Source organism: Plectropomus leopardus, chromosome 18 (genome assembly GCF_008729295.1).
Source record: "Plectropomus leopardus isolate mb chromosome 18, YSFRI_Pleo_2.0, whole genome shotgun sequence".
Classification (NCBI taxonomy): domain Eukaryota; kingdom Metazoa; phylum Chordata; class Actinopteri; order Perciformes; family Serranidae; genus Plectropomus; species Plectropomus leopardus.
In genome coordinates this window covers 13,337,815-13,409,903 of record NC_056480.1, presented here as the reverse complement: position 1 = coordinate 13,409,903, position 72,089 = coordinate 13,337,815, and the positions used below count along the sequence as shown (strand labels likewise).

The following is a 72,089-nucleotide window of genomic DNA, read 5'->3' as shown; positions in this document are numbered from 1 at the left end:
ATAAGAGGATGGAAAATGCTCTTTGGATGGAGCACCAAAAAGCCAACAGCAATGCTGACACGTCTACCATTTGCTATTCCTGTCGGCTAAATTCTTCTATTTTTCTGTTCATTTAGTGCCAGGCATAGCACACCTGGTCCCCCTCCAACCATTTTTTTTTTTTGCACTGTGGGCTGGAGGACTTTTGCCTACCGCCCGTTTCCTTTTGGCGCTCATGTTAAGCAATGGGGCTGTTCATACAGGAAGCATTGTGGCCCTGAGGTCCGTGGCTGGATGCAATTTGCTGTGATAGAGGACCATAATCACTTGCTGACTGGTGCAGAGAAAAGCACTTCTGGTATGAATGGCCAGGTGACTGCCGACAGCCGGCTGCGTGACAATTCACATATCAGAGCCCTTCTGTGTCCAGTGTAAACATGGCGTAATGCTTTCCACACATACTCCCTTCTAAAATACCCATCAGTGTTCTAGCATCAAATCTGCGGCTCATGTTTGATTTTTTATTTCATAAAAAATTGTGGGGTGGTGTTGCGGACGGCCGATGCCACTGCCTCTGTGTGCAGCAGCTTAAAAAGAAGAACAGTGGTCACACATTTTATGGTCTGAAGGCACAAGCAGAGGTGATGCTGCATAAGAAGTTGTTTGTCTGTAATGACAAGTTTTATAGAACAAAGAGGTGAAATTATTATCTGTCATTTCCTCAATTACTTAAAAGACTGATGAAGAAGTTGTCAAAGAGGAAGGGGTGGGTGATGGGAAGTATCTGAGCAGACACTGTAAAAAAAAACAAAACAAAAAACAGAGCATGTCATTCCTGGGCTCTTTTGACAGGTGTTAATGTGTTATTCATTGAAAATAAATTTGTGCTAGAGAACTCGTCTGTCATAAAGTTCTTTAGCTTGATTATTTCAAACTGGGTTGAAAGCTCTGATTCTTGTTTACTTGCTCTCCCGGCTTTGTTCTCTTCATGCCGCTCCATTGCACGTATGGCATCTTGCTGAGTCACTCGGAGCCAAACAGAATCACAACTGAAAAGTCATTACAAAAAAGACCGGAAAATAAGAGAGGCTGACAAAAGATATGAAGAGAGTGGCAGTGTTCATTAGCAGCAAAGTTTTAAAAGTCACTGCAAACTTTTAGCAAAAAAAATAAAAAATAAAAAGAAGAAGAGGAATGTCCTCTTTGCTAAATTTACTCTGACTCCTATGTGGCCAAAATTCACACCGATTAAGGCAAATTTAATCATGTCATTTCACATCTGCAGTAATAAGAGTGCTGTGTGAAGCCAAAACGTTTAGGACTGTCTCGCTGTCCAAACCCACATTAACTGCCGATGTCTATATGAACATCAAAGTTTCTTTTTAAACATCCATGCTAGATTAATGATATTTCAAGCTTTCTCTTTTTGGCTACATCTGTCTCGTTAGAAACAGTGAAAAGGTCACTCTCATGACTCAAACTGCTGACACGTTTAATATCCCTCTGAATAGGCTACAGTGAGTCATCCAGAGCGTTCTTTATGTGGATCACGGATATACTTTTAGTATCATATGTGTGTAGCAATTTGTGAACAAGTTGATCTACATTAGATGCATTTCCAGGACTTGACTACAACTCCTCCTGACCCTCACCAGCATGGGCGGATCATGAGACAGTGGGCCCCTGGGCACAGATACGCAAAAGGCACCACCACCTCTCCTACACAGAAGCAAGGTACACAGACTTTATGTTGTTTTTTTGCTTCTATTTGTTGGTGGTTATGCATCTTTATGGAGTTATGTGTCTCTTTATGGTCATGTTGTGTATCCTTGTGGTTCTTGCGTGTCTCTTTGTAGGTGTTCTTTGTCTCTTTGAGGTAATTTTGTGCCTCTCTGATGTAACGTTGTGTCTCTTTTAGGTCATTGTGTGTATGCTTTAGTAGTTTTCTTTTATTTATTTGTAATATTATGTCTCCTTGTGGTTGTTTTATGTTCCTTTGTAGTGATTTTGTGTCCTCTTGTGGACATTTTGGTTCTCTTTATGGTTTTTTTTGTGTCTTTTGAGGTATTCTTTTGTCTTACTGACATAACAGTATCTCTTTGAGGTCATTTTGTGTATTTTTTGACATTGTTTCTTTCTTTATGTGCTGTTTTGTTTGTCTCTTTTTGGTTGGTTTTTGTCTCTTGTTTGTGATTTTGTGTCTCTTTGTAGTCGTGTCTTTGGAGTAATTTTGTGTCTTATTGTTATTTACTTAAGTGTGTGCCAATTTGAGGTAATTTTGTGTATTTTGTGGTTGTGTTTTGCTTCTTTGTCATTATTCTGTGCCTCTTGGGCAAAACCTTATGTCTTGTTGGAGTACCTTTCTGTCTCTGACATAATTTTGTGTCTTATTGAGGTAACTTTGTGTGTCTCTTAGCTTATATCGCATATTTTTGGTTGTTTATATCTCTTTGTAGTTATTTTATGTTTCTTTGAGGTAATTTTTGAGCATTTTTCATTGTTTGTGTCTTTTTGTAGTTATTTTGTGTCTCTTTGTGGTTGTTGTTTGTCGATATGTAGTTCTTTTGTGTCTTATGGAGGTAACTTTGTGTCTTATTGGTTTAACTTTGAGATCATTGTGTGCATTTTTTTGGTCGGTGCCTCTCTTTGTGGTCTATTTGTGTCTCTGAGTCTTTTCCTGGTTGGTACGTATTGATTTAAGTGACATTATGCAGAGTATAGGCCAAGTTGCCCCCCTGACACTTTGGGCCACTGGGACTTTGCCTGGTAGGCTCATGGAGTAACCCATCCATGCTTAACAGCCTGTCTGAAAGTCATCAGTCCGTCAGCTTTCACTCACTCACACACTATTAGTAGTTACAATCTTTTGGACAGTATAATAGCCTAGCTCCACTGAGCATCCTATGGTGATTAAAGAGCACTGCTCTGACTGACAGGATCTGACTACCATGAGTGTGCATGCTTGTGAAAGTCTGCCTGCATATGTTATTTCTGCAGTAGGGACCCAAAGCTGGACTGAAGAGGGATGGCAAAGCCCTTCCATGCTGTTTCAACCACCTCTTCTTTGTCATGATGAGTCAAGTCATTTTTCCAGGTGGCAACAGTTTTTCAGAAAGTGAAATATATCAAACATATTTTAAAAATTTGAAGCGCAGACAGTATCAGCAAAATCTGAAAGCTACCTTTAGTGTGACTGTTAAAAAAATAACCTGGGATACTTTAGATGCTGAACAGGAGTCTACTGGGGTAAAAACTTGGCTTTGGCCTCAGTGCCTGATTGGAATGCTTTCCAAAAAGCAAGCAAATAAATTTATAAAAATAGCTACCCTCAGAGATTACAGACACAAAAGAGTACTTAGAATATTAAAACAAAAGCCTCACTTAAACTTACATTACACCTGTTTAAAGGATCATTATGGTTCATTATCAAGTAAAAGGCAAGCCAACAGTGTAGCTTCATTATCTAGACATTTTTATTTGGAGGTAAAAGTGAGACAAGCAAAGTATGTTGGTTAAATACCCTCACGGACTGAGTTGGACAGTTTGGATAAGAATTTTAAAATTAAACTGAGGTCTTTCTTTCACATGAGGCTAACATGGGGGTCTGTACGATCATCTTAATGCTGCTGTTGTATCTTTTTAGCTAAGTCACTGGCAGGGGATCATTATCCAGGGATGAGAATGTCGGTCTGACGGTTCAAGCTCCAAATGACTATTGGATGGACTGACATTAAATGTTGCACAGATGCTGATGGTCCCCAGAGGATAAATCCTAACTATTTTGGTGAGCCTGATGACTTTTTCCTCAAACAAAACGATGAGTTTGACATTTTTGTTTCTCAGTGAAAAATTTCAGCAAATATTGGATGAACTGCAATTTGTAGAGACAGCCATGATGATCCCTCCAGCTTCAGTAGCAACAAATTTTTGTCAAAGACAAATCACTTGACCGGCATAGTCATGAAATTTGTTACAGACATTCATGGTTCCTTCAGGGTGAATTGCAGTGACTTCGATGACCCCCATTTGACTTTGGTGTTAAAATGGAGGCGTGACAAAGTTTTCTGCTAATCTGGAAACATACTAACACCAACATATAGGCCTATATGGGAACAATGTGACAACAGAAAATGTCTGCTACAGGAAATGAGTGGCATTCCCTTATTTGCCTTGTTTTATAACATTTAGATTTGTTCATAGTTTGCAATGTGCTTTGGTACTGAAGAAAGCAGTGATAGTGATGGTTCTCAGCCAAGTTATGAAGCACCTTTTTTCTATGATTTCTATGTAGGTTGTTCATTCACAACATGGAAACTCTTTCAGAAGGTGTAAGTCATGCTGAATGACATAACTGTGTTTCATGTCTGTGTGTTTAGATTTTTGTCTTGTGAAATGTCCATATCTATTACAGACCTGGAGCAATCACTTACATTACAGAAAGACATGGTCCCTACCTCCCTCTGGGATGTTTATTTAATCCAAATAGGGCTTAAGAGTCTGATTATGAAAACCAAAACTATTAAAAAAGAGACCTAAGTTGTTATAAATGGAAACCATCTTTACCTTCACAGTGCACTTACATTTTATACCTGACAAGATTGAAATGCATTGTTATGCAGGACATCAGTCGGCCTCTTGTAGGATGAGATTAATAAATGGATGTTTGTGGTATAATGATGAATATGACTCCTCACAGAGAAGTAGCCAACAGAAAAGAAGAGGAAATCCCCAAAGGAGTGGCATCTAATCTGCACAAGATCTACCATAATATCATTTGTTTTGCATGCATTCCCATCATTTGGCATCATCCTACACTGCATTGTTATGCAGGGTCACAGGCTAAAGACATCACTCTATCTCCACTACAAATGAAGATCATTTCTGAATGTCATGCATTAATAATATGAGAGGTTTCAGAATAATAGATTTTTAATCAACTGTGTTCTTTTTATATTTCTGTTTTCATAGTGTTAATATAAATCACACAAACAATTTAAGTTTGAAGAACCTAAATTAACAAGGTCAACAGTTAACATCCAATTCATAGTCTTCCAATTATTAAGAGACAATAGACACCATAGACTATTCACTGCTTAATCACTAAAACCAGATTGTGTGCTCTTGCAGACAACAAAACAATGTAGTATAGTTTTACATGCAGCTCACTGCTCCCTCAAACACCACAATCACTGCCAGACTCACATACAAAAAGGAACGGTTGCTCTCAGGAATAGCAAACTCTGACCTACTCACTGTAGCAGAAAAGACACTAAATGGCATACGCTACCACAGCACCACCAAACTTTTCTTCACATCTGTCACACGTATTTTAAATGTTATTGAATGTGCAAAAGATAACTTATCAACAATAGATAGAAACAGAAAAAAACAGTGGGTCTTAGATTTCACACAGAAGTAAACAAAAGCAGGCATCTCATTAGCCAATGACTTTTATTTTGTTAGCCTAACTTTAGTGTAAGATGTTGAAATGCTAAAACTACAACTGTGAGCTGGTTGAAGTCTCTATCTCCAGCTTATTTTTTTTTTATGTTTTCAGCTTATTAGTTGTAATTAAAAATGAGAGGCCTGTAAAGGGGGCCTTAAATGTGCACATGTTGGATACATGCATGTATGCTAAAAAACTGATGATAAAGCTATATGCCCTGAGGGCTAAAGGTCAGTCTCAAGAAACCTGCCTGTGCTCTTGCTTGTTTTATAGTATGCTGGCAACATGTTTATTTCCGTAATAAAATATCCCTTTTCTCTTAAAAATACAACTTTACAGTCATAAAATTACAACTTTTTTCTCTTTAAATTACAACTTTATCCTTGTAATATTATGACTTTATTCTGATAAAATCATGACTTATCTCTCTTTAAATTACAACTTTTTTGCTCACAAAACTATGACTTTATTCTCGTAGTAGCTATTACGACTTTTTTCTCATGATATTATGACTTTTGTTTTCGAAGTCTCAAAAAGTAACTTTTTTTCCTTACTGTGGCCCTAAAATTTCGTCACACATTGAAAACAAAGCAATGTCTCAAAAAAAAAAGAAAAAAAGAAAAAAAAGAGCTGGTTAGCTCTGGTAGTACAACATCATAAAAAAAAAATGTCATCCGTTCTAACATGAGCCTTTAGGTTTGGAATGCTGTACATCATCGTACATCGTATGACAAAGATGAGGTCAGTGAGGCCATGTTTGTATCTCTGTTTCTGAAAAACCAGGCACAGTCTGTGGAAATGCTTAGTGTAAATGCTGGTTTCAGAGAATGCACAGCCGGCTGGACCAGAACTTGAAAAAAAGATTTTGTTTGTGCGCAGTGTGTTGTTGAGTAAATTACATGTTCATCTCTGTGAAAAGCATAATTGATTGTTATCCCAGTGGTAAGTCAAGAACATATGGAGTCAAGCAATCAGACACATTTTTAGTACAACTTTGACTCATTTTGTGCATTTTATGTGGAGCTCAGTGGAGTATAATTATTGGCTATTTGATTGGCTGTAATCAGTGGCTCTCAGTGTAAATCATCTCTCAGACACTTATGTGTTTTTCCAGTCAATCCCTTTTGACAAACCTTTCTTTCCACTGACCAGCATCCCATTGAGTCAGTGTACTGGGCAGAGAAAGACAGGAAGAGAGTGACAGAGAGAGAAGACGGTGACCTCCTCGAGGGGGCATCCTGACATCATCCACAGTGGCGGTGGAGACATGGTGCTGTCACAACACACAGCGAGGGGGGGCCGGCTCGGTGTCACCAGCTCTGACACACTGGGGAATGACCCAAGCTGGAGCAGTGACTGTGACAGTAATGGGACAGGTCTCTGGGAAAGGATTGCGTGGCGGTGGTGGTGTTGGGGGGGTAGAAACAAGAGAAGGTGGACGGGTGAGATGTGGGAGGGTGGTTTGTTGAGGATGATCAGAGAGACAAGGCATTAGAGTCGACAAGATGACTGTGTCAGCATGGATAGATACAGCATTGTTTGGATATCTGAAGTAAAACGCTTTAGACCTGACGAGTGAAAAGCTCTGTGTAGCATTTTTAAACATCAGTGTGTCAAATTAATAGTCATAGTTTTGTAAAAAGACAACGTCAAGAGAATGAACCCTTTTTCGCCTTTGCCTGTTCCATCTTTGTTGTTTGTTGGGAGCATAAACTATATGTTAGTTTGTTATAATTAATGGACTTAGCTACCATATACCACAGACCTTATTTCATGCAAAAACTATATATGTTACATATAAAATGGACATAGGCATCTTGATGCACCCATTGGTTTGTTGACTCTCATTTTGAAGCCTTAAGTTTGGTATTTTGGCCGTCAACATCTTGGCTTTTCGGAGCTAAAAGTGCGCATATCTGGGGGAGAGGAGCTGTGGAGGAGCAAGTTGGTGGACAGACTGTAGCGACACCTTGCAGACAGCACCACCCTTAACCCTTTGAAACCTGGATCGCCATCAGTTTTCCTGTGAAAAGTAAACAACCTGAAAATCAGTTCTTAAAAAGACAGAGAGAGAAAGAGAAAAATGAGGCACTTAACATTTAACATCATGACGTTTTGCAGATGGTGGATTTTGCTCTCCATTCTTTAAGAAAAAATGTCCTTATTCTAAGTCAAGATGATATAAACAAGATGATATTAACATAATCTATCATCAGTTGACATTAGCATCAGACAACGTGCTGATACTGAGTTCTGGTAAACCAGTGTCACAACCTACAGTCAGTAGGCCAGTTGTATAGTTATACCTGTATAGTTGTCATAAATGTTGCAAGTAGTTAAAAAGACCAAATCAGTTTTTTAGCATACATGTAAACATGTATATTTCTGCTGTAAAGCTGGGAATTTTAACATGACATGGGGATCTTTGGAGATTAACTGGCTTCTTGGCCTCAAGTGGACATAGGAATCGCAATGTGGGTCAATTCCATGTTAGCTTTATTTTTCAGCCCAGATGTTGCCACTTGGTTGTGACAGACAGAATCTTGCAGTCTTCCTGGTGAGGAGCTTAAATTTCTCTGTATTTTTCTTAAATGTCTCAAAATTAAATATCTCAGTATGCTTCAATTACCAAGTATAAGGCCTTCATTTCCTTTGATTTCCCATGCAGATAATAAACTTGTCCCCCAGTTTTATTTCACACATTTCTAATGGGACTCATTTAGTAGCTCCAGCATTACAAGAATATGCATGTGCATGCTCAGCCAATCAGTCTGAGCCCATTTAATCTTTCAGGGTTCTGCCCTATAAAAAGACAGAGGCAACGAGACTCCTCTATGCATCTGGGATTGCCAGCAGGCATTGTGCAGACTATCCAGGGTGCAGGGGTGTAATCCACCATTTCAAGATACACAGCCGAATGGTGTTTTCCACCAGCAGTGTGGGAGAGAGGTGTTCATCCAGTGATTTGCTCATTTGGTTCAGCCTCATTTCTACAACGTCTGCACTTTCAGGAGGGGTTTGAGGAAGGTTGCTGTTTGGCCACCCTCAACTAAAATGTTTTTTGCTATAGGAAGAAAACATCCTGTGATATATTCCTCTACCCCCTCATTGGGAGTAGCTTTTGATTCTTCAGGCCCCGAGAATACTTGTGAACCCACATTTTCAGGCAGGCCTCTCTTAAATTGTTGTCACTAAGTCTGCCCTGCAGACTCACTAGAGTAAGTTACTTGTGTATTTTTCAGTTTATTTCAGATATCTTCAAGTGAAAAAAGAGCTCTGAATCACATCCCTTTCAGGCAAAATCTGCACTGCCTTCACAACTCTTTGATTTAAAGCAGCTACAAGGAGTTTTTAACTGGTTATGAAACCATCTCAGTTTAACACTGATGCTTCTATGTGACCTACATAAGCAAATGAGACCATCAGTGAGAAGACTGACTATTTCTATATAGTAAGTGGTGTAGTGAAGGGTATTTAATACTATACATGGGGTTTACCATGTCTGGTTTGGAGTTACTGAAGCTGCCGACGGGGGGTCCATCTCCGGAGCTGCTGCCTGAGGACACACAATGATTCAAGGCTCTAACGTAATCAACGCTTTCTACATATGAACAGGTACTTGAGGCAGAAACCTATAGCCTATGGTTCTGGTTAGTAGATGGCTAAACTATGAGCATTTATTGTTTTACCTCTGAAACACTTCATCAATATTTACATGTTTTGTTTCATTTATTATCATCATCTCTCTTCAAACTGCATTTGATATGTCCGTCTTCCTTTTTTTTTAAGTTGCTTTACAGTGTCTACATCTGTTGCAAATGCAGAAATAACACATTTTTCTGCAAGATTCTCTGCCATTGTATCAGACCAAAAGAAATGCCCTCTCTTTGAATGATCTGTGATTGGTCAGTCTCCCGTCATGTGCTAGATTTTCCAAAACCCGAAATCAGAGCCAAGAGGAGGTACAGAAGCCTTGTTTTCTCTCAGTCCAGTTGAATTACACTGTGCCTAAGTTTATCATGGGATTTTTGCCCAGTGATGCCACAGTGACACTTCCTACCCCATCTTTAATCCCTGTCCCTGGGTCTCAATCCCACTGAAATCAGACAACGTAGACTGGGCAAAGTTTCACAGTACGTAATATGTTTTAATGAACAAGGGGAGATTTTTCTCATGAGAATTAAAAAAGAAGAGAATTATTTTTGTTATTATGGATTTTACTGAGGCAGGATCAGCAAAAAGTGAAAGAAAATAATTGGCCAAAGAGCAACGACAACAACAACAAAAAAAAACAAACTGAAAGTGACAACGATGGAGCACAGATGAGGACATAAGTCAACCTTAATGGGTCATTTAATAGACGGAGAGAATTGCATGAATTAAAAAGCATCAGAACTGATCCTGAATAATATGTCTATTTTATTTATGAACTACATTGTGAGACATGGTTATCCTTCAATAACCAATATGAATTTATGTTGGTAGCTAAAACAAAGTTGGCTTTGTTTCATTATTGTAATATTAATCAAACACAGCCACAAACAGATGCATTAGCTCATTGCTATGCATCCCGCAAACAACTTTGGGTGTCCAAAACAGTTGCACACACTAGCCAGATCAAGATCTTTATGACAAGTGAAGGCAGTGCTCATGGGAGATGCAGTCTTTTTTCAACAGCTTTTGCCCATAGCGGCCACCAGACTCAACACAAAATGAACATTTCTTTTAGTTGCTTTTAGGAGGAGTCATCTTTGCTCATCTGTGTTGAGACAGGTGCATTGGAGAGTGAGTAATGACTCTAAGAGGGTTTGCTTGACCAAAACGTATAATAAGCTGAAAGCAGTGTGGGAGCTCATTTAGTTCCTTAGAGTTAATCCAGGTCAAGGATGAATCAACCAGATGTTTTCTGGCTCGTTCCACATAACAAAAAGAGCAAAAAGAGACTACGTTGCTCTTGTCTCTTTCATATTGTTTATCAGACTGTGTTATGTGGACTGCATGGCTGAGTGGAAGCACAAACAATAGAAATGGTGTGTCTGATTGCAAGTATGTGTGTTGTCAGCAGTGTACCATTCCTTAGCCATTTGTGATAACTCTAAACATCTTTTTATGGCTTTGTCAGTTTAAGCATCCATGTTCATTCTGTATATTCATTGTTTATTGGATCTTTTAGAAGTTTATACACTGTGACGCAGAACATGTGCTAGGGAGCAAGTGTAGTTTGCAAAAATATCTGGTGGTATGTAGATCCACTGTAGCCAGAGATCTGTTCAAGTCATACTGGGGTCCAGTTTTTGTGTAGTCAGTATTACATTTCAGATTAAAGAAGATCCAAATTCAGGCCTCCAGACAGGCTATTGATTTCAACAAAAAGGGGAGCTTTAAAGTAGCTGGTCAAACACCTCCAAACAAGCAGACAGCAAATCTAAAAGTGCAAGAAAAAGAAGAATCAGAACTAAACTGAAAACAAACCAGGATGTAACAATAAATTAAAAAAACAGGGTTGAATTCAATGAGGTAATCCAATACACAACACAAGAGCCCAACACAGGCAGGGAAAATGGAGCAATGGCACATAAAACCTTAAACCATAAACACAGACAAACTGACCAAGGACAAATGAAAAGACACAGTTATATATACACAGAAAACTAATCACAAGAACAAGACACAGCTGGAGTAGGCGGGCACGGGCAAATGGAGGGAAACACAGGGATTGGCTGACAACAAGGGTGTGGAGGGGAACACAAGGGTGGAGCAAAAATGACTTACACAGATCAGGTGTGCATGGAAAACTCTGGCTAATGAGACCAATAGAGAGCAGGTGTGTCAGGAAACAGGTGACGAAAAAGACAAAGGTAGGAAGTACAACAAGACATGACACATGAGGAGATAACCTACAAAATAAATCAGGAAACAGGAATGTGGATGAAATCATGAAATAATGAAAAACACAAACAGAAAACCCCCAAAGAAGTCCACAAGATATCAGACTACAAACAAAAACCCAGGATCATGACAGTCAGAGCTAATTCTGTAGTCCTACTTCAAGAAAATGTATTTGTCACATTAACATTATTAGTGGCATATTGAACTGGTTGCAAGAAAATAATGAATCATATAATATTTTGACACTGAATCATCTTTGGATGATTTCTATTTGGATTTTTCGACGTTCATTGGCGATGGACAATGGCGATAATGATATCCTCGAGTACATTGCTGGGTGACGTAAAATTTATAAACAAGATAAAATGCTTAACAAATGTATGGGGAGAGAGCACTGAAAAAAAGCTAAAGCTTTTACAGAAGCTTTTACTTGCGGCACATGACACCCGTCACCAGAGAAAAGTGTCAGGCATCACTTTGCAGCTTCACATCACTGGCTTCCATTGAAAATGACTTGTAGCATGTTGCCGTGTCGCTGGTAGGTTGAACACAACATTAATATGCACCATTTCACAGAAGAACAGAGGCATCAGCTGCACCCAAAGGTTTGGCTCCATCTCAGTGTATGCAGTTTAAAGTTCACCAGAAACAACAGTTTTGAATCGGGACTGGTTTAACGAGCAGATGCAAAGACACTTTCCAGGATGTTGTGGCTCAGGAATGGAAGGAAAACTTCAGCATGTCTAGGGAATCACTCGTATCTATTAGGGAGCTCCTTCATCCTTACATCGATTGGGAATCAAAACAGTGATATAATTTCCAGTAGGTGTTTTGCAAAAGGTAATGTTAGCCTGTAGACTTCCTTTGTGACAAGGGGAGGCTACTGAAGACTGATAACGGCAGTGAATGTTTGCGGCTGTTTTTGCTTTTTAGTGTGGCTGGAGATATTTTGTATAACTGAGGTCATGATGTTTTAAAACAGAGTAGGAAATATCAGTTTTAAAAAATATCTATATATACAGGGCCTAAAAAAGGGGTTACTGTGATTGGCTACGCATGAGCTGAGGTGGGTGGCTGGGTGAAGAGAGCCCTGATGAACTACAAGTGGCGCTAAAACGATGCTATCATTTGTTTAGCCTCATCAAAAGGTTGCTGCTTTTTTTTAAAAAAATATTTAATCTGTTGCTCACACCAATTAAATCATCTGGAATAGCCTGTATTTAGACAGCAGTTTCCCTGTTGACAACCAACACTGTAGCTTTTCTCGGATGCTGCCTCTATCACAGATGATGTGGCTGCTTAGTTTTAATAGGGGAGATGAGATCTCTGCTTCTCTGTCTGCTTAACATTTTTCCTCTCTCCCTCCGTCTCTCTCTGCCCCCCTACGTCTGACAGGAAAAAAAAAAACTATAATAAAACGATGGAGCATCAGCATTCTCTAGAGGCCAGTGAAGGGCATAACATATTCTTTGTAGAGAGACATTCATCTTTCTCTCTGTCTCATCTCGCTCCTGTCTGCTTCCTCTCAATGCATGATATTATAATATCTATTGCAGGATACAGCCTTGTGCAAACTGTACTATTTTGATTCTGACACTTTTTTTTGAGAGCCTGACTGGCATGATGTAACAAGAGGAGCCAAATGAGAAAACCGGCTTGTGAGGAAGTTGCAAGTAAGGCTGTCTAACATCAGCTTGGCACACCCTAACTGAACTTAATATTTACCCCGAGGTCTGTTTTTCTTTCCCATTGTCTCTCTCCCTCTCACTCACATAGTAACAGCACAATTTTGACATTATTCTTTGTGTTTCCACATGTATGTGTTCAAAAGTGCACATTTACCTTTGTTTACCTGTTTGCTACCAGTTAGTGTACTCGCTGTATTGATAGCACTCACAGTCAACAAGTGGGTGTGTCAGTAATGGGAAACTAGAGAGAGACAGAAACAAACAATAAAAAAAACATCCCAACGAGTCTGAAAACCGCTCCCTCCTGTGGAATGTTTGCCATGAAGACACATCTATTATCTATTTCCCACAGGGATTAGCTTCGGTGTGTTAATGTTAATTATGAGGTTGAATAGAAGTAAATGTGATTCAGACCTGTTAATCTAAATATGATCCCATAGGGGATTTTGGATGTATTTTTTTTTGTGTTTGCTGACATTAATGGGCCGAATATATTTTATATGTTTTTGTTTTTTTTTTTTTTTATTTTAATTTTAAATTTAATGAATTGATGTAATTTCCCCTCTGTTATCTCTCACATTTTATTCCGAATTACTATTTAGATATTTATCAGATTTTCATTCTGAGTAGGCTCAGGAGGACAGTCCATGAGTCAAATGCAACCCTCACTCCTTCACAGCTCCACCCTCTTGTCCAAATATGGCCACCTCTGACAACCAAAATGCCAAACTCAAGGCCTCAAAACAGCAGCCCTCAAACCAATGGGTGATGTCATGGTAGCTACATTTATTGTTTTATACAGTCTACATTCCTTACAAAGAAAATAGTTCCTCTGTGAAACTATTTACAGCAAGGTCTGTGGATTATTTTGGGTTTGACCTCGGGAAAGAGACATTGCTATTATGTTTTTCAGATGGGTGTTTTAACGCTTTGAGCACCACAAGCTGAGTGCCATCTAGTTATTTAAGAAAGGGAAGACACCTCTACAGCTGATATCTCCAACACTTGGCAGCTCACACCAAAACCATCTAGATTGATAAATAGCACTGTAAGTAATAGGAAAAATATGCATTTTTGATTTTGGAATGAATTGTCCCTTTAAATGTCTGAAACCAGCACATACCTAAGTGTTCACACAAACTGATGTGCATCAGTTCCACATCATATACAATACCATGCAGGTCTGCCACCTGTCTGGTTCGCCACCTGTTGCTTAACTTTCCTTCTGGTCTAACTATCATTATTATCACATCATTTTCCAACCGTCTGTTACACTGTTTCGTTTTTCTGACGTTACCTCTGTCACTCCTCTGTCTTCCTGCATAAAATACCCTGAGGCAGGTCTGCTCATGCAAAACAAGTCCAGATTGAAACTGCCAGTGTATGTCAGTATGCGATGCTCCACCCGTCCCTCCCATTCCTGACTCTTCCAGCAGGTCCACACCTCAAAGCCAACCCCCTTCAAACATATCCAGGTGAGAGAGAGTTAGTTAGCAAACGCACAAGGCCAGCTGGACACACACACACTTGACGGGAAACTTATCACTGCTTTTCTGAGTCTAAGGTAAGGAGATTTGTCTACATGTTTAGGAAAATCTTAGATCAAGAAATTAGATGCAATCTAGATACATTTCATTTTGAAATCAGATGACTAGAAATGATTCAAGAGGACAAAGGACAGTGTAAGAAAAAGGGACAATAAAAGGGCAATAAAAGGGCAAGAATGTTGTTCATTCTGTTCCTTTTCTATCCCGCAGCGAGGGAAGATCTTGTATGTCAAGGAAAGAGCTCAACCCTGGTGTGTACAAAAGAGTGAGATTTGTCAAGACAGATAACTGGAAGCAGTGTGAATATAACTATACACGGATTGCTTGTGCTTTACTCCTCCGGCTGATACGTGTTACCTTGAAAAAATGAAATAAAGTCAGGTTGACGGTAAGAAAGGCAAGATGTGTGAATGACAGGGAAAGACAGAAAAGCAGAGCTGGGAAGAAGAGGAGAAAAAAGCTTTACAAGACAACTTCAACCCCACCTTGTTAGCCAGGAGCATTGACTCATACAGACACTGTAGAGTTGGTGGATAGAAAAGTATTTGCAACTAGCTCAACCTGTAGAGCAAGTCACACTGAAGAGTGTCAGATGAAGTGGTTATGCACACAGGGAGCGAGACAGAGCTGTAGACATAATGGAGATCTGCACTGGCGATCAAGAGACTTCAAACATGTGTAAAGGAGTATTTTCTAACTATCCCTGCTGATGATGCCAAACCTGTTAACGTGATGCTGAGAATGTTTATGGTCATTGAGAACCCAGTGATCTCCATTTTATTTGGCCCAATTCTGGGGGACTTGGAATAAGCCTGACTTATTTCTTCTAGGGTACCAAGTTTGGGCTGATATTGGGCAAAGTCATTTTTGATAAGGGCGTAGTGGTAGCAGTGTCAGAAGCCACAGTCGTTCCAGTTTATGTGGCCCGATTCAGGGGTGTCATTCATCCCGAGTCTTAGCTGCGTCAGGCAACAGGAGTTTGGGCCGATGCTGGACCAGGTCGGTTTTGATAATGACCCACTGATGGTAATGCTGACAGCCAGAATCGGGCCCATTCATTTGAACCTTTTTGTCTAAGTTGGGCAACAGGACGTTGCATGTTACAGCATGCTGAATTTGGGCCAAAGCTGGGCCAGGTCATAGTGGCTGCCTGTGAAAACTCTTGTGCAGTGTGTTAAACACTTAAATAAAGCCAGTGAGTATGAATTTCAGAATCAAATGCATCACCGAACCTTAGGTTTCTTAGTTGAGAAAGCATGATACTATGTCTTGTCTGTCAAAACAAAGCGATAGACAAACACACGGCAAAGAGATAGACGAGGCCCGCTGCTGTCGGCAGGGAAGGCGACATTGCAATCTAGAGCAAATAGGAAAACAAATTGTGGTCCAGCTTTGCCATCTCCCTGAGACAAGATATACTGTTGTCTCTGAGGTTGTTTTTATTTTTCCTATCTAGGCTGAATGTCACCTCAAAGTGTGTATGCATTTTGTATGAAAATGAGGGAGAAATCACACTGATAAATGTTCTATATGTTTGTGCAAAAGCAATGACTGATTAATACCAGTGGTTGTATTAGCCACTTAGAAGGAAAAGGAAAGTGCAGGCAACATCAGCAGTGATTGAACGCGTCTGGCTCTCAGTGGCCCATGTTGTGATTCTGAAGGCATTCAGTTGGTCTTTTTATGCTGTGTAATTTAATAGTCAGAAATGTTGGATGAAAGAGAAAATAGCATCTAATTTGACAGCTCAATAAGTCTACAGTGATGTCAAAAAATGCAGAAGGAAAAGTGTTTCTGAATTCAAATACTCTGGATTAGACGCGACAGAATTGAAATGGAACAGTGGACAGCGAGGCCGTTATTCAGCTTGTTCCCTGTCAAGCTGTGAGCATTCATCAGAATGAGATGTGTAAGAGGAGCTGAAGAGGAATTCTTGAGCAGGCTAGACCCTCCTTATGTTTAAAATTACGTAACAACATCAAATATGTATTTGAAGGATGTTTACACCCCTCACTTAGCAATCTTTTTGGCACTCATTCTGCATATGCATGCACACACCTACATGCAAACACTTCATTTACACACCACCAAACCCCAGAGAGAAAAAGAGACAAATGGGAAGAGGATACACTAGCAGCCCACAGCTGAAGAAATCTGAAAGCACACCCACACACAGAGAAACACAGAAACCCAGCTAACTATGCAGGTCATCCATAACAGCTCCTTCTTTGAAGTCTGCACACGTTCAGACCATTAAATCCGCGTGGTGATATTTTAACTAAAATCGCCTTTCGGTCTCAAAGCATGGGTCCCACGGTACCATCAAGACATGCTTAACATTCACAAATGAAAGGCTATCCCTTAACAGTGCTTTGAAGAACCAAGACTGCAATAAGCACTTGGGATTACAGAGATGGCAGTGGCGGTCTGATCAGCCACTCTGTTCAAACAGCTGACTAATAGAGTTAAGAGTGTTGGTTTGTCTTTTCAGCATAGGGAGGCTCCGCTGATGACTCACTCATTAATGTATAAGGAGTCTGTTGTAAGAAGGCGGCTCTGTGTGAATATGGATCAGTTATGACAGGGAATATGTTTGTGAAAATAATGTATGGTTATTTTGTTGCCTCCCAACTGATCATCACTTCGCAATTGCTTTTTTGTTTGTGATTGTTTCTTCAGCTTCTTGTGGCTGTGGAATGACACAATAGAAAAATGCTACAAGCTTCTTGTAGTTACGCTATTATCTGGTATTACAAATAAAGCATATACAAGAAAGTTTTATTGACATGTGAATGTATTTTTTTAATAACTGTATAATTATCTAATAAAGTTTATTGCAACCAACATTTTCTCAAAATACAGTTTGTATGATATCCTATGGAAATGCATGCAGAACAATTGGTATATCATACAAATTAGCATCCCCCAAAAATGACATTACATCCTTAACATGCAGTTAACTAATTAACACACAGATATGGAGGTTAGGCCTTGGAAATAAAAGTTACTATGGTTAGGATTAGGAAAAAGAAACATGGTGAGGACATACCTTAAAATGACTCAAAACTCACACAGTTTCAAATATGTGTCTTCAGTGAAACGTTTGAGGGGAAAGTCCAGATTACCCATCTACCATCCCAACCTGAGTCCTAACAATACTGCTCAGGACTGCATCCTTGTTTGCGACTGTAACTGCATTGGTCAAGTGATCGCAGCCTTTCAAAATACATGGTACAAGTATGAAAATGGGTGCATTCATTTTTCATAAGAAAACGTACAAACAGTGTGTCGGTGTGCCTTTTCTTCCCCTATGGACAAGTTCTTTCAAAGCACCTGGCTACAAGTTTTTGAAGGTGTGCATGAGCCTCCACATTCTTATGATATTTTCTGATTTGAAATCAACCCCAAGTAGCTCATTTCCAGGTCTTAAAACACCTACACTTTGTGACGCTGCTTAGCGTTTTGTAGTGACACACACAGGGCATCCTTTCTGTATGATGCACAATTGTAAAACATTGTAAAGGTTTATTTACGCTCTTTTTCTATGTACGGAAATAGATTTGTTCATTTCAGATGTTGTGACTGTTACTGCCCACACACTTCCATGTTTCCTATGTTGACATAGTCCGTACATGTATCTAATGTAGCTTAAATGAGCCATAACACGTGGTTAATGTTGTGAAACGTTTCTGGTTAGGTTCAGGCAGCAAAACTACTTGATTGGGTTTAGAAAAAGATCATGTATTGGCTTCAACTGAGTATTTCTTTCATGTATCATAAAGGCACCAAAGATTCCCTTTGGCATCTACATCAGACACCAAGGGGCATTACAAGGCATTGGTATTTGATGCCCTGGGAATGAGAACAGGCTGGATTACCATATGTTAGTGATGGCATTTTTGAAGTCAGTTGAAAAAGTTTAAATAAGTAAAGGACACTTCATCAAATTTACATGTCATGATCAGTCTGTGAACACACTTGAATAATATCTCCTGGGGCTCTGAAGGAGACTCATGACTATGAGACTATGAACCAGAGGATATAACCCTGATGGTGTCATACTGGTGTCATCAAGGTCATGTCATCTTGAATTTAGAGAATACAGATTCAAATCAGAAAGTCTGAATAATAACCTGGCAATGTGAAGTTTAAAAGATGTGGGAGTTTACCAGGCAGGGGGGCACAATAAAGGAAATCTGGCTGCATTATTATGGGAAATGTAGGATCCAGGATTGTATCCAATTTTAGGGACTAAAAGTCAGGATATCTCAGTTGCTGCATTAATTTTGACCCTTCCTTTGCCTCAAGTTTTAGGGAGGTGCAGTATTAATCCATTTAGACCTTGCTGTAATCCTTGTTTTATAAAATGAAATGAAATATAAGTGTGACCTGGTCACAGGATGACAAGACCGGACACAGACTAGAATTTTATGTGGGTCTTTATTCCCTGACTGAACTTATAAAAAAATATATAAGAACTGCATTAGTACTTTAAGTTGAGAACTGTAGACATAGTGCAGTATGGTGTACTTTTCCTTCTAGTTTCAATACAAGAACTCCAAATCATTCACTCCAGCACTCTGATAACAACAGTGCATGAACTCTCTTTGACAAACATACACCTTTAAAATGGCTGTGGAGCTCACTTTCAAAATAGACAGGACTTTCATACTATCCTACATTAACCAAAATGGACTAAGTAGACCAAGGAAAAAATTGTATAGACAAAGGGTCTCTGTAGACAAATGTGCTATAGACAACAGTAGTGGCTTGCTTCTAAATAAAGGAAACAAACACACAGTACAAATCAATACATTTCTTAAGCCACAAAATGTACATTTAGAAACAGAATAATGCAGACTCTAAACTGAAAACAATTTTACAAGAGTCAAAAAATAAAGTCGCCAGATCATACAATCACTTTTGACTCCACTCCACAGCTTGCGCGCAAAGACACACACACTTGGAACCCAACACGGCATAGTAAATACACACATTTCAAATGAACAGTTAGCATATAGCACTGTGCCCTTTAACCTTCACTTCACTCATTATAATTAATCCCCACTTATGCCGCCCTGCTGTGATGGAGAGATGGCACCCAACACGTTTTTACAATCTACAAGATCATCATAACATCAACATGGCTCAGCTAACTTCAACTTCATATGATCTGCTGACGCTACTGACTGTTTTTGCATTACTTTCGTGTTTACAGGTATATTTTCTCCTTTGTTTACAAAGATACACACCTCCGTGGTTTTTCACTTCCATGTGCCATGTTATTAATGCTTTAAGTCCATCATATAGGTTTCTCAAAACCACATACAAACAATCTTTAGTTCACCTGGCTACATATGAAAAGAAAAATGTACAGTCTTCTTTATCTACTAAATATAAAGAAAATGTTTCACTATGTGCTTGAACCTTTTTCCAAATTAATTTGTCTCTCTTTAACTGCTCAGGTTCAGATCACCAAGGACCTCCTCCCACCTGGTCTCTTGAGCTCTTTCATCCAAGGCAGTAGCCATGAACTGGTCTGCATTGGAGGCACTCCTCAGCGGGGTCAACAAGTACTCCACCGTGTTTGGCCGAGTCTGGCTCTCCATGGTTTTTGTGTTCCGGGTGATGGTGTTTGTGGTGGCGGCCCAGCGAGTGTGGGGCGATGAGAGCAAGGACTTTGTCTGCAATACGGCCCAGCCAGGCTGCAACAATGTGTGCTACGACCACATCTTCCCCATCTCTCACATCCGCCTGTGGGCCCTGCAGCTCATCTTCGTCACCTGCCCGTCACTGATGGTGGTGGGGCACGTCAAGTATCGTGAGAAGAAGGACATGCAGTACACTGCCGCACACAAGGGCAGCCATTTGTATGCCAACCCTGGGAAGAAACGCGGGGGGCTGTGGTGGACGTACTTGGTAAGAACAGAGGATTTTAAAGTTTACATCTGTCCCTACTGTAGACGTCATATGTGGATAAAGGGATACAGCTGTGCTTTAGCTTCAACCAAACTGAATTAGTCAATGTTGGAAATGTGAAATATAATAGGCGTGGTTGAGATGCGATATACAAAAGGTGGGAGAAGACATTTGTGTAATTATAATTGATTTGTTTTGAAGAACCAAGTTTCACTGTTTCCTCCAAACTAGACAAAAGCTGTATGAGTTGTGAGCTTGGAATAGGTAAAAATGTTGATTTTTTTAAATTATTATTTTGAACCATGCATTAGTTCAGTTATCTACCTCAAGTTTTCATCAACTGGATATTGTATAATAGATGGACAGGAAAACTGACTTTTGACTTTTGAATCCCAACCCTTTATTTTAAACTTCCTGTTAAATGTGGCTTTTTTTTTTTTTTACCAAGTTCTTCATTGCCTTTTTTCTCTACATTTTTTAAAGACATCAAACCGATTTGCTTAGGGCTCAAAGGTTTAAATATTTGTGAAAGGTGTCTTGAATACATCCCAAGAAAAGTGATGTCCATCCAGGTTTTAAAAGATTAACTCTCATTTATCTTTTTATAGGTGAGTCTGATTTTTAAGGCTGGTTTCGACGCTGGCTTCCTCTACATCCTGTACTACGTCTATGAAGGCTACGACATGCCCCGCCTTTCCAAGTGCTCCCTGGCGCCCTGCCCTAACACGGTGGACTGCTACATATCGCGTCCCACTGAGAAGAAGATCTTCACCCTCTTCATGGTTGTCTCCTCTGCCTTCTGCGTCTTAATGTGCATCTGTGAGATGATTTACCTCATCTGCAAACGCATCCAGAAACTCTTTAAGAGGAAGACCGAGGCAGAGAGGAGGTTGTTTGCCGAGAATCACGAGATGACGCCACTGGCAGCACCCAGGTCGGAGTTCAGGTCCAAAACTTCAATCAGAGTGGATCCTACAGCATCAATCCAGAATCTCAGTAACATCAAGGCTGAAGAGGCGCCAGCTAAGAAAAAATGATGTACAATAAAGCAGCTGCCGTGTTGGAAAAAAAAAACTGAGCAAAGTACTGAAGGGGCCACTGCAAGCAAATGCATTCATCAGACTCTGTAGAGAACTGCTGCACAACACCAAAGAGATAGCCATCAAATTCAGGGATTTCTGAGGCAGCATTTTGTAAATATTATCATGTCTGCAGGAAGTCACACCTCTTGTATGCAAATTTATCCCTCAAAAAGGAGGATTACAGAGAAAGTTAAAGGGTTTAGAATATTTTTTGGAACTGGTGTGTGTGTGTGTGTGTGTGTGTGTGTGTGTGTGTGTGTGTGTGTGTGTGTGTGAATGAATATGGATGTTTGCATGTCTGTATTTGTGTTTTTGTGCCAGAAGTATGTTTAAACTGTTATATCGGGTACTTTGTGAATGACAGTATAAAATGTTGGAAGACACTAAGTGATGTAAATACAGTATCGGGAGCGAACCTTTTCCCTGAACATACACACTCTGCCCCAAACTAAATACAACAATCTCAAATAAACAATACGCACTTTCTTGGGGGCAAGGCAATAATCGGATAAAATCTCTTGAGGGGCTAATTATTCTCAGATATGTAATATGAAGAAAATGCTCTTAATTGTTGTCCCGTTGAGATTTTGTGTTCATGTGCTATGCAATGAAAAAATTTCTTAATGAAGGTATGACATATGTATGAACGCATTCATACCATTGAACAAATATACAAAAGACATTTTTTAGGTGCATATTTTTACCCACAAATTTGGATTTTTATTAAATGAAGACTCCAGATAATTTATATGTATATTGTATTTATTGTTGTGATCTATAAAGTTATTTCACTGTAAAAATATTTCTGCCTAAGTGTCCTTTTTTTTTTTAACTTATCACAGTTATCACACATCAAATAATTTGGAATCAGAATCTGCTTTGATATTTATAAGTAGGCTTATGTATACACAAATACGGAATTTGACTTTGGTTTAATATATAGAGTAAAGTCAGGTAATTTGACGACATTTTGGTAGATTACCAAACAAATCCCCAAAAACTGAAAACACTAGCTTAAGGGTTTCTTTTAAAACTTGTTTATGGATCTTAGCTATATTTCGATGAGGAAATGTGTGACAAAATAAACAGGGGAAGAAGATAATGAGCAGCTTAAGAAGAAATCACCCCCAAATTAGCAGGAAATTAGTAAAAGTTATGATAAAAAATAAATAAATAAAAATTACCAGGAAATTAGGGTAAAAAAGTGTAAGTGGTAAAAATAAAAACAAATAATGCTGTAACATAATTTTAAACATGTTATTTTGATAATATAAATACAGTTTTCTGAACATTTTCCTTTGCTTTAAAAAAAAAAAAAAAGAATTCAAACCACTTTGCTTGGGGTTCAAAGGTTAAAATACTTGTCTGAATGCAGCACAAGAAAAATGATGTCCTTCTAGGTTTCGAATGGTTAAGCCAGAGTCAAATTTCTTGTGTGTGAACAAATACTTGGCCAATAAATCTGGTTGTTATTTAGTTTTGGTGTAAGGTACGGGACAGCCTGAGTGTGAATATACTGCACGGAATAGGACAAGAGCCATTTTGTAAAAAAATGAATAAATAAAAGAAGAAAGAAAGAGAAAAATACAGTAAAATTATACAATAATTAAGCATTAATAAGAGTCTCACAACAGTGCTTTGTGCATTTTAAATTTTTTGTTAATATTTCATTTAGTACTGATGGATCAGATAGAATAAAGTATTATAAATGGACTCCCAGTAAACCCAGTATCTATAAGAGAATGACACAGCGAGTGATTAACTCACAAAGTATTGGGTTGTTTTCATGAGAGTGATTCATACTGACTTGTTCTGACGTCATCGCTTGTTCACTCTGCCGTCCAATCAGAAGCAACACACGCGGGTGCGGCTGTGACGGACCCGGAAATGCACCAATAGCTACCCTGAGCAGCCTGACGGTGCTGTATCCGCCTACACCGCTGCTGCCTTGTTGTAGGAAGTAAAAGTCTGTCAAACATGAGTTTTCACTACGGACAGGTACCGAAATACTGCATTTTGTTTTGTCTGTGTTAATTGCAATAACATGTTAATACAGCTAAATAACTGTACTATCTGTCGTATTGCCGTAATATAACGTAACTAATGGTTTATGACACAATAGCACAAGTAACGTTAGCCAATCATCTGTTTGCTATGGAGAGCAGTAAACAACGTTAACTGCTGATACTTGATAATAACTGTCAATAGTCTATGTTGTTGTGTGTTTTACTAACGAAATATGAAGTGGAACTACGTTAAGATTAATGTAGTTATAGTTGAACAATGTGTGGCTGCTATAATATCCACGTTTTTAATTGAGCAGAACAGTCTTGATCATTTCTTGTGCATTGTTTTAGTACTTTTTCTGAGCAAAATATCACTATAAGGAGTACTTTGAGTGGTGGAAGTAGGAGTAAGTTCCCTCTAAGTGAAATTAACAATGTTTCATTGTAAATATATTAGTCCCGCATTCAAAATTTTACAGTAAACTGAATATTATCAGCAAAATATGAAAGTTCAAACTATGGGAAATGGCCTCATCTAGAGTCTTATGTGAAGCTTTTATGTTATAGTTGGATTATCATGCATTGATCTGTTAGAAACATTGACATGTTGAATTGAGCTAATTTAGCTTTCTTCATACCCTGTGTACATGGTCCTGTATTTTACTTTAAACTAATAAAATGTTTTTAAGTCAAATTGTATCTGCCAGATACATGTAGTGGGCTGAAAATAGGATATTTCCCCCTGAACTGCATTGTGTAGCAGAACGTGAATATAACATGGTTGAGTGCAAGTACTCCAAATTGTAGCTGATGGACTCTCTTGCAGGCAGAGGCCGGCTCGCACAGAATGGACGAATTAAAGCAAACATAAAACATCGTAACAACAAGTAATACAAGCAGACAAATACAAATTTAAGCTAATGGTGTCTTCCAGTACTTTCTTTGGGTGCAGCTCTTGTGAAAAGGCCTATTGTTACCTCAAAACTGTGTTTAAAGGCATATTTCTCTCACAAAATGACCATTTGTAAATCAAGCTATTATAAAAGTATTGGAGTCTGGCTTTGTAGAGCGTATAGATAAGAGTCACTTTCAGTACACTTTTGTATTGTGATGTTTTAATGAATGGATGAGTTCATGAAATACTGAGCATACGACTAGATAAATGAGACTTGGATTAGACTGCATAAGTTGTGTGAGCGTTTGTAAACATATGTTTTGATATAGTTTTGCTGTTGGCTGCTGTTTAAGGGGGTCCCCCGATCAATCAACAAATCAATATGTTCACTGTTTTCTTATGAGGCATGCAAGAAAAAACGGCAGGAATTCAAGGTAACGCGGCCTGACTAATTTATTTTAAAATTGTCATTTTGTTGGTGAGGTATTCCTTTAGGTATAGTACTTGAGTAATTTCTCAGGTGCTTAATTCATCTTAAGAGAGAGGTTGTACAAGGATCCATCTTGCCACACCAATTCATTTTATGCTTTGTACTCATACAGTGTTGTTGAACTTGTCTTGTCTATCACTGTAGGGCTATCCAGGAGGAGGGAACCCACCTCCACGTGCTCCATACGGGGGAGGCAGTGGTCCCTATGGGCCTACCCCGTCAGCTCCATACGGAGGTCCATCGCATCAACCAGGAGTTCCTCATGGTGCTTATGGAGCCCCTGGTCAAGGCGGGCAGTATGGGCATGGACCAGGAGGTGCCCCCGGTGGGTATTATGGGGGTTACGGGGGACAACCTCAAGGAGGACATTATGGACACCATGCTCCTGCAGGTAATTAACAGCTGGAGCTTGCTTCTGCGGCATCTTTGCCTGTGAGATTTGAACAGGCATATTCTGCACATGAGCAGACTGCAGATGGGCTCTCATTCTCCCTTCTTCATTGCCACCTTCTCATTTTCTCTCCCCCTCACTCTCTGGCGGGATGACGGATAGAAAATGACTTGCGTTCCCAGACAGTCATGTAGAGACAGGGTTCAGTTTGTGCCCCTCAGCAGGATTACACGGCTGGAGTGATGACTCCGGTAATACTGAGTGAGGGCTAAACAGCGTAAGAGACAGATGGGTAAAGAGCGTGCTGTGTGTGTATATGTGTGTGTGATTACACTACTTCCTATAGCAGCTCAGTCAAAGTCAGAACCTGAAATCCTATGTTGATATCACTTCTCGCAGGGACAGACTCCATCAGGGTTTGGCTTGAGGTGTCACCTGTACCTCTCTTCCCTTTCATTTCTCTGACGATCAACCCTCCCTCCACTCTTCCCCTCATCTCACACCTTATTTTCTAACTCAGCTTTTCTCTTCCACCATGTTTTCACACTTATTTCCTCTAGCTTAGATCACTTTCCCTCAACCCTTGTCCCTGCAACTACGCTTGTGGTCACAACCTGTGCCCTATGAAACACTGAGCATGTGTAACTCAGGTTGGGGAGGTATTTTTTTAACAGAATAGAAACTGGTTTCACAGCTGTAAGGAGTTTAAAGAGTTTGAGTCACAGGGTGAGTAATTAGTCCGTCGATCCGGTCAGAGCTGATCAGATAAATGAACGAGAGCAGCAGCTGATGTAGAGATGTGTGAAAGCAAACTTTTAGACCCACCTCGATGAACGAGTTTCACTTTCACTGCACTTGGCGTTCTGCTGCTCCGTCTGTGCCCAGAGTGTGCTCTGCACTCTGAGAGCATTGTGCATTGAATAACCAAACAGGATATATATTCCAGTAGCACTCCTAATGAACAGTTCAACTCCAAAACTATAAAATCAGTATGTGGTGGCAGATGTTTTAACCATGGTGGGCTGCCACAAATAGGTGAATGTGTGGGAATAATCAAATGTTATTTAGCTGTCCCAAACCAGTCAAACTGAATGAAATGTTCTTGTTGTTTTGTATATATCTCTTGTCAGCACAGTGCAAGTCACATGTAAATACTGTATCTACTAACTGCATATAAAACGTACTTAGTTGTCCGAATTATATTTCTGCATATCACTTCTGTGTAAAGTATATACTATATTACAGTCATTATATACCGAGCTGTTTTCCAAATCAGTGCCTTCATAACAGCAAGGCTAAAAGATTGAGTCAAGCCGAGATGTATTCTTTTTATGCTCAAGTTTCTGCTTAACAGAGTCAGCACAGTTTCGACTGTCAGACAGTAAAAGTGTGTTTCTTCATCTCTTGATAAATAAGTAATTGTTTTGCATCGGAACGAGTCAGTTGCTTCATTTCCAAGAATCTTTTTCTTGGCTCTTCTTCAATTTCTTTTTTCACATCCATTACTCATCAAAGCCTGAGAGCGTCAGTGAAATAATAACTGGTAAAAAAAAAAAAATGTAATGATGGGAAATAATAAAGAGAATAAATCAAGCTATTAGGCTCAGGCAGATTGAAGAAGAGGAGGTGAGAGAAACAAGCACATGCAAAGAAATCAATCTTGGGCATATTTGGAGTCAGTCTTAGCCCTCCTTTCTTTCAACATCCTATTACGACTCCTATTTTCCCTCTCTGCAGGTAGCATCCCTCCTGGTGTTAACCCAGAGGCGTACCAGTGGTTCCACAGTGTGGACACAGACCGCAGTGGCTTTATCAACCTAAAGGAGCTGAAGCAGGCACTTGTCAACTCCAACTATACTGCTTTTAATGACGAGACCTGCCTCATGATGATCAGTAAGTCATACAGTTGTAGCCAAATGCTCAGCAGTGCGAGTGTGAGGCAGCTCTATGTTTATAAATTGCTTTTTGAAAGTGTTTCTTGAGGCAAAATGACAAAATGTTTAACTATGTAAAAAAAAAACGACTGAGTCATGTTCGTCTTGGTACCTGTTAGTTGCACAAGTATCCAAACATTCCAGTTGTGTTCGCCAGGCAGTGACTAATGTGTTCCATTACCATAATGATATATGTGTGACTCCTGTGAGCTACACAAGGAGATCCAATGCTGAAAATGCACTTCATGTTTGTGTTGTGTTTGGAAAGAAGGTGGAGCTATAAGTCAGTGTTGTGCTTTGTGTTTCCTGTTAGACATGTTTGACAAGACGCGGTCGGGTCGAATCGACCTGTTTGGCTTTTCAGCGCTGTGGGACTTCATACAGCGATGGAGAGTGCTCTTTCAGCAGTACGACAGAGACCGCTCAGGCAATATCAGTGGCACGGAGCTACACCAAGGTATACATGTTTGTGTGTGTGATGCTACAATTAAGTAGCATTTGGGATCATTTTGTAAAAAACAAAAAAAGGAAAAAACCATGACTGGAGCAAAAGATGATTTCAGTGTCATGACAGCAAATTAAAGGAGCAGAGCACTATTTGGCTCATTGCAGAAAGGCCGCTTTGCCAGCTAATGTGTGCACACTTTTTTTCTCTGACAACTTAAGATCCAGAAGTTCAGGAAGTTTTAAACAGGAGCTGAATTACCTGCAGAGGTCTCTTCCTTTCCAAAACAAACAAACCCTGTAATTTTAAGTAAAACCACTAAATAAAGCAGTTTCAAGTTTAAAAATTCAGTGTTTTTCTGATGCTGCTTATTGCGGAGTGGCTGCTTACCACAGTGGCCAATGCAAAAACGTGAATGGCACTATCTAGAATCAGTGTTTGGGTTATCACTTCTGGGCTACTGTAGAAATATGGCGATCTCCACAGACCCGCTCCTCATGTAGATATAAACGTCTCATTTTAAAATAACGAAAACACAACAATTCTTATTTTCAGGTGATTAAATACTAAATAAAACAAACTTACTATATTTCATATAGTTCATTTCTGCCAATATATTCCCTAAATCCTTCACACTGAATCTTAATACGGAAATAAAACCCAAGATTCTCAGCAGAGAAACAAAAATGAACTCCTGTGTTCTTTTCCCAGCACTTGCTCAGATGGGTTACAACCTGAGTCCCCAGTTTTCTGAGCACTTGGTTCAACGCTTCGCCCTGCGAGGCGCACGACCCGGCATCCAGCTGGACCGCTTCATCCAGGTGTGCACCCAGCTCCAGAGCATGACGCAAGTCTTCAGAGAGAGGGACACGACCATGACGGGCAACATCCGACTCAACTATGAGGATTTCCTCTCCGGGGCCGTCACCAGGCTCATGTGAGCCTCATTGCTTTGGCCACTCCCTCTGTGCTGTGAATTCACAGTATCATTCCATGTTCAGGTCATAGTTTTGCTCAGTGCTTTACCAGAAGTGCCCCTGCCTGTCAGTGTATGTACAGTATATCAGCCAGATCAAATTATTCCATGGCTTGTTGCTGTAAATAGATAATGCTTTAGACCATGTACTTGAAATAAATCAGTGGTTATTATAAAGGCAGCTGAAGCCTTTACTAGATGGCTTGACTTTCACCAGGGGGTCAGTTCAGCACGTCATTGTGAAAGCGATCATTTAGAAGGCGACCGATGTCATAATTTTACCACATATGCCTTAGTGGCAAAGTTTCTTGTTTACGTGTACCAGTATTTGATTAAAACTTTGAATAGTTTACCTGAGATACAAGAGAGTAGACTCGATTACACATGCCCCGAAAAACCCCACTTACCACATATCTGTCATGTCTTTATCAGTCTTTTTTAGAGAAGGTGACAGATAATTAGTTAAAGAATGAAAAAAAATACACCAGAAAGTCTCTGCATTCAACTGACTGACAATGATTGTCCTGTGAATTTGCTCACATGCAGCATTAAAGGGTAACTTCCGTATTTTTCAACCAGGACATTTTTCATGTTTCTTGTGTGTGACTAATGGGAGCAAGCAAGGTGGAAGGCACTCAGATCCAGAGGGCTTTTACAGGTGCTGGATCAAAAAAAAAAATCAAGGCAAGAATCAAACAAAAGATCGGCACACTGTATGAAATGCTCCTAGTAACTTTTAATTGCGCAGCATTTTGATGTAACAGAGATCTTCGTAAGGCATTTTCAAATCATTATCACAAAGCAGAGCAAGCAATATAAAGACAAGCACATTCATCTCCCAGGTGATTGTGATCCACTTGATTGAGAGACAATCCACTTTCAGGCTGAGACAACCAGATTGGACCAATGAGAGCAGGGCTGACGGGCACACTCTGACACTCCCACACGGAGGACTGAACATGTCTCATGTGACCAATGGGAACATCAGGAGTGCTGGAGCTGGAAGCAGTGACACAGGCTGCAATATAACCACTTGGGGCATTTGTGTACCATCAATTTACATCCTCTTTTTGCCACTGACAGGCTCAGATTATTATTAAGTGTCAAAAAGACAATGCAAACGATCTCTACAGAGATAGACCTTTCTGTTATAGACCTTTCTGAGATAGACCAGGACGGCTTTTGTGATTTTTATTTTTTTTCTGTCAACTTTGAATGAAGCATGTTTTGCAAAGATAGACATACTTTTTCATTAAATGGATTCTGGTTGGTTTGGCAATGGCAATTTTGGGTCTGTTTCCGGTTAGGGAAAAAGGATCTCACTGTTTGACAAAAAGCTCTGTCTCTGTAGGATTCTTTCTGTTATGTTGTGAGACTTTTTATTTAATAATCTGAGCCTGTCAGTGGAAAAACAAGCACTTTTGTTGTAAGTAAATTGATGGTGCACAATTGTCTCCAGTGGTTACATCGCAGACTTTTTCATGCCTCTTACTCAGTACTGGCCCCATTTCAAAAACTGTTGTTCGCATTAGTCACCCAGACACAAAAACATGGGAAAATAGGGTCCAGGTTGGAAAATACCAAAGTTACCCGTTAACAAATTAATATGCCATTAAAACTATTTTCCATTGAAGCTTTTAAATGTATGCATATCAATATTATTCAGCATTGAGGGTATTTGGGCTGAGGGTATTTCCATGCAATAGTTGCACATTGTATTTAATATTCCATTATATTATAGTATGTGCAATTAAACAAAATGGGGCCACATTTTATAATATCATAATAATGCTACTCCCACACATAGTTGGGTGTCACTGTTTTTAAGTCAAATGAATCTGCCAGATACATGTAGTGGGCTGAAAATAGGATATTTCCCCCTGAATTGCATTGTGTAGCAGAACATGAATATAACATGGTTGAGTGCAAGTACTCCAAATTGCAGCTGATGGACTCTCTTGCAGGCAGAGGCCGGCTCTCACAGAATGGACGAATTAAAGCAAACATAAAACATCGTAACAACAAGTAATACAAGCAGACAAATACAAATTTAAGCTAACATAGTTGGGTGTTAAGAATAAAATGAATTTATTTTTTGATAAATTGCACCCATGTGAGCCAGTTTCAAACATAAATAAAAATATGTGACCAAAGAATAAAGTGACCCAAAAGCAATAAACATGTTCCCTATTATGTTTGCCACTTTGTCCTCAAAAAAATGGGATCTAAAGTGATTGCAGGACCACTACTTGAGGAGATAATACACTGAGGTTAATGATCTGAAAATCAGAAAAAAATGCCAAAATGATTCTTCATGCCAAGAACAAATAAATGCTTTTCTATCACATTTTGATGTTTTGATGTCTTGATTGAAAACGGCAAAAGAACAGTAACTGAGAACTTACACAGAGTGAAATCTCTTCAGAATTGGTATTTTGTCTCAGTGCAGTTGTCATTATAGTGGGTTGTATTTTTTCTTTAACAGCAGCAACTAGTTGATATCCAAACCCTGCTCATGACCTTTGACCTCAAAATGCCCCAGATTGGTTACTGATTTCTTCCATGTTGAGCAGATTGGCTGTGCACAAAAGAGCAAAAGAGCCTCTGTCTTCCCCTTTCACATCTGGTGCTTCTTTCCCTCCCCATCTGTTGCTCTGCTTGATGGCAGTCTGTGTCAGGAGTCCTCCTGCTCCTCCTCGTCTCTTTCCAAACCAGAGGCAATCCATCATATTCTCCTGTGCATCTTTTTTGGTCATATCTCCCATCCCACTGCTCCTTAACACTTGCCCTCTGTCTTAATCTGAGGCTAGACTTAGCTGTCCCAGCTCCTTAACTCTTTGAAACCTGGAGCAACATCCCTTTTCTTGTGCTGCATTCACACACCTTTCACAAGTATTTCAACCTTTGAAATCTGAGAAAACTGTTTAGCTTCCTTTTGAAAACATGGGGTAAAAAAGGCAATGAGTGATTTTTGGACAAGAACTGTGCCACAAATTATAATAAAGCAATAGATTTGGAATTTGGATTTAAAAATTTCCAAAAACTTTATAATTTTATAATTATTATAATTATATATTTAAAATTATTTTACAGAACTACTTTTTTAGTGTGTTTTTTTCAGGTCATCTCTGTGTTTTGTTTTGTTTTTTGTATTTTTTTCTTTTTTTCTAAGTATTTTTCTAGTACTTTCTTTATGGAAAAAAACAAACTTATTTCTGGGTCATTTCTTCTGATGTTGCTCATTGTATTTTTCCATATTTTTGAAAGAAAACAAGCCACTTTTCCCAGGTTTCAAAGGGTTTAGCACACTTTGTGTCACATTCTCCCTGCTGTCTGACAATAATCCTGAACATAGATGCAGTCTATGTCTTCGTGTCTGGACCGCTTTCAAGTTTGGGCACTGAAGAGTTTGGCCAAAAGTGCACCATGCTTGTAGGTTTCAGCCCATGGAGAGCACTTCAGCAGCCCTTTCCCTGGCTCATGTGATTCAGTAGTGATTTAACCAAAGTCCTGATTGTCATTTCCTGTGTAATGAGGAAATTTCTCACCACTGACCATGCCTGACATCTGTAATTAACTCGGGCAAACAGAGCAGGCCTGCAGGGCTCCAGTTAGTGAGGATGTAACGCTCCACTCTGTCAGCCCCAGTTTGTGATTGAGATTGATAAGATGGTTGTTTTTTTCATATAAAACTCTTGGCTAGTGCAGCTCTAAATCTCATTTACTAATGAACAGGAGCTGATGAAATAATCCTGGCACTGCTGAGGTCGTTGGTAAAACAGAACTGGCACTAGTAATGTTGTTTTCCCGCAGGGGGGATGAGCACATTTCACTTTATCTGACAGGACTGATCAAATGCCAGTTCTGGCAACTAAAAGATGGACAGCATAGAGGGAGGAACTGCTTAAAAGAATCATTTTGAAGCATGAAGCAGAATCACCCACGCAGAATCCTCAATCACAATAATTGAAACAGTCATTTGAAGTAACATGAAAATATAGATAGAGCTCTTTTTTTTTTTTAACCCTCTGCACAAATGACCAATGAGTCAGAGCTGGTCATCGCTTCATGACAGGCTGCATTCCAGACGCTATAGATCAGCCCGGCGCTCTGCATGGTATAGTTTTGTGGAAAACTTTTGGGCCTGGGAGCTGAAATATCAGTGTCATCAATCATATGGAGCCTTGCAAAGAACGCTTAACGATTCAGTACCCAGAAACTACAGTAGCATATTTTCTTCCCCCGATAGTCAACACTGCAATTTATGGTTTCCTGCTGGGTGGCTGAAATGTACACAATTTCTTTGCATCCCTCATAAGCAGTTAAAGTAAACAAAAGCAAAAACTTCTGAAACTGTTTTTGTCTTCATACAGTTTACCAAGCCTCTGAAAGTGTATCTGTCTTTATATGCCAAACGGCGCTTTCACAACTAAAAGAAAGAGGTTTGTCATCCAAGAGAGGTAGCTCACGCCCTGTCGGTGTATGACACAGTACTAGTGACAGATCTGACAGCCTTTCATGAGGATTTTATGCAGGAATGCCACTGATGTTTGAACACAGAAAGAGATGGTATTTTTTTAAGGCTTCGAGAAGTCATAGAGGGGATAAACATGCATGTATTCAAGAGCACCCTTTGACTGTACAGTCACAAAGCACATGCTTCGATGTTCATTCATCCATAAACCTTTTGAAACCTGGGTCTTGTGTTGCATTCAGAAGTATTTCAACATTTGAAACACAGTAGTTAATCCTTCAAGGGAAAAAGAAATTGAGCAACCAGGTAAGAAAAGTCCCACAAATCACAAGAAATGTCAACAAACTATATTTATGAATAGTATATATGCTTTAGTGAGCATTTTATCCTGGCTTTTCAAAATCTACTGATTTCTTGTGGTTTGTGGGACTTTTCTTCTTCTTCTTCTTCTTATTTGTATAATTTTTATTTTATTTTTTTTACTTTCCATTTTTCTATAGATTTTCAGGTAAATTTCTTTGTATTTTGGGTCATTTCTTCTTGGGTTGCTCACTGTCCTCTTCAAGTTTTTGAAAGAATTCAAGCTAATTTGCTCAAAGGATTAACCAAAAGGGTGGAGGAGGCTGGAGCCTATCCCAGTTGACACTTGGCCAGAGCAATGTGCACCCTGGACAGGTTGCCAGACTATCACGGGGCTGACAGACAACCATTCATGCTCACATTCAGACCTACGGGCAATTTAGAGTCACCAATGAACCTTGTCTTTGGAGTGAGGGAGAGTGGAGGAGAATATATTTGAATAATATATAACTTATTCTCGTGTAGAAATTGTTATTTTATGGAGCTAAATCAGGGCCAAATGTTTTTATAATTTAAACAAAGAAACTGAAGTTGAAAAACTAAAATTTGACACTGAAAAGTTAAGTTTTGGGTTTTAATTTTGAAAAATATGAAAATGTATTCAAACTAAAAATAAGTGTAGGAAAAGGCTTTTTTCAGTTAAATATAATTTTTATTCAGTTCTGGAATTCTTTTGAATTAATTATTTATCTTAATTTTTCACTTTCATGCATATTTTAACATTTTTTTTAATTTTTGACATCTTTTTTTCACACTCCACCTCCACATACACTGTGAGCGCAACGTAATATCACCTTGTGATGGAGTCTGCTTCACCAGGACAACATGCCGACTCCAGCGCTCAGGTAAGAAATGTAAGCTATTTTTGAACAGATACATAAGGAAATTATAATTTTTGTATGTAACCAGACTGAGTCTGACCTCAATCTCATTTTCTGTTGCAGTGAGTCCAGATTTTAATTATCTTAAATAAAATTTAGTCTACTCTACTTAGGTTTATTTTTTACTGCCTCTATAGTATTTATTTTTAAATATTAATTATTTATTCGTATCAACCAGAACCAGTTGTAGTAGCATGTTAACTGTTTGAAACCCAGGTAAATTGGTTTAATTTCTTTTTAAAAACATGGAAAGAAGGCAACAAGCAATTTCAGAATAAATGACCCAGAAATTATTAAAAAATACAAGAAATTTGCCCTTTTTAAAAAAGAAATTTAAATCTACTAATTTCTTGCAATTTTCTTTTTCATTTCTTGCTCATTGTTTTTTTTTTCTCCATGTTTTTGAGAGAAATTAAACCAATTTGCTCGGGTTTCAAAGGTTTACGTGTATACATATGAAAAGCCATGTGAAAGTGATGTCAATCCAGGTTTCAAAGGGTTAATCTTCTTTACGTTTCCTAAAACAAACAGGAAAAAATGTAGATGCATGTTTTGGCATCCCTGATCTTGAAGTAGTGCATTATTTTAACCACTGGGCGATGCTAAAACCTCGAGAAATGCAGGTAAACCTCCAAGCAAAGCTCATCAGCCAATCAAGTTTAACCAGGAAGCTTGCACGCCGTCGCACAGATATTGCGTTATTACACTGCTGCACCAACGTGCTAACGGTAAAGGTGAGTGAAGACTAATGAATGAAATTAGTGTCATAATTGAAATATTACAGAGATAAACACCACACGGACTCTTTTGTAGCAGACGTAGCACGTGCAGGTTTAGTTTTAGAGTGTCACTAGTCGGTTGAAACGCTTCTTATTATAAAGTTACCTTATGGTAGCCGGTTACAAGCAGTTTCGAGTCATGACTTTTACGCAATAACATTTGTTACACAATTAAATACCATGCTTCAGTCACGATTTAATAGTTATGAAACATTTTTTTTAATATTTCGGGACGCTTTGTGAGTTCATTAAAAACCCCCGTGCCTCGTTATTGACTTGTTATGTTACCGGTTAGCCGACGCTATGCCAAAGTCCATAGCAAATTTTACCATTTAATGTTTATTTCCGATGTATACAGTGAGCTCTATAGTGTAGGACTTAAATAAATGCACTTTTCAAATCGAGGCGAATCGCTTCTCATTTCGGCTAGAAGCAACATGTAAACAAACGCATATTGACATGTATTTTTAACTTATAAATGTAAAACCACAGCTTTATTTTCCTTGAAAGAACGTAGCGTTTAGCGTTGCTAGTCATATTAAAGTTGACAGTAACGTTAACGTTATGCTGCAATGCTAATATAGTGTGTGTTTTAGCTGTTGACATCTCTTTAGTTATCTGCATTCGGACTTAAAACGTTTGCATTGTTTTGCTGTGGGCCTTTCCATTGAGTCCGCCATTAATTTTGTAAGCTATGTACTCTCTGCTGTTGTTGGTTAGCGAAAAGAAAAGGTGAAGAGGGCATGAGAAGGACAGATAGGCCTTTATGTCTGGGATCTGCTAGACTCCCTTTGGCTGGCCTAAACCCAATACAACACATTACATAATGTATGTATGTGTGGTTACAGTCAATTTCTGACATCTTTGCTATCAACGCTATATAAAGAAAGGCCCTTTGAATTCATTTTATGACCAATAAAGCCAAATTTTACCTCATTAGATTTGAAATTATGATTTCAAAATGTGAAAAACACTTTCTTTGCAATTTCTTTCTCCTGTGTTTTGAAACCTGATGCAACATAAAGTGTTATTTTTAAGACATAAGTACTTTTATATGGGTAGTGTTCTGTTATTGAATTCTGTTATTGAATTCTTCTGTTAACAGAGGGACATTTGAGTAGTTGTGTTATGTATTTATTTTAAATCATCCTCTAAACCCCAAAACCTAAAGTAGGTTTCAAAGGCATGTTTTCTCTAAAAATCTCCAAAGTCGCACCATTTATCATAGGAATTTGTGAAGTATGGTTATTTTTGGTGAAGGGAGGGCCATGTATTTTATCTCAGTCACTCAGGGAGGCTCAAGAAAAAATATCTGTAGCTCCGGGGAGGGTCATGATATGAAAAAAATGTCGTGGCACCCCAGCCACCACCCTTCTTTTATAAATAAAGTACCGTCTCTAACATGTTGTTAGTATAAAATGAAAGCTTTGTTATGTGCAAACAGTTTTCCACTTTTGCCTCTTACTGTTGTATAACATTGCAATCAACCGTTACTGTGAGCTAAAAAACTTTTTTTTTCCCCCTGTGGAGCTCCCGGCAGCCAAAGCGGACTGCAGTCATGTGGCCTGTAGTTTGGACAGCGGTACGGACCTATGCTCCTTACGTCACCTTCCCCGTGGCCTTTGTGGTGGGTGCAGTGGGCTACCACCTGGAGTGGTTTATCAGGGGGACCCCTAAACCTCGGGAGGAGAAGGGCATCCTGGAACTGAGGGAGGAGAGGAAGCTGCAGGAACAAGAGGGTATGGACAGCACCCAGGTGCTTAGCCTCAAAGAGAAACTGGAGTTCACACCTAGAGCGGCTCTGAACAGGAACCGATCTGAAAAGAGCTAACCCCCCATTGGTGTGAGAGATTTGCGTTTACCCTTTCTCGACAGGACGATGACGGACAAAAACACGAATACTTCCCATTCACTTCAGCCACGCATCCTCACTCCTGCATCACCTTGCATGTGTAAATATCCAATACTTTTTAAAAGCTAGTGGCTAATTAAAAAAAAACCATATATTTGGTCTTTTATGGAGTCAAAATAGCTTATATGTGCTGGATGTGATTTTTTGACCTTGTGCCTGTTCATGCATTGCTCAACAACTGTGATTACAACACTTGAAATACGGACTCAAGCTTTGAACTGATGACATGATTGGGTGTTTTCTTGTTTTATTTATATTTAGTTGTGGTATATGACACATGTTCTCATGTCTTAGCTGTTAAATCAAACACAGATGATGCAAGACAAACAATCTTCATGTTCCAAATCTGTCAAAAAGTGTTTCTCCTTTAATCATTTCTGTATGTAGAGAGAGGACTTTTTGATTGTGAACATAAAAGCGGAGGAAGAGACGAGAGAGATGTCTTTGTTGTAGTTCTTTTTATCTCATGTAACCTTTGATGGTATGTGACAACGTGAGGCAACGGTGTGGGAGGTCTCTCAGGAAGTTTAGGCTGCTTCGTCCTATTGTCTAGAAAATGTACACAATACTTTCATTTTAGAAAGTATGGATGGTTTGCACACCAAGTTTTAATTTTGTGTGAAAACTATAATGAATAAAGGAAATTTGTCTGTTTGCTGAAAGTGCACATTTGAGTTAATGCTTGCATCTTCCCTCAAGAACCGTATCAGCGAATTTATGATATCACCAGCTCCTGCCTCTGGTTTCTTCAAACAAAGTAATAAATCAAAAGTTTCAGTTTTATCACATTTGTTTAGGCAGCATGGTTTCACATTTACTTTTGAACAAATACCTGATTTCAGTCGATTATGAAACAGCACTGCTGCCAAGGACAGAATGTAACATCAAAGTTAAAGGAAGGAAGTAATGACTCCGCTTGTTCAGCTTCAAGAAGGAAATGATTTTCGAGGGAACGCAGTAGACAAAGCAATGATAAATAGGGAAACGGACAACTCATTCCCATTAGGATTTTTATTTGTTGAAATTTTTGTGTTCTCCCTCTGGTATGACATGCAACGATGAGAAAAAGACCAAAACCTATTAAAAAATCTGGATTTTTCAGTCCGTCTGTAAGCAGAAAATCCTGAAGCCCAAACCTCCAAAAGGATTGATCAAAATAGGGTAAACCAAATGTCTATATTGTTATAGGTATAATGATGATGGTATAATGATTTTAGATGAGAATTCATCAGGTACTGAGAACCGTCACAATCTGTGAGGGCCATTATCACAATTTAATTTTCACTATAAAGATTCATTTTCCTGTATATGATAAATGTAAAGCAGTCAGTGCTCTTTAAAAACAACCTTAAACCTTTGTTAAAAGGTTAAAAGGCCAATGGAACCATAAAACATGACATACTATGAAAGATTGTAGGTTGCTGTTTGTAAACACACTCGCCCGTAAAAGTAAAAGCTAAACCCAGATTCACTCTGGTTTATAGTAAATGGACTTGCATATTCACCACCACATTTATAGGCTATTATACAAGTCATCAGGGGCAATTTGGGGTTCAGTATACAAGTATACTTGGACATGTTGACTGGAGGAACCAAGAGCCATACCTTTTAGTGTTTCGCCTCACTATATTAGTGTCTTTCAGCAGTGTGTCTCTTGGATGCCTGCTGCTTATCTTCTGACAAAAGGTCGCCATGGTTTTATGAAATATGACGTCACCTAAGCAATGCTGGGATACACACCCATACGTCTGAACACAGAAAATAAAAAGAGAATGAAAAAATACAGGCAGACGGCAGGTTGTTTTTTAGGAAAATACTGCTTTGTATATCTTTAACTATCTTTAACTACAATGGCCATTCAACATTTGAACATTGAAATGTACGATTTGTGCTAGAGAGTATATTTAAGTGGATTGAAACCATTGAATGTATTTGGAATAAGTTCATTTGTGAAGGTGAACTACAAACTAAAATTGTCTACTGAAAAATCATTGCTGAAACTCCACAATGTACAACTGCATTCGCTAACAATAACTAATTGCTAAACAACAGTAATACCAGTAGCAATGTGAAAAAATGGACACTTGTGTCCATTAATCTTTAACCCCAGTGGATCCTGGGAGGCCACCCAGCTCATTAACCTTACGTTAAGTGCTGCACTTAGTCATTAATTTGTGCCGAAGACATTCATGTGTACTCTCATGTTGATTTCATTTCAAACAAGGAATGCACTGTTTTTCCTGAGATTAACCAATCAATCCTAATCTCCGTTTAGACAACCCATTTAGCTAGAACAAACAATAATTTATAGCTGATAACAGCGCGTTAGCCTGGATTAGTTTAGCAGTGATTGAAGAATAGGGTCTATCACATGCAAACAGGCATTTGCGATCAACTTGGGTGAAGCTGTGATTGTATTAGCATAATGTGCAAGTTAGTGTTGCCACAGTGGCTGACGAGTGTATGAGCAGCCCTCGTTGATGCGTTTGTATAGAGATCCATGTTAGTCTTGCTGCTATTTGCCAATTTTGTTAATTTTATCACTAAAGAGCTTCAAGTACAAAAACACAGATAGTTCTGTGAAAACATTCCTGATACGAGCATCAGCAGAACAACACAACGATAAAATTAACTTTTTCCTTTTAAGGGCAGCATTGCTTTCTCTGTCTCACTATCCATCAATAACAGATTTATATTGTAGTCCAACAAAAACAATTATTCACCTTCTTAGCCTGGTGATTTCTGTTTTGTGATGATTGAAAATATGGTATGCATATATGGAACATTACAGTGCTGAAAGAATATGTAGGACGACTTTTTTTTTTTTTTTTTTTTTTTTTTACATATATACAACAAAGTGAACATGCCAGGGGTACATGCATAAAGAAAAAGATAAAAGAAAAACAAAATTAAGATTTCACCCATCTCCTCGTGTGGATGTGGAATTTTCCCACAAGTCAGAGTAATTGCACAAAAAATGATGCATTTTATATTTCTACCTCCTAGCTTTTGATATACATAAAAATGTCTTTATCCTGCTATTGAATTATTTGTCCAGTTTTCCATTTTATACAAATTTGAACATCCACTCAAAATATTCTGGTATACATACAGTTATAAAACAAATGACAGATTGTTTGTTCTTCTAATTCACAAGAATTAAAGTGAGAATATTCAATATAAAGCCTAAATCTCACTCAGTGTCTTTTTGCTGGATATATTTGATTGATAGTTTAAAGAAAACCTCTTTAACTTTATTATTAAAATGTTTCCTTAACTAACCAAACTTGTACGAAGTTCTTATTTGGTTTTTTTTGGGTTATTTTTGAATATTTATTGTGGTAACATCAACTTCTCTGATGAATATACTTTTATTAGATGAGCTGATGGTTAAATCTTTGATTACCTCTCAGAAGCTGCATCACCCCCTTGGCAAACCAGCAAAAATGGATTGCTGAATTTGGATAGGAATTCATTATACGCCTGAATCTCTCCCTCAGTATTAACAAGTTGTCTAACCAATACAATACCACTGTCATACCATTTCCCAAAATAAAGAGACTTATTATTATATTGAATATTCTGAAGGATGACTGTTGCTCAACTCGTGCTCTTTAGTGATGTTGCCTGTATGACCTTTGATCTCCCTGTGTAGGCAGGAAGAGGGGAAAGTTTCCACGCATCCAATCAAGAAAATCTTTACCATCCTCATTATTAAAACAAGAGTAGTGATGTGGTCACACAACAAAGACTTTAATAAGAATTCAGCATCGATTGAAGACGAAGTTACTGGTGTCGTAAAAAGCTACGAAATGAGAAAACTTTATGAAGCTTTTTAAAACCAACACATGATAACTCACACACACTTAGAGAGAACTCTAATGATTGTTTTGTTGACACTTTTACTCCAGTCCTGCGGCCGTTCCTGTGTTAAATAATGAAACAGAAAAGGTCCATCTCTCCCGTGCCGCAGGAGCTCTCTTAATGGATGATAACCTTTCCAGTGTGCCAGGATAAGTTCTGCTACGTTACCCTGCCAGCTAGTGAATGGGGAACGATTATGAGGCCCAGATTTACATTGGCACCGGAGAGGAGAATGCTTTGCTATCGGCAATCATCAGCTTTTACTCCCCTCTTAAGTTTGCTATCAGTGGAACGACCGGCTCCACTCGGGTGACCCCGCTTGTGCACGTTCAGAGAGGCAATTACTGCAAGCTGGTGGAAGTTTCCATGTGAAACCATGTGAGGATGGAGGTGGAAGTGCAGCTAAATTATAGTGAGAGTTAACAAGCAGTGCGGTGTGTTTAGGTGTGTGAAAGGTGTGTGTGTCCTCCCGGGAACAATCAGAGGACAGGTCGGCTGTCTAACAATGGTCCAAAACTGGACAGTACTGTGGGAACTGAGCACCGAGGCTCCTGGGAAAGGAGGGGGATGTTGGAGGTGCTCCATTGTTCTTGCTGGATGATGGGGATAATGGGTGCGGGTGATGCTGGCTTTTCCTTTTTGTTCTTTAAGGAGGTCCAATCCAACATCCTGAGTGGACAGGCCGGAGACGGTGTTCCCTTTGCTGCAGGAACAATAGAGCCGTCTGCCTGCTGGAAGGGCACCACATCCCTCATTAAACAACCACACACACACACACACACACACACACACACACTGAATCCAGGGATACCTTTACTGCTGTATATCAAGCTTATACACATACAAGAAGCTTTAACATAAACATATAAAGGATCTCACACTTGTAGGGGAAATCAAGGTGAAAACTTTTGGAGGTACATATATTTGCACACGAATTATAAAAAATGTAAAACATTCCACTAAACTTACATAACATAATATGTTACTCAAAAATCAGATATAAACCACATTTTGTGTTTAGATGGTGAGTTTTAACCCTCGTGTTGTCCTGGGGTCATTCTGACCCCAAATGAAATCTTTTGCCATCAAAATATGTTTTTTAAACATATGTAAACAAGGTCTATTGGCCCTAAATTCCAAAACGAGGGGAAAATGTAAGTAAAAATGTAAATGTGAGACTAAAGGTGTAACACAGAACTGATTGACAATTTATACAATATGCTTTCAATAACAGTCAAACCAGGCGGGGTCATTTTTGCCCCCAGAGGACAAAAGGTGAATGGCAATCAGGAGGCTTTTTTGGAAAGGTTCCCATTCTGTAAAAAATCTTTCAGTTGTTTACTTTAAATAAAATAAAAAGTGATGATCTTCCATTCATTTCCAAAGGTGTGGACTTGAGTTAGATGATTAGAATTTAAATCAGATTTGAGTCACTAAATTTATGATTTTACACTTGAAAAAAATAAAAAAAGACTTGCAACTGGACTTGGACTTTGGCGCCATTGATTTGTCGTCACTTGGACTTGAGCCTTTTGACTTAAAAATACTTGATACCTTCTCCCAGACCCTTTATTAGGGGACCCTAAAAAAAAGACCCTAAATTAATTCACATAATCTCCTGTAGCCACTAACATTTGAGGAATGCCTCCACAAAATGACAATTTGTAAATCAGTAATGCTCTCATTTATCCAGCTGTGTGCTCAGTACTTCTCAACTACATTGTGTTTTTGCTGAAACTTATCTATACTCTCATTAAATCCAGACTCCAATAGTTTTTCAGTGAAAATGCATGTGTTTGGGAAGTTCTGAATTACATAAAGCCTTAGTTTTGCTGAAATACTGGCAGCTTTTTTAGTCCGTATTGCTACATGGTTTTCTGGGTGTTTATATGTGACTTGTGGCATCTTTAAAAAATCCACAAGACGCTACCTGTAAATATTAATTAGTGCAACTTTAATTTCAAAAAACTCTGAAAAGATCACTCTATACTCAAATCACAATTGCAATTCAATAAGTCCTCAAAAATCTACCTGTAATTCATCTTGACAACGAACAACTTAAGAAAGACCACAAATAAACATGTTCAAGTGTGCCTTGTGCATGCTCCACCCCACCTCACACACACACACACACACACACACACACACACACACACACACACACAGACGCACTCCTCAAGCTATAAGTGGTACCAGCCCTCTTAATTGACTCCAGCCGCACAGCCGGCACCGTGCCCATTTCCCTCACTGGCCTTTGATGGGGCGGCCATGACACCGGGTCAACAAAATATGGGCGAGCTGGGACACAACAATGCAACAATGCCCACTGCAGCCCAATTGTCAGGGTGAACAATCCCAAACGACGATCCCTGGGGAAAAACAATACTGGAAAAGGAAACAGATACAGACCTGCTTCCTGTCCAGAGTTTAAATTTAGGAACAACTCAAAGCAGTTTTTGTCTTGTTTTGTTGTCGCACAAATGACGAAATTAAGGTCTGGGTGACTTGAACGTGACATTGTTATTGATACAGAGAGGGCTGTGTGTTGGCATTGTGTGTATGTTGAGTAAAACAAAGGGAGTTGGCACACACAACATAAACACTAAACCCAGAAAAGTGGTCTTTGCTGCATGAGGCACATTATTTCCAGTTACAGCCGAATATAGAGATCTTGCATAACTTTGACAACCTTGTTCACCCTTTAGCTATTTTAAGCACTGCTGGTCCCTTGTTTATGTGTCTGGATGTAAGTAAGTGTGTGTGTGTGTGTGTGTGTGTGTGTGAGAGAGAGAGAGAGTGAAAGTCTGAGTTTGGTGATCTGAGGTCACATTGGTCATTACTAACTTCTTGAGTGTGAATGCCTTCTCTGCTTATACAGTGATCTTCCCAGAGATACGCAGGGCTTTCTGCAGTACAGCTGGCAGGAAGTATGACAGCAGAGTGGCTCATTTTGGAGACGCCTGGCATATATACAGTAGGAGGGCTCTTTGAAGATCCCCCAGAGCCTGGTGAAGGGCACAGCTGTAAGACCTTCCCTAAAGGATAGTTGCCTCTTGGCATGACCATCGACCTTTTGTAAGACTTGCTAGAACCGCAGGTGACTTAACAGCTCTACAAAAGCTTGTGTACTGCAGTGCTAGGCAGTAATTATCATACATATTTAAATATGTGGGTAAATCAATGTCAGACACTACTGTGTCTCTATGTGTCATTATGTTTAAATGTGTTAAAAAGTAGAAAATTGGAATGTAACATGATTGTTACATAGGGTATATCAGTGTCCCAGATGAAGGGAAAAAATAAAAAATAAGATTGCTTCTTGTTCCAGCCCTTGTCTCATAGACGTAACTGAGCTCAATTTAACATTACTAAGATTTAGACCCTTTTCTTATACGTCTTAAAATTTATCTTGTGAGAAACAGCCTTCCTTTTATATCAGCCTGATTCTTATTTTCTTGACACCAAAAGAAAACTTCAAGTCGTGTTTTTTATATGTCCTCAGAGTTGAGAAACCTCTGAAAAGCCCATAAGCACAGCAAAAGAACTCCTGCTGATTTATTCTTTTGCTCTGAATTTCTCCTCAAGAGGAAAAAAAATCTGAATTTAGTAATCTAGGTTATAGTTTTTTTAAAGTGTGAGTATGAGTATGAGTATGAGTGTTACAAAAAAGTAGTGTATCAGTGACGGATCTTCCTTTAGATTAGGGCACCAAAAAAAAAAAAAAATCTCTTGGATCTTGTGATTTTTGTCTAAAAAAGCCCTTAAGTAGTCAGTTTAACACTTAAGTTTCACCAAACTGAGATGGTGCCTTTCTTTGTGTGTGATCAGCAGCATGTGGCTTCACCAATAGAGTGAGGAAATGCATCAGCAGTAACTCCAACAATGTCAGGAAACACAGTCAGAATGGCAGCAGATCCCAGAGGTTGCATGTATAACCGTTAAGGATGACCTGTCGCACAGATTGGGGTCTTCCCAGCTCATGAGTCCTTTTATTGGCGCAGCTTTACAAACAAATAGCTCCATTGTGAGGTTTTTATTAGGATATCCTCCGAAATCAGTGTGTGTCTGAGATTGGGAAATAGTTTAGTCGTGACTATTAGCTACTCAAACCAATGAAAGTGAGAAAATTTCACTAAAAATCTGTTGTCTTGGCAGAGGAACATATGGTTAAAACATCTAAAATGTCACTTTCTCCTGCATTGTTAGGAGGCTTTATAAGAGGGCTGCAGTTTCTCTGCAGGGTAGATATTGACTGCAGCAAAAAAAAAAAATGGCTGTTGGAGCAACAAATAATCTGTGATGTTGTTGTCCTGGAGGTTTATATTTGCTCCACTGAACAAGAGGTAAGAGTTTACACTGTGCAAAGAATGGAGCAGGGCACTGGGTTCCTCCAGCTCAATCAGCTACAAGGAAGATGGATGTTAAAGGGAGCTCTGCTGTTCCGCTGTTGGCTTTAGTTGGCAGCAGAGATGCCGATATGGATCGCACCATGCAATCTGTTCTGTGACCCCCTGCTTTTTTGTGGAAACACATACATGAACAATCACGTGGACGCATGCACGCACATGCACCCACCCACCTGCACTGAGATAACAAGACTGCAAGGGAATGCCAGCCAAGTTCTGTGAACAGGCAGTGAACTGGGCAGCTTCTACGGGCTCTGTTTGGATTGTTCTCTCAGCAGTATCTGCCAATTTATTCTTGACACAGGGACAGACTGCCCACAATAAACACATTCCACTCTGAGGATGGAGCAGTCTTCCTATTATTATTAAATCATAAAACATTTTGATAAAAGTGCTGCAAAAGAGGGGGAAAAAAATTCATTTCTGTTTTAAGCTGCTTGTCGCAGTTCTTGTTTGGCCTCACGCAGTTCAGTTTGTTTTATGAGAACCTGTCTCACTTGAATTTCCCATAAACCTCCTTTTCCTGCTATAGATAACTGCTTATCGTCATGGAGACAGTTAGGTAAATTGCTGGAAATGTGTGCCGTGTAGCAGAGCACTGCAGCTGTGGTCCTGAAAAGACATATAGCTGCATTCATACAGAGTCAGGTCAAGCACCTTTGTTGGCGGTGCTGGATTTTTATCTATTTTTCTGCACAAAAACAGCCATAACAGTCAGGACTCCCCAGGGGATTTTAAATAGAGCCAGCATTAAGTGCTGCTCCACCTCGTATGAACTTTTACTGGCATATAATTGATGGCTTTCTGAGCTGTACAGCCAGAGCTACGCTTTTGAAAACAGCCATTGAATTAAGGTTGTTTCCCTTTATTTTTTCCTCTCAGAAGGTTCTGCTCACGATACCCTGTAAGGCTTATCCACTTCTCCACACCTCCGTCTTTCTACCATTCCCAAAGTGCTTTCTCTTGAGCGATTCAGTGCCTCTGTATTGTGACAGTATTTGGATACCGGTTCGACGCTGAAGGTAGACACAGCCAATCCACACTTCAGAAACACGGACATTTTGTACCTAGAGTTACAAGAGATCGACTTGTATGGAGATTAGTCTCAGTAAACCATCTTTAATACACTGACAAAAAATATGAATAAACACTTTTGTTTTTGCGCCCATTTTTCACAATTTTAAATGAAATATCTAAGATTGTTTTGTGCACATAAAAGACTTATTTCTCTCAGATTTTGGTTTCAAATGTGCAAATGTGCATGTTATTGAGCACTTCTCCTTTTCTGGGATAACCAATCTACCTGCCAAGTGTGATAATCAAGATGCTGATTAAACAGCATGAGGTATACCTTGGGCTGGTCATGTTAAAAGGAAACAAATGTTTTCCAACGTCGACAAACTGCTGTCAGGTCAAGATCACAGTAAGGACAACAAGCACACAGCTGGACTTCCCTAAGACATTTTTTGACATTCTTTGCCATGCAAACCAATTGCTGGATGTGGAGGTCCTGGGTTGCTGTAGTTATATGTGGTCTGTGGTTGAGAGGATGGTTGCATGTAGTGCCAAATTTCTCGCAACAACATCGGAGATGGCTCATGGTAGTGAGTTGAATATTCAGTTAACTGACAACGCCTCTGGTGGCCATTCCTGCAGTCAGCATGCCAATGGCACGTTCCCTCAAATCTTGCAAGATTGTGTTCTGCGATTAAGTGGAACATTGTAGAGTGGCCTTCTATTGTGTAGTAATTACGCTGTTTAATCGGGTGTCAGTTAGATGGGTTATCGTGGAGAAAAATTTAGCACAGATTTCAACAAATTTGCAACCAAAATTTGAGAAACATAAGTCTTTTGTGTGCATATAAAACGTCTTAGATCTTTAACTTACACCTGTGAAAAATGAAAGCAAAAACAAAAGTGTTGGGTTTATATTTTTGTTTAGTGTATATTTTGTATAACACGAAAAATGCTGTATGTAATGTGATTTATTGATAATGGTTGACAATAAAGCCAAAATTTAACCATGTCATTATATGCAACTTTGAAATTTATTTTTCACAAAATAATAAATAACACTTCTTTTTCATAATACTCAAAACATCAAATACAGTTCCCACATAATTAGTCATTTCCTTTCATTTAGTTAGCACATTTCTGTACCGCTTTCAGTCCATTCCATGTGCAATCATTAATACATCTTGTGAGATCTCTGAAGCTCTCGAAAAAGGTTTGATTTTTCAACTGGATGCTTGTCGTTCTTTCATTATTCAGCCCTCATAATCCAGTATGCAGTGGTCCACTCTTTCACCCTTTCTTCTTAGCTTAATGACTATGGTTACTGGCTATGATAACACATTTACAATCCCAGAATTCCTCTGGTTTTGGCTCCCCTAAGTCTTCCCCCTAGTTCACATCCCCAACTCGAGTGACCGACACTCACTGGGGGAAAGGGGAAAAGTACATTGCGTGTGTGCATGCATGCGTGCTTGCATCCACGCAGCCATTATCCTCTTGGGAGCAGAGCAGGATCCAGAGACCAGTACATTCCGCAGTGTGGATGGAGCTATGGGAGAGAGAGACGAGGAGCAGGGGGGCTTCGAAGCACTCCAGCGGTTACAGTGCAAATCTCAGAGGAATATGCTTAAATCTGGTTCAGTTGAAAACTCTCCCATATACAAGAGCCCTAGACCAGGGATACTCAACTTGCTTTGCTTGGGGGCCACTTTTGCAAAATGACAGGGGGGGCCAGAGGCCAGGCGCAGCAGCCCCATATGTGTTTCTAGGATTTCAGGACATTTCTAGGATTATAGCACATTTCTAGGATTTTAAGATGTTTCTGGGAATTTGGAACAATTCTATGATTTTAGAATGTTTCTCAAATTTTAGGATGTTTCCAGGATTTGGGGAATTAGGGTTTTAGTCGGGACATGTGGCAGGGGATGCAGGGGTTCCTCCACTGGGATTGTTTTTGGTTTAAAAAAGCTCTACTTTGATGCTGTTTTTTGCACTCTGGCACCTTATGTATACTAAAAGTACAAAAACAATTCCCAGTGTGAATCACTTTGTTTTAGTTTGAATTAGAAAATGGTTCTGGGACCACTGGGCACACTGTTAGGGTCCAGATTTGGCCTGTGGGCTGTAAGTTGAGTATCACTGCTCTAGCCCCTCTGCAGACCCCCAGTTGCAAAATTGTTTTTTTTTCCACTGTCACATTCAGAATCAAAATCCATTAAATGTAACATCTTATGACTGTAATCTTCTCTCATTGTGGACTTTCATTTTCTTTGCCTTAGGGAGTGATTATAAAATGTTTCATTTTGAGTATGCCCATTTATCTGGTAAAACTCTGTTTGAATGTCTGCCTGCCTCTGAGGCATCGAGTTCACAGTGCAATAGTTGTTTCTCTCACGTCTGATAGTCAAGTGTCTTGAGCAGGATATTATTTATACCAAAAAGTAGAGGTGGAAGAAACCAAACAAAGCTTTCATGGCCATAAGCAATGCGTCACCAAATCTGACTGCGTCATACATAATGCTTGTGCTTTGAGTGTCCCTTAATGTTTTTCCCAGTGTGGTGTGTGTGTTTCTTATAATGGACTTGAGGGGAATGTGTTGTTTTCATAGCCCCCATGCAGTTCATATAACTGGGGAGCAGGTCATTCCCATTCTCCCCTGGGCCCCAGTTCACTTCAATCGCTAAATCCCGGTAGCTCTCACAGGGGTTGGCGTAGCACCCAGCCTCACCCTGCATGGGGATGTTGATATGGCTCCCTGCTCTGTAGGACTGTAATCCATCTGTTTGGAGTTCTGGAGCCTCCTGTCGGGCTGGTGCCTGCTCTGACCGAGGTAGGTAGTTTTGCTGCTGGGCACGGTAGCGTTTCTCCAGCCGATGGGAGATGGCAAGCTGAAGGAGGTGGAGGAGCTCAAAAAGGTTGAGGAGCAGAGATACAGCGGCGATCACCTGAGTGTAAATGGTGAAGATGGTCTTCTCAGTGGGTCGTGAGACAAAACAGTCCACCGTGTGAGGACAAGGCACCTTTGTGCACTCAAATTTTGCTGAAATGAAGAAGCCATCGTAAAGGAACCACAGCCCTACGATGAAGCCGACTTCCAGGAGGACTTTAAGCAGGATGCTGACTGCGTATGCACACAGCAACCTGCCTTTCAGTTTTGGAACCTCACACGGAGCCTTAACAGCTTTCCTACCTTTCCCAGCATCCTCCTGTTTCTCCTCCTCTACATTGTCTTTATCCACATTGTCCCTTTCTATTGCTTTTCCCCCTCTTTTACCTCCACCACCTTCTTCTGCTTTCTCCCCATCCTCCTCTCCTTTCTTGTCCCTCCCAGCCCTTATAGCCACATATCCAAAGTAGAATATCGTCGGTGTAGAGACAAAAATTACTTGGAGGACAAAGTAGCGAAAGTGGGAGATGGGGAAGGCTTTGTCATAGCACACGGCAGTGCAACCAGGTTGTTTTGTGTTGCAGACGAAGTTATTTTGCTCGTCATCCCAGGCAGATTCAGCTGCAGTTGCCAGAACCAGCATACGGAACAGGAAAAGCACGGTGAGCCAGACGCGGCCGACGCCTGTGGAAAACTCCTGGCCCTCCTCCAGCAGGTGCTCCAGGAAGGACCAGTCAGCTCTGGACATCCTCTGATCCTAAGACCATCAGTTATACAGATTAGGGAGAACAAGAGATTGTTTGAGAATTAAAGATTTGTGGCACCCAGAAATGTTGGAAAACAGCATTTTTCAGGCTGTATCTGTTTAAGAGCTCTAAATGTGACGTGGGTACCTGGACCCTATCATACCTGCCTGTACGTATATGCACTGCTCCACTGTTGAACAGACTGGCTTCAATTTCCCACTTAACACCTAACTGGCGTAGTTTATTTCCACTGCAAAATTCTCAAGGGTTTTTTCGAACGCAAAGCTAATGCACAAGTGTTTAACGATTTCTATAAGCAAACAAATGAGCTAACTCTCTCCAACCTTTTTAGTATAATCTTTTTTTACTGGGGAACACGTGTCTCTGGCTGCAGCCCCACCCCCCCCCCCCCCCCCCTCGTTTCTTGCCCTTCACCCCTCGTTAGGGTGGGCTACAACTCCCCATCATCAAGATATGAAAAAAGCCTCCTCCTAAAATGAACTAAAGCAAAAACACATGGTACTAAAGCTGACATTTAATATGAAAGAAAAAGTGTTCACCATTAAGAGTAAAACTGGGGTGAATGAGTCCAAGAAAGGCCACTTGTACTTTTACATTATACAACGTAATTATATACAACTGCGCAGATTTTTCTAATTAATCAATTGAAGCTGAATCAAATCATACAGCGACTGATTTCATAAATGTATCGTGTATTAAATTAGGGCTGTTAATGATGAATGAGACAGTCAGTGACTTGTTGGGGATCTCAGTTTGTGTGTGTGTGTGTGTGTACACACACGCACACACACATCTGCATAAACATCCTGTGAGGGGGAGTTCAGGCACCACTTTGACACTTGTCCACTTGTTTACGACTATTTATGTTTTTTGTTTTTTCTTCCCCTCTGAGAAAAGAAAATGTCCCATACAGTGAAAATACAAACTCTTCTGACAGGATGAGATAAGACAATGGATTGTCATGGATTCTGGCCTGCTGAACAAGCCCGAAATTGACAAGTGGACCAATCCATATAATGGAAAAATTATCCAAAGATCTTATGCTAATGGCCAGCCTGTTTGTGGGGGTACCAACTGTCATCCTGCAATTCAGTTAACCTTAATGTGTTCACCAGTGAGTGATCATCACAGTCAGAACATGTAACAGAGAAAATAAGAAGGCAAAAGCCATCTGGGGTCCAGTGTAAAACAAAGAAAAAAATGAATTATAAAGCAGACAAAATTAGGAAATTTTCACTTACAATTTTAGACTATGGCATGTTTTTTGTTTATTTATTGCTTTGTATTGTTTATTAAGATGTTAATTTGTGTTTATTTCTAATTAGGTCTTGTTTGTTATATATATATATATATATATATATATATAAGTTTATAAGTTTTACTTTATTCGAGCAGGGTAAACTTGCCCAGGGCACCGGATCTGCTCTACAATAAAACATTGACCATAAAAAAAAAAAAGAAAAAGAAAAGAAAATTAGTGCCACAAGTCACAACAGGCTTTTCAAATGATTAGTCTACTTCAAAAGTCATTTTATTATGTTTAAAGAAATCATGTGCTATTAGAAAAAATCTACAATAAAACAGGGTAAAAATAACCAGAAAATGTAATATTATAAACCATATTCACTAACATTTATATTGGAGGACTAATAGTGTCAACTGGACTTTAAAAGGTTTACCCTGTAAGTCACTAAAAGTACAGACGGTGATAAAATAACACAAAAGTAGCCCAGTAACCTCCCAAAAGTGAATAAAAAGTATGTTAGGCACTGGAAATGTAATACTTTGTGGGATTATAAACAATATCAGATGTAGCCTATAACAGTCCAACCGCTGACAACCACTGAGGACTGCTCGGACATTATTATGTCCTCACAATATTCACAATATAACTGCTGTTTTTTGGTCACATGAACAACAATAATCTGTTTTTTTGCTCCTAATTAGAAACGATGCCTACCTTTCTCTCTCGTGAAGCGGGGTTCGTCTCTGTCTTATTGGCGCAGCCTACTTTGTTTCAGCACTCAGTGTCCTCTGGACGTCTCCCACAGTGGCGGTCTACAGCTCGAGTTTTCTTTAAAAAGAACCAATGTAATCGGAAAAAGTGGGGAGAACTTTCCCATGCCCGCTTCTTTGGCCCTCCCTCAGGAACTACGTCCAGGAAATGGGATGGATGAACTCAAAGTAACTCTGGGTAACTGCGCTCGGGCGTACGAGCTCCAACTTTGCATTAATTAAATGGGAATATCGCCTTACTTCCCTTATTAAAGGTTAGAGGTAAATAAGATTAAGATGTCGAGGCAGGAAACACATCTAAAAGAGTGAGATGGTTTAAATGCCATGTTTTCAAGGGGGAAATGAAACACTTTAATTCAGTCAGTGCAGCACTTTTATAACAAATAACCCCATAATTACAGCAACATAATTAAACCAAGAACCGACTTACACGCATTTTTTCCCCACTGAGAAAATAGACCAGCCTCTTATCATCCGCTATAAACATTATTTAAGTTATATAGGCGCGGCAGCCAAAGAGCACTTATCAGATCACTAACGGGACTATATGAGTGCGATGCAGACTCGTGTAATTTTCCATGATGCCACGCAATGGCGCCAGTCACCTTGTTTCCGAGAAGCACATGGCGCACCGATCAATGGCGCTCCATACATGCCTGAAATGTGATACAATTCCCCAAACTCCTTCTACGTCATCTGTATTGATGATTTGGATGAACTCACAGCTCATCAGTATGATCAATTTTGCTACTGTCTTCTAGCATATTAAATAATCAAACTGTAACATGTGGAGGAATTATGTTTAAGTCAAATAATGTTTAGTAAAATCAATGTAAAAAATAAAAAAGGATGAGGCAGTGGTGGAAAGTAGCCTACACTACTAAAGTATTGCACTTGAGGTAGGGTACTTTATTTGAGTATTTCCATTTTCTGCTACTTTACATTCTTTCTACTAAATTCTGTGAGAAATCTTGTACTTTTTACTCCCATACATCCATTGCACAGTTATGGTGATTAGTTTCTTTTCACTTTAAAATTTGGAAACAAAATATATCATAATTTTATGAAAAAAATGATTGTAGCTGTAGTTGAAACCACCCAAACTTACGTAACACATTTAAAATTAGCTCCATTTCTGCCAACTAAAGTAGGTGAGTCTGGATACAGTTGCAACAACGGACTACTTGTAACACCACCACTTTCACCGCTTGGCTTGACCTAAGAGTTATGTAATGAGAAGCATAATAGTCACACACATCCAAAAACTGTGTGAGGCAGATGCTGGACAAGAAGAATAGCATTGAAAGAAATGTGCATTTTATTTACACATCCACATGCACCGAAGGGAGCTACAGTCTGCTGACTCTTTTCATGTTGTTGATTATGAGTTATGTAATCGATTTCTTGTATGAAAAATTCCGTCCTGACCTTGCACCTGAAATTTCACATTGAAATTGCGTATGTGAAAGTAATTTTTCCGAACCGAATCTATTATTTGATTGGTACGGATACTGTTGATATAAGAAATATGTCATTTATCGGATTAGACAGTGGCCTCTCCACTAAAAAGTGACGTATTTCATCTTTCTAATTTGAAACCACCACACTGCCACAGCTACATCAACAATGGCTGACGGGGGTGGGGATGGCTGTAACAGATTTTTAAAAAGTGTTACAACTAACCCCAAGGACAACTAAACAAAGTTTCTCTGTGTATCTTACTCCTTTTCAGCATGCCAGGAGAGCTGGTGGGAGTATCTGATCGAGTTGTGCTGGCACACATTTTAAAGGTAGCATCAGATGAGGTGAGGCAGGGGAAAACAGTAAGGGTTGTCCCAAAATAATACTCTATCTGCTTTGTGACACTAAGCAGACACTGCAAGAAATTACAAAACCTCAGAGAAAGAGGATCAACACAACTCTGTGTAGGCTGTCACAGCTGACAAAAAGTTTTCAGATTCCCTGACTGGTTACTTGACTGAGGCAGCAGACTTGACAGCTTTGGACTCACTCAATGAAACATACAATACATCTGACAGGTCCAGGTTAGCAAATTAGACCATTGTAGGAATTGATTGTTAGAGTACTACATGTATCAGTTGTTTTTGTCATTTGATTTTTTTTTTGTAATTGTATATTATTAAAATACTTAACTGTTATTGTTACAACTTACCCCAGCAGTGGGGCAAGTTGTAACAAGATGTGGCGGTTAAAACTAATTCTCCAGATTTTAGCTGGTCAGAAACCAGTTTCCAACCACATAATAAAATATATTAGTTTCACATGTAGAAACTAATATCATGAGAGCCTTCATAATGGAAAGAACCTCCTCAGAGATAAACAAATGAATATTTAATGACAATGAATGCGTTTTTAATGACAAACAAATGTGTTTATATATGGGGGTAGGGGTTATCGAGGGGTCTCGTGATTTAAACCTAGAAACAAAATAATTGTATTAAGCCTACGGATGTTGGGTGATCATTAGGCAAACACTTAAAAAAAAATGTCCCCCTTTATTTGACAGGACAAGTTGTAGAGTGAAAGGGGGAGAGAGTGGACGACATGCAGCAGAGTTGTGGGTTGGAATCAAACCCGTGGCCACTGTGAACAGAACATCGCCTGTGCACATGGGGCACACACCACCAGGTGAGCTACTGGGTGCCCCAGCAAGCAAAATGTTTGCACAAAAACATGAAGAATTGCCTAAATGCAGGTGACCTCATGTAAAGAGGTTTTAGAAGGCATAAAATCGCTCTCAAACAGGGTGGAAAAGACAGAACTAAAGTCTTAAAAGGGCTCAGAGACAAGAGTTTCTGTCTGCTAACATGAGGTCTACATTTGATTGATCAGAGAGCCCTAAGTGTGTGTTTCCTCTCCTGTCTTAAACCCTTAGGAAGGTTGATGTACCAAGCTGCTCTCAATTCATAATTAGGAGTCAGTACCCACACCCTGCGCAACAGGTGCAGGTGCCTCCAAATCAACTCTGGGAAATGGTAACATCCAGCTAAAATTAACTGAAAAAATGGAAATAACAGCAAGTACCAAATAATGAGGGACTGATACAAATAAAAACTCCTTGTATTTGACATCAATTTCTGTGATATATTTAGAGGTGGGAAACATATTTATTTGTTGTAAACAAACTTACAAATGTACTTTGTGCAAAAGGAGAGCTGTAGTACACACACACATACCACAAAGTTAATAATAAAGAAGCTGCTTGGTAATACGAAGTACTGTATTTAGTTGAATTAACCTTCCATAATGGTTTACAGTGCTATAATTTGATCACGTCAGCAGTGGCCAACACAGACTCTGGGGTGGGGGCAGGCAAAGAAGCCCATCAAGGCCCTGTACTTTTTAAATGTACCCAGCTGTTATATGGAAACAGAGGGGGGGCATTTTGGGTTTTTTTGTTGACATGGCAGTATACTGTATAGGGCTTTTATTAGAGGATTAAGGGGTTTGAAGTTATCATTGGAAAATGTGCCAAGATGAGTGGCCATCGGGGGCCCCGTTTTTTCCCAAAACTATTTTTCGGGGGGCCCATAACAGTTATTATTTGCCTCTCCTGATGGTGCACCCCTACAGTGATTTATATTAAAATATGCTTATCAGAAAGAGCTCTGTTTGCTAAGCAAACTACACACAGAGATCTAGCTTTGTTTTTGTTCTGATTGGAAAGTCTGCAGCCGGTCTAGTTGTCTTAGGCAAGGCCCAGACCCCTGGTGGTGCTTTGTTTACAGATGTGTTGTTGTATAGCTAACCCAAAAAAGCCCTGGATATTGCCATAATTCAGATTCTATGTTTTTACTGCTTATTCTGTAAAATCGCGATGATGCAAAACCTTGAGGCACATCTTGGCAATATACTAGATAGAAAAGTTCACATTTTAAAAACAAGCCAATCTCTTTTGGGAGATGCAAAGAGTTTGAGGTGTGAATAAAAGGTTGCTTGAAGACTTGATTTCATATCTTAAATCAATTTTGACAAAAGTGAGGCTGCACACTGCTGTAACCATTAAACCCAATGGCTTTCTAATGCCGCCAAGAGATTGAAATAGTGATTGATCATAAACAAGTATTTTATTCAAATGCATTTACCGTATGATAGCGCAAATTTAAAAACAGCCATGGTAGCCATAACACTTTTCAGCACCATATCACATGTCATAACACAGTCTATACAAATCCAACTGCTAATGGCCAGCCCAGTTATCAGCCTCTGACACCGCACTCAGTCAAATTAAAGTCTTTGCTGAGAAGTCATCTCCTCATAGTCGTTCCCAATCAGCCCTGCACCATCATATGTGTCAATATGCAGATTGTAAGAAGAGTTAGGGGGCTGGGTCCATCTGCCTGACTACTGCACAGAGAAGAGCTTTGTAAAAAGCCCTGTAAATTGACAGTGAATCATCCTGACGCATAAGCGTCTTTCTCTCTCTTTGGTCATTACATTCATAGATGAATGGCGAGGAGAGAAGTGAGGACAGCTGACAGAGAGTAATGGGACTGTTTCCATTCACGAGATGTGTTATGCCTTCCTGTGTTCGGTGTGTTCCTTTCCGCCGGTACAGTTATCAGTGAAACTAATTGCCAGTTTCAACTTCAGTTCCTCACTGTTGGACACATGCACTATTGTACTTTATGACTTATTCAGTCCCAAGTGTACATCAGAGAACTTAATAATTCAGGTCCAATTGGGGAATGGGAACATTGAGAGATGGGGTGGAACACCAGATTGGTTAAGAAATTATTTTATTAGTGTGAGGATGAAAAATCGCTGGAACTTTTTGTTGTCATTTGATAAAACCTGCATACTAAAAGCACATAGGCGGGTGAAATGAAACCGCATGAAAAACAAGAAAATGACTGGATCTATTTACTTGACATCTAAGGTCCCTTTAGAAAAAAGAAACTACTGACAGCCAACAAATCATGGCCATGTTTGTGATTTCTTTTTACATGAATAAGTAATGGTGGGAGTGTTAAATCAACCTTACCTTGCTTTGCTAAATGATTAACTGCACCCGTTGCCTGTAGGAAAGCAGGCTGGAACAGATTCTACCAAGTCTTTCTTTATGCACTGACATAAGGTGGCTCTAAGGAGTTGAATATTCATCTTTAGAGAATTGCGTGTCGAAACCCATCGTTTTATTAGCCAGCTATTCATTTCGTGATAGAAATGACAGTTGGTCCACCACTTTTCCAGATTGAAATATTTCAAAATCTATTCAAGGAATTGGAATTAAATTTTTTGCAGACATTCATGGTCCATAGAGGATTAATCTTACTCATTTTGTTGATCCTCTGCCTTCTGGTAATATCCTCTAGTACCACCAATAGAGTGCCCCGGGGATGTCATTTTTCTGTAGGCCAACATGGAAGCTCTGGTTCCCTTGTCAAAAAACCTATGGAATTTCTCCACTGGATTTTGGATAATTGCAGAAAATAAGCTCTGTGGTCAACAAAAGTTTGTGCTTCTTACACGTTTTGTTCAGCAAGATAATCTTCATACATGAACACTACTTTCAGGTTTTTGAAAGCCTAAATGCAATCACCAGAAGTAAAAAGCTATTGCTAAAACAAACTACACTACGTTTGCGTTGCCACTGCTACAAGGTTGTAGCCGTGTTTGGTGCGGTTTGGCGTGATGACCCTGTGAAGTCTCATTTAGCCACTTTTTAGCAACTCTTTTATATGTCTTTTTAAAGACATATAAAAATTTCAAATTTTGTGAGTGGGGTGTTTACTGACATATTTCATGTAGTAGAACAAAACATGGAAGTCCCTTAAGCTTGTGTTAATGACCTTATAAGGCTTAACATTCAAAAAACTTTGAGACGAGGGAACCGCACAGTATGCTAACAGATTTCTTGGTTTTAGGACTCATTACTGGGGTTATCTAAGCAGAAAAAAATGGACCTAGCTACTGTGAAGTCAGCCATTGGTCTTTGGCCTCCAGTTTGGAAGTCTTAGATTCATAATTTTGGCCCTCACAGTTTGGGATTGTTGAAGCCTTATGTGACCATATTTGGATGAGAGGGTGGAGGTGGGAGGTGTGACAGGTGGACATGGAGCATGTCCACCTGAAATTCCTGACCAAAACCTTTTTCTTCAGTTTTTTGGTACTTCCACATTGGCTACATTATAAAGTGTCACAGGCTGATATTTGTGGTCTTTAGTGAAATGTATAGAAAACTATTGGATGTCTTGCCATGATATTTTCTTCATGCATTCATGGTTCCCAGAAGACGAATCCAATCAGGTGAAATATCCAATATCTACTTGATGAATTGCACCAAATGTACCAGCATTCATGATTTCCAGAGGATAACTCAAAATGACTTTTGTGATTTTCCTTGAACACCATGAGGTTAACATTTGTGGTCTTGTGAAATATCAAAAGAACTATTGAAGATGTTGGGTGGATTGCCATGAAAAATGGTAGAAACATTCCTGGTCCCTCAGGATGAACTGGTGATTCCATGACGTTTCCTCTTGCAAAGTCCACACACTAGATCATGCACCTTTGAATGTTTAATATAAGTACCACCTATGTGACATTTGGAGATACATGCTCTTCATCAAACTGATGAAAAATAAAAGACTGATGAAGAGCATGTAGCTTGAAACATCAACTTGGTGGTAATTATATTAAATATTCATGGCATCATTATCTAGTGTGCGGTCTTTGTTTTTTCTTCCCCTGTATTATCTCTTGTCCAGCACTACCTGTTTTTGTCGTCTGGATGTGTGTGCTTCTGTGAAGTTTTTGTGTGTCCTCTTGTACCATCATCAGGTCAAAATTTTAATTGTCCAGTGCTTTAGTTAATGACTAAATACCTGCAAATAGAAAAATATCCCCTTTTGCTACAGCTGCTATGTGTGTTTACATAGCAATTGTTAGCATGATAGCACACTAAACTAAGATGTTTAACATGGTAAACATTATACCTGGACAACATCAGCATGTTTGAATTGTCACTGTAAGCATGTTTACATGCTAATATTAGCATTTCACTCAAAGCACCACTGTGCCTAAGTCGCCTAGCTGCTAACATGGCTGTTGACTTCTATTTATAATCACTTCATTATACAGCTATCTCAGCTCTTTTGCTCCCCAGATGATCAGCTGCCTTCATCTTATCTATGAGGAATAGCAAGGCTTCAAACATGGGAACACTGTATTTGCAATGATGTACTCTCTCATATAAAATGAATTCGTCTTAGAATGAAAAACAAGTTTTGGCTGATTTTGCATACAAAGAAGTCTCTGAGGAACAGGGAAGTTCTTCTGACATGCTGTATCATGTTTAATTAATCTGCAAGATTAAGTAAAGAATATCACTACTTCTTCTAGGGGTATATCACGTGATCAACTGCTGTGTGCCTGTATTATGTGGGTGTGTGTTTGCATGGTACAGCACAAAAATCGCTCCTACTCTTATTCTGTCACATTAACTGTACATTTTTGAGCACAGAGAGCGGTGTGTGTCTATCAGTGCTGCCTGGTTAGTAAAGATGTCAAAGCTACATGAGCTATGGGCTCCTCAGCCTTGCATGTTGTTTGATGAAATATGCATGACACTGGCAGAGCTGTAGATCTTCTGAAGTGATGGATAGATATATATATAGCATGTACTGAACCATGGTAGGCCTATGTGAGAGTGGTGATATCACACTACACTAACGGGGTCTATGACATTACCATTGTGCCAAAAGAAAATACAGCTGCACCCTGCATCTCATACATTTTATATCAGGTTTATCCCCTTTTAGTGGACAAATCAGTGTCACCGCTGGCTTGTGATTTTTTAGTAAGATTCATGTTATCTTATATTTATGCATGAGCAATTCTCTTCTTTTCTCTTCTTCTTTTCCTCCCCATGTGTAAACACAGTGTCATGTCTCACTGTAGAATTCAGAGTCCATATCCAATCAGAGTGTTGCCTAGATCCCCCATGTGGTCTACTTACCATGTGTCTCCCAGCCTTATTACGCCTCGGGACCCATCCCTGACAGGCGCTATTGATCTCAGCCAGCTTGGAGTGATGCCATGAAAGTGCACATTGGCAGCTGATGACAGCTTTATTAGAAAAGGAGGACACGGCAGATCAGCAAGTTTCCCCACATCAAAAGGCCCAAAGGGGATGATCCATGGATAGAGCTCATCACATTTGTTTGGGAATCAATTGAGTGGCCATTTTTTTGGAAGGTGATCAATTTGTTTTGCCCAGTGGGGTTAATGCACTCTGACCACAGGTAAACATGAGCCATTACAGAGGGAAAACCTTGGGTATTTATGTGATAATGCAATCGGTACCTTTTTTTTAAACAAATGTCATTACTTTCTTGTTCATAACCTCTTCTGATTTCATTGTGCCCATTTTGCCAATACTTTGCATACTTGGTTTCTGTAATATCATTCATTTATTCATTCATCGAACTGCTTATCCAGCCCGTTCTCATTCTCATCAAATACTGCTGCTTTTGCAGTGTTTTCGTAAGATTATGATGCCAAAAACCATGTTTCATGTCTGCATGAACCACCGCTGAACTGTGTCAGGTAAGAAGGCAGCCAGACAGAAATGTTGTATCCTCATGATACGCTGCTGAACAGCGTTAGTTTTAAACACTGCTGGTAACTACATAATATAAGGAGCACGAAGGTCTGTGTAGGGCAGGCATTAGGGGCGGTGGATGAGTCCAACAAACCTCAGACATCATGTTCCTTTGTTGCCTAAACCCCATCATCTGTGCCAGTATGTGCTTTTGTTGATGTCCGGGCATTAGTTGCCATGTGCTTGTGTTGTCATAACATAACCACGTCCAGCATCATCCCCCCACGTGTATATGTTGACATCACAGTATTGCCATCCTGGAATGTTAACAGCAAATGCAAAAGGATACCTAGAGTATAATATGTAGACGTGGAAGTCCACTGCAAAGTGTTAATATGTGAAGTTGGGAGGAGAATGTGTTGGCTTATCCTAGTAAGAGTCTTCGGGGAGGGGGCTGGACAGGTCGCCAGGCTATCATAGGACTGGCACATAGAGACAGACAACCCTTCACAGGCATATTCACACCTACAGCTAATTTAGAGTCTCCAAATAACCTAACCTTCTTTGGAAAGTGGGAGGAAGCCGGAGAACTGGAGGAAGAACATACAAACTCCACACAGAGGGGCTCAAGCCGGCCTGCAGGTTTGAACCCAGAACCCTCTTGCTGTCAGGCGACAGTGCTAACCAATGCACCAAATCACCTCTTTAATTTTACAGTACTGGGAAATCCTGGATGCTTGCCATGTACTTGATATGATGCGAGGATTTGTATTTGTATGTCGGAATGTTGTGCAGAGTTGATCTCACTACAGACTTTGCATTTCCCACAGAGCCAGTGCGAGAGAAATATGAGGATATGTTTTTACAATTGACTTTCATTGATTCTTATGAAAAATACCTCCATTGCTAACCCTTGGACTCTGAGAATATGTAAGAGGGTGGGGGTGTGGTGGGAGATATTGATTTTTCAAATAACATCTGTCGAATGTTTCTAGAGCAGAAAACAGCATTTTAAATTTATTGTGGCAATTTTTGACTTTAATCTCAAGATTTGCATTAAAGTAGCAGGTTTTGAGAGAGAAAAATTCCAAATTCTTCTATGATACAAAACTGTAACCTGTGGGTTGCCTTAATTTGGAGTTAGCCCAGGATCTGGTTCTTTAGACATCTGGTTTTAGCATAGTTTGGACGAGTGCTAATAAAGATACAAACAGTTCTGCTGACAGGCTGTGAAGCAGGTGGCGCGAGGCCAAGCTGTAAACGATTCTAGCCCAGTGATGAATGCCCTGCCACATACATGAAGGGTGAGGGCCTGTGTTGTGTCATGTTGAAAATGCGGATATTACACCTTGACCCAGTGAACCAATAAATATTCATTAGGCTGCCTTCCATGGAAAGAGAGAGTGCACAGTTACATCTCAGTGGCCTGGTTATGTAGGAAAATTGTGTGCCATGGCTAAGCTGGAGTGCAATTGACAAGGAGAGATGCCACAAACATAATAAGGCTAATATACTTAAGCATTATTTTTTCTCCTATACTTTCCATGAGCATTAATGCATTCTTGGGTGAGTAAAACACACTTGCCTACAGCACAGCTTAGGCCCCAGGGTTGCATGTTGATATAATAATGTCAGTGTGGGAGGCTGGCATGTTTAATACACATAACCCTCTCTCTGCAATCACTTTGTGATAACTAGACTTACTGCTGGGGTTGGAGTGTGGAAGCACGTGTGTTTTATGGCATGCATATCTACATCCTTCCCATTTAGGCAGTTACCAGCATGATCTGAAACATCACTTTATAAAGTAATGAAATGCAGATGTGGTCACACTGTGTTCTTGGAATTAAAGACTAAGCAGACTTTGACTAAGTCCAAACTCCCTGATGTTGACTTGATACTTTAATTCTGAAAATCAACACATTTATTTTTAGTGTCAGTTTTGTGGTGTGGTGTGAGCAGTTATTAAACCTACACAGTCGCACATACACACACACACACACACACACACACACACACACACACACACTGACATCACCAACAGTGGACTGTCGCTGCACCCTGACCAAATGTGGACTTCTGTTTGTGGTAATTTTGAAGACAACAAAAATCAATTAGAAAATTTAAATTTGAGGTTTTCTCCAATATTGTCACTGCACAAACACACACACACACACACACAAACACACACACACACACACACACACACACACTAACAGTTTCACACAGTGGTGTTGTACCAGTGTCACTGACCATGGTGCTGAAAATAAAGGCTGCCAATTTAACCAAGCTGTTCCTGTTTCAAAACTTTCACTACTTTTAAAAGAAAAACAGAATTATTCATGCAAAGGATGAAGCATTAAAATACTAGGAATAACTGAAATCCACTCACAGGATCACTTCCTATTGTGACAAAGTCCTTAACAAGATGTTGAACCCTCCTGAAAAAGGCTGCAGCAGTAAATTAAAGTGTGGGTGAAAATGCTGTGTGATCGCCTGAAAATCACAAGTTATAAAGAAAAGCAATTCATTATATTCAATAAAAACATCTGTTTTTTTTCTTACAAGATATTGTAGTCATATTCATTTCGAAAGTACTAAATATCATGAATATCTATTAGCTGCTAATGAAAGAGGGGAAGCTGAGTTTTAGAATAAACTCAGCACTATAGCCTACATCCCCTACTGGACAGTTTTAGATAAACTAAGAGAAATGATATGGAAGTTGTCATTTACCCTCCTGTAAAATTCTTCTTCCAATATGTTTAAATCAATGCTGTACAGTCAAAAAAAAAGCCTTTATTGCTGAAGATAAGAAGCTTGTAGGGTGGATCCTGCTGTAGCTATTGACTACCGAAGAGCCTTTATTTTTCTGTGTCTGTGGGTGCAGCAGCGCTGAATGTATTTACGCAGCATCATGAGAAACTAACACCAAAGGCGCCAAATGATGGTCCCCTTTAGGAACTGACATAAATAAAAAGAAAGCTTCAATGCCCTCTAATGTGCATATGCACACCTGTTCAGACTTCTCTTCCTCTCATACTGTAGTATATGCACAACGCTCTATCCATTTTCAGCAGCTCAGCTAAAAGTTCAGGAAAGAAATAAATGTTGGTCATTACCTTTGTTATTGTTGTTATTATTTGCAAGTATCAGCCCACTTAATCAATCGTGAAAGAAAACACTCATGTAATCATGAAATGACCTTAAGGCCAATTGAAAACTACTCTCAGTTTCCTCTCTCTTTCTCACTCTGTCTCTCTGCTCTGACCCATTTATAGCAGCTACCATCTAAGTTAAGTGCTTGACATGATGGTGTATTCAGAAAGGGCGGCTAAGCTACAAAAAACATCATGGGTGGAGGTCTGTACCACAGAGTAAGGTGTAGTCTGCACCGTAGTAATGTTGTGTGTCTATTTGGATAGGTAATCCATTTTCATTTGATTCCTCAATCATAGCATTATACAACACACAGCTAAAGAAACACAATAGGACAGAAATCTCAAGCCCCAACAATCATAACAAGTAAACTATTACTCTCCAGCTGTGGCTCTTCCTGTAGGCGATAGGCAGCTGCCTAGGCTGCCTATCAGAGGGGGTGGGGAACCAATGACATATGTCACATGTTGTTAGTAACAATTGTACTTATTTTACACCAAACTGCAATGTTTTGTCTAAACCTAACCATATGCTTGTTGGAAGTAATACTAAAAAACAATGCTTTTTTTTAAATGTACGTTATAAGTTTATTTTGAAAAAAGACTGTATGCATGTTAGTAATACACTGTCCCTCAATGTCCAAAACTGATGCAGGACGGTACCTACCATGTCATATTCTGACATGTAGATCCACTGACAAAGCAGCAGTATTTGACAAGTTGGGATGATAATGCATTATTATGACATCAACAGCATTTATGGTGGAGGGGAGTGTATGTGGAGAGCATTTGAGTAATACCCCTTTACCACCAAAAGTAACACAAGCATGCAAGTTTTTTAAAACACGCATAAACACGCTAAAAATAGGCTATAGACTGCTTACCCATTGCCAGTAGAGCAGAGCTGTGTAGACAGCTCTGCAGCAGACAAGTATGCATTTCAGTGTGTGTGTTTTTGTTGTTTTTTCATTGGTGTGTCATGTTTGACATCACGGACAAGCCGGAGAACAGGTGAACAGTATGAATGAACAGTTTGAAGTGCATATTGACAAGGTAAAGCAATTCTTATCAGATTGTCTTGATTAGGAATCAAATGACAGTAAAAAAGGCTGCTTGGGACTAGCATAAAGAACATGGCTGGTGCCACTGGATTCCCTTAGTCTTCTAGTTTCATTTGATACCAGTATCATTGCTCTGACTTTAAAACTCAGCCCAGTGTCTTAAAGATGAGAATGTCAGCTGGCAATTAACATGATAAAAAAAAGAAAGAAAAAAGAATGGGTTATGTACCTGCCTGAATCGCATCACAATTAACACATTAAGGCTGACAGCCCTACCATTAAGCTAAGCTACTATAGGTCCACTTTCAAAATAGGTATTATTAATACTTTCAAAAAGTATTATTTATTTATTTTGCACTCAAATGCAACCACATTGGAAACATGTGGCAGATAGTAGACTATGTCTGAGAAAAAAAAATCGAAATTTAAAATAATTTTAAGAAATCACTTGGCATTTTAGCTAAATGGCTTGTAAGATTGATTCATTTGTAGAGTGCTGGCCTTCTCGGTCCTCTCGGTTTTATTTTGCTCCTCCTAGAGCAGAGGAGCGGGGCGATGTGCATCCCGTGGACCAATCGGTTGCCGGTAATATTTTAATGGGGTAGCCCTGCCTGTGAACCAGAGAGCGAGAGAGAGAGAGAGAGAGAGAGAGAGAGAGAGAGAGAGAGAGAGAGAGCAGAGGATGAAGCACCGCTGGTTCTCACTGCTGCTTCTGCCTCCTCCGCTCTCCTCCACACAGCGACCGGGGAGCTGCGGAATAGGCGTGTGTATCTGTCTCTGTTGCTCCAACGAAGATTACATTGAGTGAAAACGTCGTAAAGAAACCTCGACTTTAAGGTAGGACTCTCATGCAGCGCGTGGATTGCGGAGTGAAACGGCTGGAGGTGCAGGTGCTCCTGTGCACAGCTTTGATCGCTCACTACCCGTGCATGCAGCGCGACCAGGCTTTTGTGTTTTGTGGAGAAGATACTGACTAGATATTGGTGTGTATCGCTGCAGCCGTCCATTAAACAGCAGTGACAGGTCGGTGTGCTGTCAGCTGGGCTCTCAGCTGTGTCAACTTGACAGGAGAAAAATGAGAAGTTGCGCCATTTGCGAACGCAGGACGACCCCCTTCTTCACATAGGCTACACACACACACACACACACACACACACACACAACACACGCACAACACACAAGCACCTCTTTGGCTGGCAATTTCAAACACATATGGAAAACACTCTGACATGTTGATGATCGCCGAGTTTCATTCGTGCGTAAATGTTCACTGACCGTGAAAGCGCGCTTGTGCGTGCATGTGTGTGTTTTGTGTGTCTGCGTGTGTATGTCCCGGAGAGGAATTCGCGGCTGCAGAAGTAGCGCGTTTACACTGCAAAGCAAGAGATGCACAACGGCTTAATTAATCATACAAGAGCCGCGTACACCGAGCACGGCGCTTGGGACATGGAGGAGATGATTCCTCAGGACCACCCCGGTCCAGGAATCCTCGAGGGGTTGCGAGGTGGGGATCGTTTAGGATGCTGCACATTTATTACTCTACCTGTGTACTGTGAGGATGATTATAGGGTTGACGGAGGCGACTTTTTACAGCGCAGTCGTGCTGTAATGCACGTTTGGCGCTCCTTTGAAAGATAATGACCAATCTCTTCCTTAACATCTGGTTTCACATGAATTATCTGGCCTCTTTTCCTATATGCTACGGCCATACCGCTGCAATACAGCACTTCTTATGGCACCGCCTTACTGTATCTCACGGCATTAGTTGGATTATTTGGATGTGGGATAGATATGACATGTAGAACATGGCTCATCCACACCACGCAGGTGTGGTTTGATACTTCTGCCTATAGTGTGTGATGTGGAATTTGCCTACATGAAGGATGATTGTGGGAAATTATGGTTAAACCACAGACTGCGTAAGCTTGATTTGTGTTCATCCAATGCATTTGGAGTTAATTAAAGGAACCTGAGTAGCGTTTCTGCCTCTGATTACTGGGAATCAAGGCTGTGTCTTGCTTAGTGTGTGCAAGTGCATAGGTGGCGGGTTGCCTTAGTTAATGTATTAAAGGGCTCTGATGTTGTGTGATGTACATTGGCTGAACGTCCTTGCATCCAGCACCATGTGCCTCCAAAGCCTGATTACAAAAAATAAAATGTGTTTGGATAACAAACTGACTGACCACTCCACTGTAGTTTTTTAGTACCAGTGGGGGGAAAAAAGAAAAAGAAAAAAAGATTAAAGCCAGGGGCATAGATTTCGTTTCACCATCGGGAGCTGACACATGTGAAATGGTTATTTGAGGGTCAGTGGGTTTTGAGCAGCAAACACCTACTTTCCTGCATTCTGGTGAATATTTATGCACATTTTGTGAATTTCCCAGCCTATTCTCATTGTGAACTCATGATATACTGCTGCTTGGTCAGTGATTTCAGACACCAATGACCAAAGGCACTTTTTGTGCAGGTATGATGCCACTGGTTGGTGTCAGTTTTTAATGTGGCTGGACAGCATCTTTCGCGGCATTAGGATATGTTGCTAAGCAGTTGTACAGCATCTTTAGCAGCAGTATGATATGCCACTGGGTGGCGTCAGTTTCTAATGCAGCTGGATGGCATCTTTCACGGTAATATTATACGCTGCATTAGTTTAAAACACTGCCAGTTAGGACATGATATAAGAAGCTTGAAAGTCCCTATAGGGCAGGGTCCAACAAACCCTGAACTTCCACCTGCAAACCCACTGTTTGCTTCCTGTATGACTGTTGGAACAAAACATGATGTTTTTTTCCAACCATGTTCTTGTGTTGCACGAGAAATAAATGCAAATAAGAGGTGTTTTACCGATATTGTATGTTTATTTCGAAAAAAGACTGAATGCATGTAATGAGCAGAAACTTTACATTTCCAGTGAAAAGAACGACACAATGCATTTAACAAGCATAAATTGAAACACTGTCCCGGAGCGTTAACAACAGACTCAGGAGGATACCTAGCACGTCATATGTAGACATGAATAGTACTAATGAAGCGCTGATATTTGGCAAGCTGGTATGAGAATGTGTTGCATTTTGACATCTATTGATGGTATAAATGTCTTTAATTTAGTCATGACAAAAGTCCACAACTGGGTGAGACAAATGCACGTGTTAGAAATATTAAGGGGGATGTTTCCTCTTGCATTGGCATTAAACTCTAAGCGCACCGGCCCTAACTTCTGGGAACTGTGCTCCCTTAAAATGACTCAAATCTCAAGATTATATTTTTTTAATTTTCTTGTATGGTGAGCAAATGTGCCACATCCAGCTGACTTCCTCCCAAATCCTCTTGGTTTCCTCTTGAGTCTGTCCTACTTGCCCACTCAGTTTGCAGAAAGAGTCAGAGACACTATCAAATCAATTGCAGTTTTCTGCCTGCAATCTGTCAGATTTGAAATTGGTGTGATGAAACAGCAGGTTCTGTTGTATGGCAGGACACACTGCTCATTTTGTCCATCAAATGGAAAAGAAGGGTCTGTTTGACAAAACCATGAATGATTACACAGAAAAAAAGATTGTTGTTAACGTGGAAATAAAGTTGTTTTCTTTCACTTTGTTAACTTACATACATCTAGAGGAATTGCAGTATTTATATCATATTTCAATTTTTAATCATAACTCCTTGTGCTGTGGGCGTAAATAAAAACTCCCAACAGCAAATAAATTCCCAAGCCTCTTCTGACTCATCAAACTGTCTCTTCTTCATTCACCAGGAAATACAGGGCATTAAAAAAGCAAGGTGCAATCAAAATTCCAGTTCACTGTGACTTATCAAGTCTCATTCAACCTTAAAATTGATTTTCTTTTCTTGAATCAAAGAAAAAAGGATAGACAATATGTGGTGGACATTTCTTGCAGTGTGTAGGATTGAATTTGCCAGGGCTCATTTTGGTGCATCAACACACACTGCACAAATCCCATTATTTCTTTTCACCACCATATAAAAGACTCGGTAATGATGCTCCGTTGTGATGGTTGCATGGTTGCAAGATTAAGTGCCATGTTGGCATCTGTTTAAGATTCCTGCATACTGCATACTAGAAAAAGAGAAGCAGTAAGTAGGAAAGGCAACACCTTGGAAGATCCATGATAATATGACGGACACCGAAAGGTTTCAGTTCATTATCCTGCATAATCGCTTGAGAAACAAACAATGTCTTGGCACAAAGTGACACAATTTCCAATATCTAACAGGATACATGATTGGTCAGTGTCAAACAACTTAGGATATTAACTTATTGTGCACAACATTGATTTGATTTTTGCGTATACAAACACAATAACAAGATTAGGTATTTACAGACATGCTAACACCACCGTGAAGCTGTGCTTTGAGCTAAATGCCAACACAGGGTTTCCTACACATGCAATAAGAACATTTTCTGTGGAGACTGGATTGTTATCAGATATAATGTTTATACCATGTTCAACAACTTAGTTTGGCGTGTTAGCATGCCATAATTTCTAATTAGCATTGAATACACAATATTGCTGGGGCTGATAGCAGTGTCATGACTTTTGCAGCTATTTGGTCATAAACCAAAGTATTGGAGAAATTTGGAATTTTTACTTCATGTTGACATAAGAGCAAACGCAAAGAACTTACCAAAATCACCAGAGTTCATATTAAGGGTCGGCTTAAATGTGTCTAGATAATGTCACGCCAATTCATCCATCCAACTGTTTAGATATTGCCTGATATTAGATAGAATTGTCCCCTCACTACACTTTGTTTACATCTTCATCTCAGATTCAGTTGCCATAATTTTTTTGCAACTGAAATATCTCAACAACAACTGAAAAAAATTTGTTTTGAGCTTTTTCAGCCTGTTCTCATTCCGAATAGCAAAATGCTGCCACTTTGAAAATGCTTTTGGTGTAAGATTGCAACTCCAAAAGCCATCTTTTGTGTGTGCATATAATGCTGCTGGACATCATCAGCTGAAAACTCTGCCGGACAGAACTGTTTGCCGGCAGACAGCCGAATGGCACCTGCCGCCTCTGCATAATAGGCGCACAGGTGACGTCACTTGATAATTCTATGGACAGAACCACATTTGCATAAAATACAGCGTCAGGTTGAAACGCTGCCGATAACAACGTAATATAAGGTGGTGGTGGATGGGTCCAACAAACCCCAGACTTTCATTCAGGAGTCCAGTGTTCCCATGTGGATAAGGTTTTATTTTCTACACCTTACCATGTGCCTCCTTCCCCTAATCTTAAAAATCTGTGCCAGCATGTGTGTTCATTGACGTTTCGGCGTTGGTTGCCATGTGCTTGTGTTGTCTAAACATAACCACATGAACGTAAAGAGCAGACACAGGAGGATACCTGAAATGTTTTGGGTAGACATGGAAGTCCATTACAACATGTAAAGACTTGGGATGACAGTGTGTTAAATATTTTAGTGTAGACAAAAGTGGTGGACCAACAGACTGACTTGCCATCCCAATAGCCATGATGCAAGTATGGTTAAAACTACTATCTCCGTTTGATAAAAGGACTATCCTTACAAAACCAAATGATGCCAAAACATGCCAAGGTTTGTACTTCCAACATTTTTAAATGATTTCAGACTTGAAAGGAAAACTTTATTTGGTTTTTTTGGGCTTGACAAAAGGTGTGCTTAATGTATCGCACTGAGCATTGAGAAATGTAATGTGGACCTTCTTTAAAAAGTCAAGCAGTATTACATATCAGATTTCTCTGCCATTAATAGCTGCTTTGGAGTCAAACCTTTCAGAATCCCCATTACTTTATCCTCCCAATACAATCTGGCACTGATAGAGTATCCCTTTTCAACAAAGCACTTTGTTATCATCGCACAGTATATCAAAGCTCCGTGCTGAAATCCTGCAGTGGTGGGAAACCAATACTGGTCTTCATGACGAGGTGAAGGGCTTTGTGGGTTTTCATATTGTTACAGTTGCCTCTATAGCTGACCGCTGCATGAAACCGTAGGGCAGAGGAGTGTTATTTGAAAGAAAACCTCTCCATGTTGATACAGTGCATTCATTTAAAATTGCTGCCGATATGGACAGTTTAGGGAAAGCAGTGGCTTGCTGTGCACATATTCCCTCCCTGCTTCTCTTTCTCTTTTTCATTTTCTCTGCTCATCTCTCTGCCTCTCCTTCCCCCTCGGCCCGACTCTTATAAACCACTCTGAGTGTTAAGCCATAAAGAAGCCATTTTGCATATTGCATATCAATAAAGAGCATTCAACTCTAGCACTGGGGGTTTTATTGGGCTCTCACAGGCACAACCAACAGATCAGCAGCTATTCATGCGCAATATAAGTACGCCATGTTCTGTCATCTATGTGCTTTATGGAGGTGAGGTAAAAATGTTGTCAGGTTGATCAAGACATTAACCATTTAACTTTTATTAATATGGAAGCTGTTTTTTTTTTTTTTGCAGCCATATCATTAAATGTCCGATGATAAAATGGTAAAACAAATCAGAGTACAATAACTATGACAGATGTGAAGTAAACTACTATCTAAGTGGATAAAGTCAGCTCGGAGGATAAGATGTGGAGTGGAGTGATAAGAGCATAGGCGTAGTTCTCGATTTGAATGATCAGGATGCTGATTTTTTTTTTTTTTGAGTGTAATAATCAGCCCAGGGTCTTCAGGGGCCACCATGACTGATTCATGGTCTAATCTGACTTGCTTGCTAATATCCTTGTGGTAATTAACAGTATAACATTTACCTTTGAGTTAATCAGTGGATGTAACATCAGTCATTTCAAATGTTGCCTGTCCTGCAGCTGTTTCTTCCTCACAGAGCCAAACAGAAGGAAGGAGGGAGATTACTGACATTATGAAACGCAGGCCGGCAGAGATGAAACGATTAGATGCTGCAGATATTATTGAAGCTAAAATAACCAGGTGCATGCATGTTTTTTCCTAATGCAAAGTGGAGTCAGTGTTGGCTAAATGTTGCAGTAGATGAGTATCCATAAGCTTGCATATGCAAACTGAGGCAGGTGTATCACTTGGTGCATCACTTATGGTATATCTCAGTTATACAGGTAGAATGCATCAGTTATGTCAAACATTTTTAAGGCCCCACTCACCTTCTCTGTGCCACATCAATTAGGAGAGACAATTTGAAAGAAATGCTTAAAGAGTTTTCAGAATTAAGTCACCAGCACAAGATCTCAGTGGCGGTATCTCAGATATTTGGGCTTCCCTTTACATAGCTGGGGTACGT

General features: G+C 39.6%; 4 protein-coding genes across 5 annotated transcripts; 3 read left to right on the top strand and 1 right to left on the bottom strand.

The window, feature by feature from the left end:
* The first annotated feature begins 14,477 nt into the window (after nt 1–14,477).
* Nucleotides 14,478–22,334, top strand: gjb9b (gap junction protein beta 9b). 2 transcript variants are annotated; one of them, XM_042505990.1, is made up of 3 exons: nt 14,478–14,566; nt 20,015–20,468; nt 21,077–22,334. In XM_042505990.1, the coding sequence occupies exons 2-3, from the start codon at nt 20,079–20,081 to the stop codon at nt 21,503–21,505; spliced, it is 819 nt and encodes a 272-aa protein (XP_042361924.1). In that variant the 5' UTR covers nt 14,478–14,566; nt 20,015–20,078; the 3' UTR covers nt 21,506–22,334. The 2 variants fall into 2 exon arrangements, with proteins under 2 accessions (XP_042361924.1, XP_042361925.1); XM_042505991.1 differs by lacking the exon at nt 14,478–14,566 and adding an exon at nt 14,575–19,767.
* Nucleotides 22,335–23,469: 1,135 nt separating this feature from the next.
* pef1 (penta-EF-hand domain containing 1) lies at nt 23,470–31,034 on the top strand. The gene is made up of 5 exons (XM_042505992.1): nt 23,470–23,548; nt 25,086–25,332; nt 27,070–27,225; nt 27,580–27,723; nt 28,423–31,034. The coding sequence occupies exons 1-5, from the start codon at nt 23,528–23,530 to the stop codon at nt 28,650–28,652; spliced, it is 798 nt and encodes a 265-aa protein (XP_042361926.1). The 5' UTR covers nt 23,470–23,527; the 3' UTR covers nt 28,653–31,034.
* Nucleotides 31,035–35,071: 4,037 nt separating this feature from the next.
* Nucleotides 35,072–37,755, top strand: smim12 (small integral membrane protein 12). The gene is made up of 2 exons (XM_042506873.1): nt 35,072–35,136; nt 36,712–37,755. The coding sequence occupies exon 2, from the start codon at nt 36,740–36,742 to the stop codon at nt 37,010–37,012; it is 273 nt and encodes a 90-aa protein (XP_042362807.1). The 5' UTR covers nt 35,072–35,136; nt 36,712–36,739; the 3' UTR covers nt 37,013–37,755.
* A 10,434-nt stretch (nt 37,756–48,189) lies between these two features.
* Nucleotides 48,190–52,093, bottom strand: gja4 (gap junction protein alpha 4). Its single transcript, XM_042506334.1, has 2 exons — nt 51,993–52,093; nt 48,190–50,022 (listed from the first exon to the last, which is right to left on the bottom strand). Exon 2 carries the CDS (start codon nt 50,011–50,013, stop codon nt 48,886–48,888), a length of 1,128 nt encoding a protein of 375 aa, XP_042362268.1. The 5' UTR covers nt 50,014–50,022; nt 51,993–52,093; the 3' UTR covers nt 48,190–48,885.
* Between the last annotated feature and the right edge of the window lie 19,996 nt (nt 52,094–72,089).

What these genes read in the sequence shown, in the direction of transcription:
- gjb9b (XM_042505990.1), top strand. Translation starts at nt 20,079, where the DNA reads ATGAACTGGTCTGCATTGGAGGCACTCCTCAGCGGGGTCAACAAGTAC. An exon ending in GGCTGTGGTGGACGTACTTG is followed by an intron (nt 20,469 to 21,076) that starts GTAAGAACAGAG and finishes ATCTTTTTATAG; the next exon opens with GTGAGTCTGATTTTTAAGGC.
- smim12 (XM_042506873.1), top strand. Translation starts at nt 36,740, where the DNA reads ATGTGGCCTGTAGTTTGGACAGCGGTACGGACCTATGCTCCTTACGTC.
- pef1 (XM_042505992.1), top strand. Translation starts at nt 23,528, where the DNA reads ATGAGTTTTCACTACGGACAG. An exon ending in TGAGTTTTCACTACGGACAG is followed by an intron (nt 23,549 to 25,085) that starts GTACCGAAATAC and finishes CTATCACTGTAG; the next exon opens with GGCTATCCAGGAGGAGGGAA. An exon ending in TGGACACCATGCTCCTGCAG is followed by an intron (nt 25,333 to 27,069) that starts GTAATTAACAGC and finishes CCCTCTCTGCAG; the next exon opens with GTAGCATCCCTCCTGGTGTT.
- gja4 (XM_042506334.1), bottom strand. Translation starts at nt 50,013, where the DNA reads ATGTCCAGAGCTGACTGGTCCTTCCTGGAGCACCTGCTGGAGGAGGGC.